Source organism: Coptis chinensis, chromosome 9, assembly GCF_015680905.1.
Source record: "Coptis chinensis isolate HL-2020 chromosome 9, ASM1568090v1, whole genome shotgun sequence".
NCBI classification, from domain to species: Eukaryota; Viridiplantae; Streptophyta; class Magnoliopsida; order Ranunculales; family Ranunculaceae; genus Coptis; species Coptis chinensis.
The window spans coordinates 77,104,296-77,175,294 of NC_141464.1; the positions used below are offsets into that span (position 1 = coordinate 77,104,296).

Genomic DNA, 70,999 nt, shown 5'->3' on the forward strand with positions numbered 1-70,999 from the left:
AAACTGTACTTTTAACCCCTTAACAATCGTACTTTTAGACCAATTATGTGAATAATAAGTAAGAGTTAATACTGATTACGTGTTTTTATGCATTTAAGGCTTCAAAGTCCATTATGTGCAGAAATGTGCCACTTTAGCGAGATAAAGGAGCAAAGGTCGGTTGCTAAGGAGTTCTGTGATTAAAGGCCAAGATTCAAGAAGACAAAGCCTTTGTAAAGCCCGGTCAAAAGATGAAAAGTCAAAGTCCACGCGGCGTAAAACAATTGCACAAAGTCTACGTAACTTCCGGGCACCATATCTTTGGACTCAGACCTCGGAATTGGGCCTACCTTATGTCAAAACGACCAGCTCGGAAAGAGATTTCCAATTGTCCAAGCCTTGGCCCAATCAGAGAAGCAAAAGTGGACGAAAAGTCTGTCGAAGTCAACTGCAGTTGAAGAGACCTTTTTGGAGTGAAAGTATTAGGTTTTGGGCCTGATTCTCTGGCCCGAAACATGGATCCAAGCCCATGCACGATTTTTGGATCTAAACATATAAAAACCAAAGCTTAGCTCTTTGTTAATGGTAGGTAGTTAGGTTAGGAAGCTAATGTTAATGGAGTCTAGGGTTAGAAAAAGATAGATCTAGATCTAGTTTTGAGTTTTATCCCATTAATTAATTAGTTTTCATACCTTGTTTTAATATAGATTATTGAATCATTGTTACTTTTCATTAGATTAATAAAGTTAGTTGTTTTTGATAATCTAGCTTCATTTTCCATTAAACATCTATTGCAATTCATTAATTTAGTATTTGTCACTATTAGTTTAAATCAATTCTTACATGAGTAGTTTCCTTTTAAATTCGAACAAGCAAAGTTCAACCCTTTATACCATGTCTTGTTTGATTTGCTTTCGGAAATGATAGTATAATGATATTAGAAATTTCACATCACACATTACTCTCACATTGTTCTTTGTGTCGAGTAGTTGAATTCTAATTAAGTCTTGAGGGTTTAAGAGTGGAACAAATCCTGACTCTCTTATATTACTTCGTTATTGAGAGTATGAATATTGATATAAACACGTATTTACGTAAATTGATTATTTGTGTTTACGCATAGATAGTTAGAATACGTAAAATCACTTTTATCACATCCCCATCCCGAAGAACGTAATCCAAGCCAAATACATTCCTCTCTCCACTCAGGTTGTATACAGTGAGATCGGAGTCCACCCAACCAAACTCCTCCCTCAAATCAATAGTACAATCTACCGACCTAGGTACCGCCTCCTCAGCCATCGTCCCCAATGAGGAAGACGATGACGCCTCATCTCCACTACGCGCCCTAACACCACCATCTCCATCACTCACAGTTGTCTCCCTCCACTGATTCAATGCAACTTTCTCACTCAAACTACCACTCGTAATCAACATGACAAAAGCAAAAAGAAAACAAAAAAAAAATCTAACTTTGTGTATCAAAGAGAAACACACCTAGAGACAAAAAGTTGGAAAGTTTTTGCTTTTCTTTTTCTTCTTCCTTTGTTTTGATAAAATGAGGAGATGAAAGATCTTCAGACACAAAACCCTTTAGCTGCACAAATCTCGAAAAGAACCAAAACGTTTCGCATTCCCCACAAAACACAATCATAACCAACTTACCTCGCCCACAAATCCGCCGTGAGTTGGGCCCATGGATCAGATCCAAATAGTTCCCGCACATTTTCCAAAACCACCGTTCAAACATACTAGCTGTATGGCACGTGTAAAAAGCTTTCTTTTATTTTTTCTTTTCACACCACAGCTATCCAAAAAAATAAATAAAATAAAGGGGGCTGTGTAAGTACCCTCCGTTCTCAAACCAATTACTACAGCACACGTGTCTACACACCAGGTCGTATCTTCACAGCTCGTACATCACCAGGACGTAACCACGACCCAAACTCAGGTCGTCCCAAATATCAAATACAACTATACATGGAAACAAATGATCTACCACGATCCTGAAGCTCAGTCAACGCACCGTTGAAGGAGACATTTACTTTGTAACAGCAGGAGTAATGACGAATCATCAAGAGAGCACAAAATATGGATCTACACTTGACAACGGACTGAAACAAATAAGGAAAATCATACCAAACATCTATAAGTAAGAGAGATAAACTACATAAGACTTGATTCAAGTTTACCCAAGAAATTTGATACGTAAGCAACTCTTATCCCAAACAAGAGTGCAGCCATTCCCCCTCAACCTCAACATCAAGTCGATGGTAGAAACCCACACATCTACAACCTTTAATTTATATTTAATTTATATATCGTCAAACATTAATAGAAAGTGAAAGCGAGCATAATTGCAAAATAAAAATTTTGTTATTAAATTTGCTGACAAAAAAAAAATCCATACATAAAATCTACGGTTCACGTAGTTGTCCAATGTCCTTTTTAGAACTTCTGCTTCTTCTTTTCTCTCTGACTCACTGTCATGCCTCGTATGTGTAAAGGAGTGTTTTGGATTTCTTGTTGGGACCGAAGTTAAACGAAATTAACCGCCACGATCCTCCTCTTAGTTTTTCATTTTTTCTTTCTTTTTTTGGGAGAGAGGAATCAGGCCCGGCGTAGTTCAATCAGTGGTATTTATAGGCTTAGGGAAGGATCAATCTAGAAGACACGTGTGTTTATGCTACACGCAAGGTCGAGATCGTGAATGAGTGTCGAGTGGGTTATATTATAAGTCATGCACTCATTGGGTGCCGATGAGGTTATCCCTATTTTCCGGGATGGGTAATGATTACCCTTGATGGTTATCATTACACGGTATGCTCGCCATGTGCTCGCATCTTGAAATATCTTCGCCCTCCTTTCTCGTGAGGTCGCTCTTGGAGGTCATTGCATCGGGTGTTCCCCGAGGGAGCTGCTCACGTTTGGTCTCGAGGGTCGGCCCCGAAGTTCGCTTTACGCTGCATTACACGCAGCATAATAAGATATCGCTCCCCTACCACGGCTCCTCGGTAGAAGTGTTTATGTCATAGGAAACATTATGCTTTGAGAAAGAATGTGTGGAACGCGGAGCGGTAATGTGGTGGACGACTTCGACTAGGGACGACATGACTTTCGAATCCACGATCTTTGATGCTTTGGCGGGAAAGGGAGTTATGTCGAGCATGCACGCGACAGAATCGTAGTAGTTGAGAGAGAAAACGTGTCGCCGCGATATTCGAACTCATTGAAAAGACAAGACCTTTGAACACGCGTGTGGGCTATAGCCTGGGCTGTAATCATAACTTTTGGTAACCGAACAGCGCGGTTTATACAAAATCGAATTTGGGACATTGGAAAGGCATTGCGTGTTTTCTTCTTCCACAAAACGCAAGCTGTGGTTCCTCGTGAGTGCTTCGCCATCGTTATCTTTCCATTTTCAATTTGCTTTCCTCCGCTGTCGGCGTTTTGCTAAATAGGTAGGTCATCATAAGGGTATAGGGTTTCAGTTTGAATTTGGTAGAAAAAAGAAAACTTGCCATAATGTCTAACTCGATGACACTTTCGATCGGAGGAGGTCCGAGAGATATCCTTGAGTTGTGGAGAGTACGAGGATGAAGAAGCAAATGAGTGTTGGCGTGGAGGTTGATTTGGAAGAAGAGGATAGGATAGGTGAGGGTAATGCCCGATCTAGGTCGAGGTGACGAGCCAATAGACGCCGTCGGTCGAGGGGATATGTCGTCATCGCGATGTGCCCCTTAGAAGTGTAAACCGTCCGTCGTCTTTGCTAACTCGTTCCCGAACCGAGGGCAGCATATGGGATTAATGTCCCCCCCGACTGGAAATATACGAACCACGCATTGAGTGAAAATGTTCAGTAGTGAGGAGTACAACCCGAATGGTGGAATAATAATGGAGGGCCGGTGCCGAGAGCGCATATGCACATACCGCTCTCGAACCGGTATGCGACTTCTTGGCGCTTTGTTGGAAGTCTCCCGTCGGTTTCGAGGTAACACCCGGGCGATTATTTAAGGTGTTCGACCCGCTGAATGCGAGTGGGGAATATGACATAAGGTATCCGACATAGTGGAACACTATGTGGTACGCGGCGATCGGGGAACATGAACTTTAGCTTGCGCACCATGACGACGCCGCTTCGGCTGTGATCGATGGAGTAAGCAATGAGGCCCGGACTAAGAGGGCGTTGTTGCTAGTTGGCAACTACCGTGGTGAACGGGTGTATACCGCAAACTAGGATTTGTAACATATCCGTGGGTAGGACATTTATCTGTCGCTTTTTCTTGTCGAACGTTTGATAGTTACTCTAACAGTCCTTGTTTTACTTTGATCGCAGAGTTTTACGTGAAGAAGTTTAACCGATCGTGGGGAAAATAGAGGTTCGCGCTGTTGACTCGTGGAAGAAAAGCAAGCGAAGGCCGCCTGAAGTTGCACACTTTTTGTGAAAAGGGTGGACCCGCGATCCGGGGAAAAAGGAAGGCGCAAAAAGACCGAGCTCGAGGTCAAATAAGGGAAGAAGTTGATGGAGGCGCCGAACGAGTGACTTAGTAACGCGGTGAAGAAGAGAGGCAACGGGCGATGGCGGTCGCGAGGGCGACCTCGCTAGAGGTGGTACCTCCGAGCGGGAGGATCGAAGCCCGCGAAGGAGGTTCGATCGATACACCCGCGGGAGTTGGAAACGGTGGCTTTCAATCCTCGAGCGAGGAGCAGGTCGGAGAAGAGGCCGCGCGACGCCTCGGAGCAAGACGCTGCCCGAACTACGAAAGTAGCGCGGCACGCTCTTGGAGAGAGCTCTAGCGCCGTGGGCGGTTCTGATGGTGGCCCAACTGGGGCTATGGTTTCTCGCCGGAGTGGAGCACGACCTGAGCAGGTCATGGACTTGGCCACTTTCGGGGCCGGGTCTAGTGCGCCCCGACGGAGGCGTGAATCCAGTCCACTAGCGAAAGCGAAAGCTCCACGTAAGGCAAGTGGAAAAGCTGTTATGGTGAGTGACGACTTAGAGGGGCAGTTCGTGTTCCTGGATGAGAATGGGGCGAACGAACCGCGGAAGCCGGCGATCAGAACCGGATCGAAAGTAAGATATCGGGTTGCCTTCTAGAACGATAGCTCGATGGCAATCGCAGGGAGCCGATGATAAAGGGTCGGCCGATAATCCGAGGCGAATGGAAATTGCCCAATGTTTGGTATCGTGTCTATCTTTGTTTGATGTAACCGCCTCCGTGATAGACGCTATTGTGTTGTGGCTATTAACCATACGCGTATTTGCAGCGTGTGGGTTTCAAAAATTGAAGGAGATTGGCGCAGCTCATGGAGGCAGATAGAGAGACGGTGGTGAAGCCGTTCGATGAGTGAAGAACGCCCGTGAGGCCTCAAGATGGAACGCGAGGAACCGGAAGGTTCAAGAAAACTCATCAAGAGTCGAAGTCGCTAAGATGTTGAAAGACACGGAAGTCAAGAGCCGAGGCAAAACCTCGGAGTCAAGAGAACGTCCTGGCAGCGACTGTGGAGATTGGTAGGTTGAACGATTATGCCTTACACTGCAAGAAGGTTGCTCAGGACGTTACCAAAGCCTATGATGTTCTGGATGCAGATTTCATGGAACTGGAGGCCGACTACAACGCTTTGAAGATAGATCATGCACACTGCACGTCTTACCTCGGGGTAGAACGGGTGCCAGGAGGAATTAATAGTGCTCCTGTTACTTCAGAGGTTTGCCCCGATCGCGATATCGCGAACCGATGCTACCGCGGTTCCGATGCAATGAAGTTTAGAGCTGGATGGAGTATCTTTGATAGTGACTGGTACGGATGCTGAGATTGATGAATCGCTTCAGCCACCGGAGAGAACTAATTATGGAGCCCGAGGTGGCGATTTGTAATTTTGCTTTCTTTTAGTAATCGCCGCTTATAAGCCGTGGATACAATAGAGCCGGGTTTCCCCTCGGTAACCCGGCGCCGCCTTGTTACCTATATGCTTAAGCACGAAGAACGACACGGTGCTCCGCGCGTCTTTGTCTTTGCGCGCATACTTCATGTGATAACGAAGGTTATTTAGCCGGGTTGGATTTCTGAGTAATCTCGAACCCGTTAACGATTATTTTGCTATCTTGCTAATATAGATCGGTGCTTTGTCGTATGCCATGATTGTTGCTTACTTTTTATTACTGCTTGCTCAACTATAATTGTATGTGGTGACGGTGCATGTGGCGAAGAATGGTAGGTATGTTGTAATGACAACTTGTCGACGTCTGGCTGAGATGTTTGCATGAGCGTCGTGTTGTTAAATTATCTGCAGCTCTGATGTGGTGCTCGTGAATGGGATCGGGATCGGATCGGCTTCAAATTTCTGGATGTAAGTCAAACGCTTTCGTGTTCGCCGCCGCTAACGCAAGCGATGTTCCCTCGCCGTGCGACACGCGTGGAGGATAATGAGCGTTCAAGGAACGTAATGATGGCAGGCAGGTGGCGTTTGGCGTCTCAAGGTAATTAAGAGGCGCTTAGGAAAAGACGTTTCCTTTTGAATAAAAACGGCTTATCACAGACCAAGACAAGTATTTGCTTGCCTTCTTCCCAAAGCTTCAGTCTGCCTACTTGCTCTGCTCATTTCATTTGTCGCGCCTCTCCTCCATTGCCGCTTATCCGTGCACGCTTTATTCTCTTCGTGGAGGATTCTCTTGTTGATAAAAGGTTGGGGTAAAAACTATAGCTCGTGGTGACAAGATGCGTTTGTGCTCTAGGTTGTTATCATGGCGAGATGTCGTCCGTATGCGAGGGGAAGGAACAACATGAGGGAAACTTCTCCGCTGATAATGGAAGAGATGGAGTTTCAACCGCATCGCATGGTGATCGCGGAAGAGGAAAGCCGATGCTTGTAGAGACGAAGAGTCATAAAGCGTTCTAGGAGGGTCAAGGCCCCATCGGGCGCATTGTTTTTAGGTCGCCAGCCGGGTAGGCTGATTAATCGGTCGCCACGCTGCGGGGAGTAGCGACTGGGGCAAGGCCGCCTGGTCGGTGGTGAGAGCTCGTCCCCCGCGACCGTGATGTGGGGAGCGAAGTTCTATTACGCGACGGGGAGGATCGGGAAGAAGCGTATGGTGAAACGCCGATCAGAAGCTTCCACTCGGCACCCATAGCGACGAAGTGTCCCGGGCGGGATCGTCTTGATGGTGACAAGGCAGAGGTGAAGGATGAGGACATGGACACGCCATCGGGGACGATGGATATGGCCGCTTGTTTGGTAAACCTGCACATACCGAAGTTGTTATGTCGGTTTCTAAGGCTTAACCGATTCTTTAACTTGCTTCATGCAGTTTTTGCGTGATATGACAAGCTGAAAAGATGTTGTACAAAACGCGCCGAGATGAATGGCAACCCTCACGCCGAAGCTAGGATGTATCGCGAAGCCGCGGGGGGCGCATAAGAGAAAGCCGGAGTTGATGACGACCAAGTATCGAATGCCATTGCGGAGAATGCCGCTTAGTGGTGACGACGCGGACAGAAGTTAGAAAGGGAACTAGCCGTGGTGGACCGCTTATGCTAAGAAATGTCGGGAAGGTGGCGCCGAAAAGCGAAGAAGAAGGCGATCTTCAAGCCTCAGACGCCTATGCCGCTACCGGACGAAAAAGTATGACACCGGAAAAACGATTGCGAGCTATGAAGGAGGGAATGAGATGCGCGTGGATGCCGAGGTCACCGCATACCGCTTCGACTAGCGCAGCCTCCTAAGATAAGCATGTCATCACCGAAATCGATAAGGTGATCTTCATTTGACTCTCGTTAGTCTTGAGTTGTAAGTTTCGCTCACATTTTTCTATCTTATACGAGGGTCAACAATAGAGCTGTGTTTTCGGGCTTGCCCGAAGCGGCCGCCATTTTTATTCAAGGAACCGGTTTCCACGAAAAGTGGCGCCCTCACTTGGTTAATTTTTGTAATGATCATCGATCCGATTTCTGTAATCCCAAAGAGATCGGTGGATGTAGCCGTTATGATGCATGGTTATATAACCCGATTGGAGATGTTCCGTATGTATATTGCCGTGGACTGGTGTGTAATTAGCACTCGCTTAGGATTCTAGTAATATCGCCCCCGCCTTGAGGTCACCCTAGAAATATAGGTCGCCGACGTGACAGAATTGAGGGTCAATGGATCATCGCGGGCTCCGAGCGATCCGCTCATGGAGCCGCGCTCGTGTAGTCAATCGTATATAAGTCATCAAAGATAACAAGACACCTGTAAAAGGCTGTAGAGCCCGTAAGCTCCGAAGAGTCAGATATGCTTTGGAGAGCGTTCTCGTGGTGGTCGATCCTAGAAATATAGGTCCTCGACATAACAAGACTTAGAAAGGTCAGAGTCCGAGCCCGTAAGCTCCGAGAGTCGATGCTTTCGCGGAGAGAGCGTTCTCGTGGTGGTCGATCCTAGAAATATAGGTCCTCGACGTAACAAGACTTGGAAAGGCTGTAGAGCACTGTAAGCTCCGCAGAGTCAGATTTCGGAGGAGAGCGTTCTCGTGGGTCGATCCTAGAAATATAGGTCCTCGACGAACAAGACTTGGAAAGGTCAGAGCCCGTATAAGCTCCTCGTCAGATTTCATGAGAGAGCGTTCTCGTGTGGTCGATCCTAGAAATATAGGTCCTCGACGTAACAAGACTTGGAAAGGTCAGAGCCCTCGTGAAGCTCGGCAGAGTCAGATGCTCGCGGGAGAGCGTTCTCGTGGGTCGATCCTAGAAATATAGGTCCTCGACGCAACAAGACTTGGAAAGGTCAGAGCCCGTAAGCTCCGTGAGTCGTATGCTATTTCGAGAGAGCCGTTTCTTGTGTCGCGACGGCCGACCGAGAATGGTGGGCCCAGCAACCGTGTTGTTTATCTATGCTGTGTAAACTGGTTGACTTGTCACTACAAGTAAGTAGATTAGACCGTACTAGCTAAACCAAGAAACGTAGTTTTCATTAATGTGAAGATAAAGATATACAACGTGAATATCGCTACTGGTAAAATTTTTTCAATAGATAAGTATTCCAAGGGCGAGACAATATCTTCCCCTCTTGGGTTCTTAGCCAGTATGCTCCATTGCCGACGACGCGTTCCACGATGTAGGGGCCTTCCCATGTGGGTGCTAACTTGGAATCGTCTTTGCGTCTTTTTTGAGCACTAGGTCTCCGTGTTGAAAAGACCTAGGATGAACTCGCTTGTTGTAGGAGTTCTTCGTGAGTTTGTCGATAAGATCGCGACTCGATGGCAAAATAAGTCCCGCTTTTCTTCCAACAGTCGACTTCTCGTGCTAACACGGAGTCGTTATGTCCCGATTCGACAAGTTCGATCGAAGTCGTAGTATTGAATACCGGTGGGAATTACGGCCGTGCCATAACATAAGGAGAATGGAGACTCGCCGGTACTGGATCGAGCTGTGGTGCGGTGGGCCCATAAAATATTCTCCAATTGATTTGGCCATTGGCTTTTATTCTTTTCAATCTTTTTCTTTAAGTTTTCCAAAATTGCTTTGTTACTGGCTTCTACCTGACCATTACTCTGAGCGTACTGTGGAGTAGAAAAGGCGTGAACGATCTTCCACTTGGCTAGAAACTCTTTAACCGTTCTGCCTTTGAACTGAGGTCCATTATCCATTACTAATGTGTGTGGCAAACCAAATCTGGTGATGATGTGGGTCCAAATGAAGTTTCTGACATGTAACTCCTTGACGTGTGCTAAAGGAATAGCCTCGACTCACTTGGTGAAGTAGTCGGTTGCAGCTAGGACAAAGCGGAAGCCGCGATTCTTCGTGGGATGAATGGGCCCATAATGTCCATGCCCCACATGTGGAATGGCCCGCGCTCGCTATCTTGTCGACGGCGGCGAGGTTGGATGATATTGTGGGCCAAACATTTGGCATTTAAGACATTTGAGGGCGATGCTTTGGCATCGACCGCATCGTGGCCAAAATATCCTTGAGATGGCCTTGTGGGCTAACGAAGACGCCCACGCGTGATTTCCACATTCTCCTTCGTGGATTTCTGCAAAAATCAACTGACCTTGTTCTGGGGTAATGCACCTTAAGTGTGGGCCACCAGCGGATTTTCTGAACAATTTGTTATGAACCAAACAATAACGTCGTGCTTGGTAGGGGATCCGCTTTTTTTGGTACGCCTCGTGGAGCCGCGCCATCTTTGATATATAATCAATGATGGGTTGCATCCATGTTTGACTCAACTGAGTGGCGGAGAGAGGAAATAGGTCGCTTATCATCAAGGTGTGGTCGACTTGGTATGCAGGTCGATCGACGACTTCTATGAGAATTTGTCGGGGAACGCAGCTCGGGGTCTGGGTAGCCAAGTAAGTTAAAACCGTCTCAAGGCGGTTCTCCTCACGCAAGAAATGATGTATGTGTACCGCTTAAAAGAAGCAATAACCGATGAACGACCTTAAGATACTTGGAAAGGTTACCTTCATGGGTAGTGTACTTTTTGCAACCCGGGCGAACGACTTCCGCGAAGTCACTAAAGACTTGATCTCTTCGACGCCGAAATGCGCGCGCCATACGAAGTCCCTCGATCGCCAGACCACTCATTGTTCGAAGTGGCAAAATCGATGCGAACGGACTTTTCCATCACCGCTCCATCGGTGAAAACTAAGACAACCCCGATGCCGCTGCCGCCGGGATTGCTAGAACCATCTACAAAGAGAGACCAGGTGGATTTGATGTGCTCCTTCAAATCTGGGAGGTCGGTCTCTTGTTCCCAATTGGGGTCATCAATAGGGAAATCCGCTAGAAAATCGGCAACGACCTGTCCCTTCTGGGAAATTCGTGGTACGAATTCCAGGTGGTGTTCGCCGAGCTCTTCAGCCCAAACTGCCATTCGAGTAGTTTTGTTTTCTTTGTGGAGAATTTTATTCAATGGGAGGTCGGTAAGAACTTTGATTTGATGCGCCTGAAAGTAAGGCCTGAACTTCCGTGCCGAATATAACAAAGCAAGTAATCGCTTCTTTCTAGGAAGGAGTAATTTTTTCCACGTCGTGGAGCGCCTTGCTTGTGAAGTAGATCGGTTTTTCTGAATTGTTTTCCTTTGAAGAGAACTCCAGCTGATTCGAAATCGGATACTGCCAGATAGAGCCCCATAGTCTCTCCATCTATAGGTTTAGCTAAGACGGGCGGGTGAGGTACTCTTTGAGAGTGGCGAATGCTTGATGGCAATCGATAAACTCCATGAGAACCGCCGCCTTTTTAAGGAGTTGCAAGAACGGTCTACACCTATCGGATGCCCTTGATATGAATCGGTTGAGTGCAAATACCATGCCCGACAATTTCTGTATTTGTTTCTTCGCGGCGCCGATCGGGCATGTCTAAGAAGGCTCGGATCTGGTCTGATTCGGCTTCGATCCCTCGCCGAGACACTTGATACCCTAAAACTTGCCGAGGACGCCCAAAAAGCATTTCTCTGATTGAGTTTCATGCCCGCATGACGGCGTAATCGAGAAACGCTTTGCTCGCGCGGGCGAGGTGATCATCGGCTTTCTTTACTTTTGACGACCATATCATCGATGTAGACCTCCATGGTGTTGCCTAACATGTCTTGGAACATGTCGACCGACCAGCGTTGATACGCTGTTCGGCGCTTTTCAAGCGAATGGGGAGAACGCCAGAGCAATAGATCCCTTTGCTCTGTTATGAAAGAGGTCTTCTCTTGATCCTCTTCTGCGAGTGGGATTTGGTTGTACCCACCGCACGCCGCCCATGAAGGAGAGGAGCTCATGACCACAGGTCTGGTCGACAAGTCGGTCGATGCGAGGTAGGGGAAAACTATCTTTTGGAGTGGCCTGATTTACATTCGTAAAATCAACGATAATGAACCGTTCGCTCTTTTGGGTACGGCCCGCGATGTTAGCGATCCACCGGATAGTCTACTTTTCGGATAAAACCGACTTGCTTGAGTTTGTCGACCTCGCCATTGATGGCTTTTTGAAAACGCAGGATAGTCGGCGGGTCGCTGTTTCTGACCGGTCTAGCATGGGGATTAACATTTAATTTATGGCATCGATCGCGGGATCTATCCTGACACACATCGATATACGACCAAAGCAAAAATATCTTTATTCATAGATAAGAAATTTACAAGGTGGGTTTTGATGGTGGGGTCGAGGTTAGCCCCTACATATACAAACTTGGGGTCGCCTTCGGTGCCAAGATTCACTTTTTTCTTTTTCGCGCCACGAGGTTTTACAACCGATGGCGAAACCGCTGGCGACTTCGCTATCGGAGGAGGTCCAACACCGGTGGGACGACTTGACCGGTCACGGTGGTGGAGCGACACTGTTCGGCAACGCCGCCGGGTATCCACGACCACGGGGAGTGGGACCCGGCAGAACACATTGATGGTGCGCGGTCCTGCCAACGCCAACCGGGCGACATGACACGAGCCGGAGACGATCTCGAACTTTAATCGACGGCTACCGTCGTTGGGTCAATGCTAGAGGTCTTCGCCGGCGATAAAGGACTCGGGGAGCGAAAAGCGGTATCGGCATGGAGAGAACTTCGCTTGTAAGAGCCCCCCGCGTCGCTTGGCGCGTCGGGTTGGACTTCGCGAAAAGTCACGCGTGCCATTGTGGTAGGCGGAGGGTTCCCGTATGGCGGGAAGCAATTCACGAGCCGTCCCATCCGTTGATTTGACCGGTTACAATGGTACGCCTCAAGTTGATTGCTTCTAAGTTCCATCATGCCTCGAGGTCCCGGGAAACGGAGAACTTGATGTAAAGTGGACGGTATCCGCCGCATCCGATGAATCCAAATCTTCGAGGATGGCATTGTATGGCGACTTTGTCGCCTAGAACGCGAACCGTGTATGGCGGTGATCTTGTCCTCTCTAGATCCCACCGACACCGGAGTATAATATCACCAATGGGATCGCCCCGATCCATTGAACCCATAAAGGGGGGCGATCGGGTCGACGAGGACGGACTTGGGAAGGCTCATCTCTTGCATGGTGTGGTAGAACAAGATGTCACAGGAACTGCCGATCGATCAGAACGCGCTTGACTGTCCAGTCGCTAATTTTGACATGGACAACCAATGCATCATTATGAGGAAGGCAGACTTTGCTTAAATCGGCCTCCGTAAAAGTGATATCGCCTGCGCTTTGCGACCTGAACCACGCGGGGCGTGAGCTGCCTGGGAGGTGAAATGATAGACTTCCTGAAGAGCGCCAACACGACGTCTTTTCTCTCTAGATGAGGTTACGGAATCATCCGGAAAAGTAATCACGTGAATAGTTCGATCATTGTCACGATCGGATGAGTGTTGCCGGGCTTCGGGCGCCGAACGATCTCGCGGACGCCCTTCCGCGTGGACGACCTTGAAACTCTTGGGGGTAACGGCAAGATGGAGATCGACTATGGACTCGGCGAGCCATCACAGGTCGTGAAATCGCCGAATGCTAGTGTAATCGCTTTGATGTGGCCGGCTTCCACTAGGTCCCGGAGATAGTGTTTAAGCCCCCAAAGACGCGATCGGTTTTCATGGCATTTGGCGTTATGAAATGCGCGAAAATGGCTTGTCGCCGATCTACCGGGTCTGCCTCACCGGGCCTAAGAATGGGGCTCGCTTTAATTTTACCCGCATGTAGCCGGGAGCGTCGGGATAGCTTAACTCTCTATTTTTCCGAGCTGGTGTCGGCCTTTGGTGCAAGCTAGCGCCAGCTTTTGCCCGTGGGTGTACGATCCGAGACCGCTAACTGCCTCCTCGGTTCTCTTCTAAGTCGTGGAGTTTTAAAGTTTCGCAACTTGATGTACTTTGTCCACGCCGAAATAGAGCTCGGACAAAGGTCTCGGCGCGCTCCTTCATCAACGACCTAGAGAGGTCGGTGTTTCGCACTCTAAAGCATTGGAAAAGGCGGCATTAATGGCGAAAGATTCTTTCAAGCCACTTTTCATGCACAACGCCGCCTTGAACCGCCCTAGGAATTCACGAATAGATTCGCCCTCCTTGAATGATAATCAAACAAAGAATCAAGATCCGCCTCTTCTTCGCCTATTGTGGACGCATCTTGGGGCGAACAAATCGAAGTCGCTCGAAGGTTTTTATAGAATCGATTCCAATGAAAAGAACTAATCGAGAGCCATCCTTGAGGCCGGCCGGAATAATCTGCAGCGGGAGATGATCAAACTCGGTGAGTCAGAAAGTGCCAAACTCGAATATAGCGAGCCACATGTCGACCGGAGCACGTCTTTCTTTGCCGCATACGGGAAAGTGTGGGCTGGATAAAGTCTTGTGGAGAGGGTTTATTGAGGACATCTGCTATAACGCTTGAATCGCTGATACGCCTTAAGCATCTTGTGCACAATCTGTGTCGAATCCTTCTTTGCGCATTTGCTCGCCAATCCTTTGGGATAACTCATTAATCTGGCTGATTAACGCCATTGATCTTTGTTCTCCGCCCGTTGCCGACTTTGTTGTTGCCGGGTAACTATCCACCGAAAGACGTAAAGTAGCATTTTCCTCCCCGAGCAAGGAAATGCTCTCATTTGTTATTCCCAATCAGGTGGGCAAGGTCTTTGGACTTGATCTTCTAGGCTAACCATGCTTCGTGGGCTTGAGAGTTAGAGATGGATGAACCGATTTAAAGTGGCTCTCAAGTAATCGAAACCACGATCGGCCAATGTAAAGGAGTGTTTTGGATTTCTTGTTGGGACCGAGTTCGCTTCTGAGCGAACTGCCTACGTATCCTCCTCTTAGTTTTTCTCCTTTTCTTTCTTTTTGGGAGAGAGGAATCGGGCCCGACGTGGATTCAATCAGTGGTATTTATAGGCTTAGGGGAAGGATCAATCTAGAAGACACGCGTGTTTATGCTACACGCGTGTAAGGTCGAGATCGTGAATGAGTGTCGAAATGGTTATATTATAAGTCATGCACTCATTGGGTCGATGAGGTTATCCCTATTTTCCGGGATGGGTAATGATTACCCCCGATGGTTATCATTACACGAGGCGCTCGCCATGTGCTCGAATCAAATATCTTCGCCCTCCTTTCGTGGGGTCGCTCTTGGAGGTCGCCGCATCGGGTTTCCCGAGGAGCTGCTCACAGTTCGGTCTCGAGGGTCGGCGTCCTGAGTTCGCTTACGTTGCACACGTGCATAATAAGATATCGCTCCCCTACAGTATGTTCTCCATTTTGTCTCTCCGTTTCTTTTGGAATATAATGTAACCGTCGGTGAAAGTGTAAGAACGTAGATTGGTATTGTTAGTTGTCGTTTTATTTGTCTATGCATGCCTTGCACAAGATAGAGATAGTTGGAGATATTCAAATCTAAACACGGTCGGACTCGGACAATAATCGGAAGTCACTATAGAAGAATTCCATATATTCAGCCCTATGATATATAACTACGACAAAAGTGAGGAACTGATCGAAGCAATTAATAATTGAAACGTGACAATTATTCCAATCTCACACACACATACTATACTTCTTGTTCATCTTTTGATCGATCACCAAAGCACCATCTGTTTAATTACCGTACAACTCTTGTGAGCAGCTCAGTGGACAACAGTGAGCTCATGATCTATCATCATATCAAAGATGGCCAAGCGCACATATAGACGACTTCATGAAATCTTCTGCTGCCATTCAAATCCATATAATGTACGTGTGGTCAGAATGATTTTAGGTCCACATGATATGGTTTGCACTTTGCACCTTGTGCTCTCGTGGTCAAACCCAGCGGCGGCTGAGACCAAGTGATATTAGTATCTGTTTGTAGATTCTTAAGTCTACAATTCTAAGCAATTAAGCAGTGAGACAACAGTGGCAAAAGCCAACGAAAAACTTCGGCTAGCTTCTGATTTTGTTGAGATGGAATATAATTGAATATTCTTGTAATGGAACCACCAAGAACATGATCGAGATCCTCTCACAACATTTGAAACACAATATTCTTAGCTTGGATTCGAGTTTCTTGCTTTTCGCTTCCGGTAATGTTGAATCAACCATGCACGTCAGCAGTCGATCTCTTCATTTAGAAGTAGCCAGTTTCCGCAGATCGAAGTAGAATGAGCGCATTTCTACCTCGTGGGATTTTTAAGAGATTGAAGACCCTTGCGGCCATTGGTTTGATTGTTGGACTGATCCTAGGGATTTTGGCGGGTGGTATTTTCTTCTGTTACAAGACAGGTATTTTAAGTGACAAGTTTTTCATGCTGTTGAAAATTTGTTAGAGCCTAGAGGATTATATTCTTGATTCTTCCTCTTCGTAAGGAATCCCAAGCTAGCTTTCGAAGGCTAACAACATTCACTATAATCATATCGTTCTTGGATGATATAAAAAATCGACAAAACAAGTTTTGAAAAGTTGGTTTTTGGAAAGTTTTGAAAAATCTGTACTACATACTGTTGCATATGATAGAGTTACGAAAAGTCAACGCTGGTCTAACTGATTCCTAATGAGAAGTATGAGAAGCCTATATATCTTGTTCATATCTTCTTCTTCTCCACTTGATTTTTGGGTTGGTTTTGGATTCTGCCGGAAATATATATTGCTTATATATCGGCAGTAGGTGATCCAGCAGGAAATGATTATCTGTCGGCTATAGGTGATCCAGGAATGCAAAGAGACGATCTCCGTGTAGCAATTGAATCTTGGAATCAATGCAATGAGGTTGGAGAAGAAACTCCTGGCATGGGTAGCCCAAGGGCTGCTGACTGCTTCGACCTTTACAAAAGTTCAACACAAGGTGAGTTTTGATACATTTTAAGATCGATTTCTCAGTTTTTGAAATTTAATTTTATTTGATAAATATATATTTGCTATAAGTCATGTAGTTTTCTGCATTTCTAATAAGCTTAGATGACAATGTTTGTAGAAGATGGAACATAACTTAATGGTTCAGCTGCTTTGGATATGATATAGCTCAACAATATATATCGACCTGCTCAACCATCTAAGTTCATGTCCTAAGATGATACGTAATTTTTTATCCTCACATTAATGTATTGATGGTATGTAATTTACATTCTCTATATTCCTATAGCACAATAGATATCTTCATTTCATAATATCATAATATGTAATTTACTACTTGGTGAAAGATTGTTCATGAATTGAAATTCGTTATATTTATTTAGGTGAGAAGGATGGCAGCCTCTGCAAAAGGTTCCCTCACATGGTAGTTCACAGGGTGACCGAGCATGATAACAAGCTAGGTGTAGGAGACCCTTTTCTGGGACAAGGAAACATAACCGACGTAGACCTTTACGCCGACGAGAAAGAACTGTATTTGGGATCTAAATGTGAAGTGGACGACACTCCAAATCCATGGCAATTTTGGATGATCATGCTAAAGAGTGGTAACATGGATACATATGCTGCTAAATGTCCAAAAGATGGTCACAAGGTTGAATCATATGGCCCAGATTCTGGGTTCCCATGCTTCGGTAAAGGGTGCATGAACCAACCATTTATTTATCACAACTATACTACTCTACAAGGACCAAACAGGACTACATTAAAGGGGAGCTTTTATGGGTCTTGGGACTTAGATGCTAATGACAACATGGGAATGGATGCAAACAGATCATACTACTCTGTCACTTGGGAGAAGGAATTAGGAAAGGGGAGTTGGGTGTTTCACCATGTACTAAAGACATCAAAGAAGTACCCATGGTTAATGCTCTATCTCAGATCAGATGCTACAAAAGGGTTTTCAGGTGGTTACCATTACCAATCAAGGGGGATGTCAAAGATAGTAAGTAATTGTAAAAGATTTTTTATATTTTTACACTTGTATATATTCTTCCTCTTGAGTCGTTGCTTCCAAATTTCTGACTGTAAATAACTAAATATGCTGAAAGTGATTTATGACAAATGATGTTCAACAAGCAACAACATGTGGTTTGGACTGGGGGCTTCAAACCAGCCCTCAAACCAGCCCATGGGCTAAACTATCCGTCAAAATCAAACACTCACAGATTTGGGGGGAATGCACCTTGGGGGCTGGCCTGTCAAGGTGCTGGGGTGCATTTGACACACTACTTTGGATTAAGTAATACACAGTAATATGCCTTTTATATGGACTTGATAATTGAGGATGATGTTATAGAACTAATTAATTTGAAAATTTTGCAGATTCCAGAGTCACCATATTTTAAAGTGAAATTCACCTTGAATGTGATCAAAGGAGGAGGTCGTAATAGCCAATTCTATCTAATGGATATGGGGAGTTGTTGGAAGAACAATGGGAAACCTTGTGACGGGGAGGTAACAAGTGATGTCACTCGATATAGTGAGATGATCATTAATCCAGAGACGAGTGCTTGGTGTACGCCTGAAGGCCTTAAACTCTGTCCTCCTTACCACACATTTCCTAATGGAACACGAGTACATCGAAGTGATACTACTAGGTACCCCTACAAAGCATATCACCTATATTGCTCTCCTGGGAATGCACAGTACCTTGAGAAGCCATACGGCCTTTGCGATCCATTTAGCAATCCTCAACCTCAGGAAATACTTCAGATACTACCTCATCCAGTATGGGGAGCTTATGGTTATCCTACAAAACAAGGTGAAGGATGGATTGGGGATTCAAGGACTTGGGAGTTAGATGTTGGGGGCTTGTCCGCCTCACTCTATTTCTATCAGGTACGCACTCTTACTTACAGAAGCTAAAACTTCGTGCATGATTTACGTTGGAATCAAAATGAGGTGGTTCGATCTGGTGGTGTGTTGATACTGGGTACAACTACTACTATACTGATCACAAGATGGCAACAATTATGAAAAGTAATGGTTGACCAAGCTGATTGATTTATATCAAATGATTTTCTGCAAGCAAGTAGTGTTCATATGTCGTAGAATATCAACTATAGTTATTTTGGTTGATCAAGTTTCAACCTTAAGCTATTGTGCTGATAATTGACTCTCAATTTCAAAATGCAGGATCCTGGAACACCACCAGCAAGAAGACAATGGATGTCCATTGATTTAGGAACAGAAGTGTATAAGGATGATAATTCTTTGACCGAGTGGACTGTTAGCGAATTGGACATCGTTGTACCTAAACAATAAAGTTAGAAGGAAGTGTCTTCCCAATGCAAATACCATTTAGAATATGCTAGCTGAATTCGGAATTTGTCCATAACCAAGGTGTAACCTTAAATGTGAATATTGCTATTGCATGAAAAATGCACGGTTAGTTGATCATAAGATTTTCCTTTCTGAACTCTTCATTCTGTACCATACCTTGCTCATCACAGCACAATGCAAGTAGTCTGTAAACAGAGGCCTCTGAGTCTTTTGAGTATTACCTACGTACTGGTACATGGTGAAATGAACTTCTATCACACTCATCTTTCAGTTCCTTCTAGCACATAAAACGGGTCTGATCTGTTCTATATACTTATGTGCTTAGCCATTTAGACGTAGATTTTGTTCTTAAGGAAGGTATAATAATGTGTTTTGTTTTTCTTTAAAGGCAGGGTTGTGAAGAGCAACACCAGCATCCTAACAAGTTAATGTGACTCCGTACAATGCTAGTCCCCTATGCCGAAGCAGTAACACATTTTTTTTTTTTTCAATATTGGAAGTGTTTATACATCATTAAAAATAAGATTAACCAAAAATGAGATTTACCCAAAGTCAAGTCCAAACTTTTTTCTTGTGACTGTCAAGATCAAGACAATGCACAAGCTACAAATTAAACAACAATATATAATGCGTTTTACAATATATATGTCGAAGATTTCAAAGATTCTTATCTAATTGTTCACATTTACAATATCTAATTGTTCACATTTCAATATTTGATGTCAACTTCAATATGGCCACTCTAATTTATGTGGTTTAGAATAAAAAAAAGTTCACACTACAAGAAATGAATAATACTTTGCTTATCAAATTTTATTCAAGATTTTAAGACTAACCATATGCACAAATCATGATAAATCTAATGGTCCACACGTTTTTTCCACTCGTGTTACACGGCCTTTATGTCTTCAAACTATAACTAAATTTGGTTGGAAGTTGAGGTAAAGTCAGAATGTAGTCAGAAAACTCTCTGACAATAATTGATAATGAAAAGTAGAAAGTGAAAGCACAAGAATATCTATCTGTAAATTTATTATTATTAAATTTTGCTGACACACAACACAAAATTATTCCATACATCAAATCTACTGGTCCATGTAATCATCACACTCATTTCTCTATTGTCTGATCTCCTTTTCACTCTTATGCCTTCTATTTTCTCCTTCATTAAAGAAGGTAAGTGATTCATTTTCTTGGTTTATGAGTTTGTGTTATTTGATTATGGATGTCAGTTTGTTTCTGTTGATCAGAACATGAACCTTTTTTAAGTATATTGTATGGATCAATTTGCCTTGTTTTTTTTTTAAATTTTGCTTATTTGTTTTAGTTTGTGGGGTTTTATGGTTATGTTTGGAATTTAATTCATGTCGAAATGAACTTGGAATGTTGACTTTTATGATGTTTCTAGTAGTTAGATTTGTATTTAGAGGAACAAGTGGAGCATATTGCATTCTCTGATAGCTCTGTTGTACACAAAATAAGTTCTTTGGCTGGTTTTAGAGTCCGGCTTCATGGTGTCAAGGTTATTCTCATATTTGTGGAGTGGTTCCTCTTATAATTTTCAAGTTAAAGGGTGCTTTTTTATTGATGAAAATTGATACATGAAAATATTGATTTCCAATGTACCTGTGTATAATAGTTTGACTGATTCTCTGGAAAACAATTCCATTTATTAGACATTCCTTCGTTCATCCCAAATTCTCTATGCTGAAAATTTTAGTCATGATTTCTTGGTCAATTTGAAATGCATTGGTTTCCTTTGTTATGCATTGTTTATTTGAGGCTCAACTTTTATGCACTCGAGTAACAGTTTGAAAGAATATGAATAAGTTTGATTCATGTGCTCTAGACCTGGAAAATAAATTTGATAGACCTAATAACCACTTTTGGGATGGCAAAGCATCAGTTATAATGCTGCCGGCTGCCCCCAAACAGTCTGCATCATTCTGAACTGTGATTATGTTGTTTCTCATCCAAACCTGCCGGTAACCTTTTTTACCTTACTATTCTTTTCATTAAGCTAGTTCTTTTTTGCTTATTGATATTCTTTCTAGGAATATTTGATCCTCAATTCAGGGTTTTGAGTAGCTAGTTGATAATTTATATTTAGTTTTGGTGATGTGCTAGAAATTGTATATGTCAATTATCTTCTTTGTAATTGCTATGTATTTTGTGTATAGCATTTTGATGTTTAAATTTTCTACATCTTGATCTGTTTTTTAGGCCTGCAACCTACTGTTAAATGGTGATGGAGCTAGTTCCTTATAACGAACCCGATGCTAGCAACACCAATCTTCCATGGCACGAAATGTTTCGTTCTGCTTCAGTTCGAAAACCAGACTCAGACCCAGCTCCTCAAACCTCCACTTCTTCTTCTCCTCCTCCTCGTCCTTCATCGGAGAACCAACCATCGGATCACAAATCACTGACAGGAGATCCTCAAGTACGTCTCGCTCTTTACATTGCCATGGCTCATGCTGGTGTTGCTTTTACCATTTTTACTCTTTTTGGCTTTTTTAAACTACTCGAAGAATACCTTCGACCCATTCAATGGGCTGTCCTCTGTTCGATTCCATTGAGAGGAATTCAAGATGCCCTGGTTGACTTTTGGTCTGAGCCCTTGCAATTGGGCCTTACTGAGACCCTTTTAGCCATACCGATTGCCATTATCAGAGTTTCCATCGGTAGCCTTGTTGATATTCGTAATGCCTGCTCTCGGGTAATTCTCCGCCGAAAGAAGCCTGGTGTTTCAGGGAAGAGAATAAATGGGTTCTCCAAGTTGGTCCGATGGCTTGTTTCCTTTGGGGCTTTTGTTATTGCATACGAGGAAATGGGTGCTTTTGGATCTCTTGTGCTTCTTGGATTCGGGTTTATTTTCGCTTCCGGTAATGTTGAATCAACCATGTCAGCAGTCTCTTCATTTAGAAGCAGCAGTTTCCGCAGGAGTAGAATGAGCGCATTTCTAACTCGTGGGATTTTTAAAAGATTGAAGACCCTTGTGGCTATTGGTTTGATTGTCGGACTGATTGTAGGGCTTTTGGCGGGTGGTATTTTCTTCTCATACAAGATAGGAGTGGAGGGAAGGGCGCTGTAATCTCGCTGAAATGCCATGTTGAAAAGAGTAATTATGCTGAGAGGATCGGTGTTAAGCAATGGATGGATGAGAATGATATTCCTGGATTGATGGATAGATACACTACTATGTTCTACGAAACTGTGTCTCAACAGTTGGATAATTTAGCAATGCAATACAATATGACAGACTTTGCTACTGGAATCAAGCAGTTTGTGATAACACAGCCTGCTAATTCTTCAAAGCCTTCAACAGCACTAGTAAACCAGTCTCCTTATACAGAGAAGCTTGTGAGTATTAGAAACCGGGTAAGAAACCGAGAATGGGGCAGATCTATACGAAGTAGATGCCATATTCAAGGAGTTACTTATCAGCAGAGAGGATTTGATTGTGAAGGCAAAAGGTTTTGCTGTTCAAGGGATGGATGTATCTAAGCGTGTCTTTGATAGTAGTAAGTCCCTTTTGGGTGGAAGTCTGAGTCTCATGTTCTCTATTACTAATTCCATTATATCTGGAGCTGCAGGTGTTCTAAACTTTGTATCCCAGACCATGGTTTTCTTCTGGGTTTTGTATTATCTAATCACATCGGAGTCTGGTGGGGTGACAGAACAAGTCATGGGTATGCTACCAATCTCACAGTCCATGAGGTTCCGTTGTGTTGAAGTTCTCGATCATGCTATTGGGAGCGTGCTTTTGGCTACAGCTGAAATGGCTATATTTCAAGGATGCTTAACGTGGCTCTTATTTAGACTCTCTGACGTACATTTCTTGTACATGTCAACTGTTCTTGCATTCTTCAGTCCTCTATTTCCAATCTTTCCGCCTTGGCTTTCAACAATCCCAGCAGCTGTGCAACTGATAATGGAAGGGAGATATCTAGTGGCTGCCGTTTGTCTGCAGTTCACCTTGTGCTCATGGATTATGGAGCAACAGAAATTCAAGAGGATATACCAGGTCATAGTTCATATCTTACTGCGCTCAGCATTATTGGTGGGATGGCTCTGTTCCCATCTGCATTAGAGGTAATCGTCTATCTATATCTTTTGTTTTCATGTTTTATCTGAGCTTTTGCAGAGGTATATAGGGTGCCAGCTTGTTTGGTTGGCAATATTTGCTGGGATTACTACCACAGACCTGGGTTTAAAACTCGCTAGCACCATACCATATCTTTCTTGAACTGGAGTTTTTGGCACACACTATTTCCTTTTGTATGCTTAATTCTTGTTTTATCTGCTCATGTTCATAAGAACATACGACTGCTATGTTTAAGACTTTCAGAGTTTCAGTCAATTAGGTACTTCCTTTCAACTAGAGTCTGGCACGTAACAAATTGGAGATTGTAGTTTACTAGATGCTAATAGATTTCGAATGGAGAACCTGTGCAGAGTCAATTAGGATTTTCTCCCTCATGGTTTTCCTTAAAAAAATCAGTCCATCTGCTCCTTATGTAAGAAGTTGGATTTTAGAAACTGATGATTCTTATGTTGAGATCTTGGACCTAAAAAAGGAAAATTTGAGACAGTTTTGGCTCTTGTGGAAAAATTGACCAAATTATTTATTTCTATGACATTACTCTTTTCCTTTGGGTGAGTAATGATTTACTCTTTCTAAAAAACGAAAATCTGAGAGTCTGAGACAGCTTACCACTGTATTACTGTTATTTCATTCTTTTATCTGTTACAGATAATTGTAGTTAGTTAATGATAGGGTAACTGATATCCGTTGTCTGGTTTCCATCTTCTGTTCTGCAGGGTGCTATAATGGGGCCTCTCATAACAACAGTCGTGATTGCTTTGAAGAATCTGTATGCAGAGTTTGTTCTAGCAGAACCAAAGAAAAGTGACTGATAAATCATCGAATGTGAGATTGTAAGCATGTGTGTACTTTACCCCCTGAAGTGCCATGAGATCCAAAGTAAAGCAATGGCATTGGGCTGTTGGCAGCAGTGAAGTTCTACAAAACATTGTCGATACCTCTCAGTCTCATGCATCGTTGTTGTATACTGCAGTACTACTGCTTTTCTTTCTTATCGATCTACATACATAGTGTTTTTTCACTTTTTTGTTAGATTACTCATTTTTTGTACAATGTTATGGCCTATTTATACTTTTAGCTCATCGATATTTATTGAAGATTGAATTGTATATTTTTCTTGTACAATCTCTATAAGCATTTGTCTTGTATGGATGTAGAGGTACATTTTAGTCATGACTTTAAAATTTCGGAGAATAGAATTTGTATAAGATGTTTGACTGAACTCAGGTCGGTGTTCTGAGCTGCCTACGTAGCCAGTTCTCTGATGAACTGGAATCAAGTCAGACGTAGTTCATCTTGAGCGATTGAGTTGAAGATGGAGAAAATGTGAGCCTCTCCCTTTGAGAATGGAGAAGACGCCTCCTTTTATAGGCATAGATCCCTTTTTTGTGCTGTCTTGATGATTGCTTTTACTTCTTCCGTTACAAAGTAATGATCTGTTATTAATGACTAGCTTGCAGTGGTTACGTTTTGCGTTGTTGACTAGCTTGCAGTGGTTACGTTTCCTAGGTCGTTTGGACAACCTGACCTTATATGCATGACCTGTTTGTAGTCTGGACATGTGGTCTGCCACGAGTGATTTAGAGTATAGAGTACTGACAATGGATATTGGAATTTTGATTGAATAGACTTCTAAAATAGAAAGGCCCCTGAGAAAGATGAAATGTCAAGATCATATAATGACTCAGCTCAAACTCTCAACGTGATTCATATACGGCTCAACTTGGGCCAGTTATGGGGGCAAGAAAACAAAATATAAGCGATGTATTTCAGAAAATCAGAAGTCCAATTCCGATATATATCGCTGGTATTTTGGAGTGTGCACGTGACTCAAAATTTTAAACACGTGATAAACCACGATAAAAAGGGCGGGAAAAAAACAGAATCCAATAAGTAAAAACGAGCGCAATCCAATTTTTCGCGGGAAATTTTCATCTCTCAATTTCGAGCGTTAATCTCATGGCAGAAATCGGAACCCTAAATATTCTTGGTGAAATTCAATACCTCGTATCAGACCAACTCCAAGTTGTAAGTATAATTTTTTTTTTTTTTTTTTTTGTTGTGAAAAAAACAAATTAGGGTTTTAAATGATTAAAAGTTATTCAATTCGTCGAGATTTGTAATAATTGGAGTTAAAGATTGAATCTTTACATTCAACTTGTCTACAGGTTTCATATAAGTGGCTAAGTAGGAATTTTTCAGTGTCTTCAAATGAAGCAAAGAGGTAAAAATATATATATATATATTGAAGTTATGGTTTTGTACTACTGATGTTGGAATATTGGTGTTTTTTGTGATTTATGATTATTAGGATACTTATGGAGTTTGTTGAACAAAATGGAAGCGGGTTGGAAATAGTATATACTGTGTCGGGTTGGTTAAAGGATAGCGATCCAGTTTATCATGTTCGGCTTGTTTCTGGAGTTAAGCTTGCAGGTTAGATTATCTGGTAAACGAGATGTGGTTATACTTTGTCTTTTGATTATGTGGAATATTTTTTGTCCAGATAAAAAGTGATATTAACAAAATAAGAGGAGGGGAGGGGGGGAAGAACAGGTAGTTCCCCACTTAGTTTAGATGGGATAGGTTGTCGCAAGCTATTATTTTGATGTATCTTAAAGGTTATTGTAAAGAATAGGAAAAAAGTGAAAAGCATGAACCGGTATTTAGTTTGCATTTCGCTAGAAACCTCTGCACTTAACTATGCTTTATGAGGCACAAACGAAGTGAAGATCTAACTGTTGTAGAAATGTTATTATCACTGCTTAGATGAAGAAACTTGCATGCTTTCTTTTATCTTAAGCAGTAGTTTTCAATTATTAATGTGGAACTTTGTAAATAGTGCACTGACAACTTGAACAAAGACTGAGATGTTAATATCTGTTGTTTGCAGAAGTCAAAAAGAAATTCGAGGGAAACTGCTCAATTCAGGTTTATAGTGTGCAACCATGTATCCCTAAGGATCCTGCAGCTCTTTGGAACTCTGAATTTGTCCAGGCGGAAGAGCTCTTTAATCAACCATCTACTATTGATAATTGCTTGAGAGACAACAGGTTAGATGTGTATATGTTACTGTATTTCATAGTAGCTTTCCTAGTCTAGGACACTGTTTTTGACTTTTGCATTCGAGATAGATCCAAGTGTCATGGTGTTACCATGAGGTTTTCTCAAGAAGGAAAATGTAGTTTCATAGTAGAAAAGTTTGGTCTGTCTGAATGTTGTAGCTCTAGTATATCTATAGGATCAGGGCAATGTTCTGGTTCGGTTTCTTGTAATACTTGCATGAAAAAAAAATGATAGAAAACTTTTTTAATATTTTAGTGTCATTTTATAAGAAAATATTTTCTGAAGGAGGTTTCACATTGATAATATTAAAACCCTACTAAAAATGATAGAAAATGAATAGAAGCTGATGTGAATTAGGGTTTCACATTGATAATTGAGTCCTATATTAGTGTCTATGTTATTAGGGAGTACTAGAATTGGGTCTAATTAGTGTTTTGAGGTTATTTAGTATAAGGGTATTTTGGGGTTATTATTAATTCCGAATTTAGGGTGTTTTATTTGTTTTATAAGTTGTATTCCTATATAAGGAGTTGTAGGCCTTTGGCCATAGTTAGTTTTGGAGATTTAATTGAATTGATTTTATTGGAAATTCGTAGAATTCGTTTCTTTGCAATTGTTGCATCAGAAACATTTTAGCTTTGTGGGTTGTTTGCACTACCTTACTTATGCAATGGATATAAACATGGCGATTTCCTGCATTTAACTGAATAAGAGGACTATGTTTTCTAAGCATTGGATCAATCAGATTTTTTTCCAGTGCTCAAAATTTAGGTTTGTTGATCCATTTTCGTGTGGATTTTATTTTCAGGTTCTGTGGTGTTTCAAATTCGTTTGTCATACGCAATGTCAGTGGAACATCTGCAGGTGTTCCTCCTGTACAGTCCAAAATTGGAGGGATCACAGCATCATGTAGAAGTAGTAGTGCAGTTCAAACTCCAACTGTTCCACAACAAAAGGCGAAGGTACAGCAGTCAAGTCCCAAAATTGGTCACTCTCCAGTTGTGGCAACACCAGTCATCAAAAGTGAGAGTACGGCTTCAGGCAGTAATGCTCAGGCTCACACAAATAATGGAAAAGTTGCTGCATTGCCTGCTACTAAGAAGAAGCCACAGAGTGAGAAAAGCTCTTCAGGAGCTGGAGGGTCGCTGGCCAATATGTGGGGCCGGGCATCTGTAAAGTCAAAGCCCACTTGTCTTCCAGAAACAAGCAAAACGGTTACAGATTCTACTGGTGGGAGCTTTAATCTGGAATTCGTTTTTAGGTTTGATTGTATGAATTTTTTCCACTCAAATGAATGGGGAAGACTAACTATCCCTGTTGTCACCTGAGTAAAATCATACTTGTTTATTCTTAGCAATTACTATCTACTCTTCAGCCATTATGTGTTTATTTTTCCAGATATTTCAATGATTCTCTTTCTTCTGTTGTAAACAGGAAATTTACCTACAGCAGAGGCTCAAATATGTGCTAGTGAAGCAATAGATACTGTTAGCAGTGATGATGATGATGTGCAATGTGTGAACCATAAGAGAGTCTCCAATGGTAAAAGCAATAGAAATAGGCGGGTTGTTTTTGATTTTTCAGATGAAGATGATTTTGAAGATGCAGTCTGTCTGGCCTCAGCAGATCCTCCAAAAGAACAGTCAAATCAAAATTCTGAATCGAATACTAAAACATTGTTGGTTGGGAAGAATAATTCGAATGTTGAAATGCAAAGTGTTGACCAGTCAAATATCAAGCAGGAGACAACAGCTGAAAGAGAAATTACACTGCCATCTAAGGAAGATGAAGTAATTGCTGTTAAGAACAAGACTACTGAAAAGCCTGTGAAGACCCCTGATCCCAAAGTAGTTGCGTGCCCAAAGGATCAACCAACAGAAGATGTCTGCCATTCAACCAAACGGAGAAGAGTGCTCAAGACACGAATTGATGAGCGTGGAAGGGAAGGTATAGGACCATACTATTACTGTCTTTTTGCTTGGTACTTATTCCTTGTTGAGTCTGTTTTGTATTGTGCACTTGTATCCATATATAGTTGTTGAGTTGTCTCTACGCATGAAAAGAACACTTAGTGAAGAAATTTTTAACAAAGAAGTCTTAATTTTCCTCAAAAGTGGATGAAGTTAAAAATAATTTTGTTTGGTTGCTATTGAATACTTTAAAATGGATGATATTTAGAAAACGTTTAGATACATACTTCATTTGTCTTTTATACTGCATGTAACTGTGGATATTCTAGTGTTTAAGAAGTAACAAAATTTCTAGTCACGTTGTGGATTTGGTCTAGGAATTGGTTACATCTGTTTATAGTACTAAAAGTTTGTGGATTTGATTGTACTTGAATTAAATCAGAAATGTTACCAGCTTCAGATTCATTGGCTGTAACCTCGAAAAGTCATATCGGTCTGGTGTCTTGATCATTTCCTGAAACCTTTACTATAAATTATAACAAATTAATTTACTTATTTACAGTAACTGAAGTTGGATGGGAAGCAGAGGAGCTACAGGACAAAAACTCTGACAAGAAGGATGCAGTGACTGAAACTACTAACAACAGGTAACGTTATTACTTACTAATTGTCTTGATTTACATTAAATATTTGGATGATTCTTCTGCCAAATGTAGTTAGAACTTGTGGTACTTGCGTCAATTTGCGAATATGATATTGGCGTGTATTCTCACATAATTTTAATGGGCATCTAGAGCATGTGAATCTGAAGTTTTGTTGCCTACTTTTGCTACTTGATTTTCTAGTACTTCTCTGTGGCTCTATATGCTTCGGCTGTAATCTACAGGAAATTAATAGACCTCTAGAACTTAATATAAATAAGTTGATAACAATTTCATGAACCCAAATGCACTAAATTAAGAAAATTAGGATTATCATCCCAGAGACAGAGGGAAAGAGGTCAAGATTATAGAAAACACTCAAACAGTCGAGAATAAGAGGAATTTCAGGATTTAGAAAACAGTCAAGAATGGAAGTCTTTTGTTTCACTGGGGAATGGAGAACGTAAAACAAGGGAATATGGCTAGTACACTAGTCTGTGGAATGATCTTCTGGACTTAACGTCTGAGTGGTTGTCACTTAAAGTCTATCTGGGACATCGCTTGGGGGAGAGTTCTTTACCTTGTGGATCGAAAAGTAGATCTGGTACTTGGTAAAAGCACCCTACTTCCTCCAGTGTACTTTATGCCTCTCTTCTCAACTCATGTTATGGAGACCTTTTCCCTCTTTGATCAGTAAAAGAAACATACATTGTGGGATTTATTGATACAGATTGATACCAGTACCCGAGTCTTTCCTCATTGAATGATGGTTATTTCCTATTGTGTTATTGAAATCAATTCTTATCTTGTGTTTATGATTTCAGACCTTCAGAAGCTAAGAAGTCTCCTGCGTTGGCAAGCAATGCTCCATCTATTCCAGTAGGCAAAGCCGGAGCCAAGAAATCAGGAAAAGGTCGTGGTGTGAAGGATGCTAAGCAAGGAAATATTATGTCATTCTTTAAAAAAGTTTGAAGATTGTCTTCTCCGAGAGAAATTTACTTACATTGCTATTTTTCAAATTACACCAGGAGCATGTAAGATCCAGCGTTAATGTGTTGTATATGCTGTCAGCAAGACAGAATGGTTGAGTTATTAACTTATTCTCCGATTAGGTTGTTGGGAATGCGCAAATTCCTCAAATGGCCAAATGTTTTTGCAAAGATTCCTGCGCGTGTGCTCCTGTCGTGGAAGAATCATAATGGGTTGGACCAACCATCAAGGGAATAATCAGTATGGACCGAGAAACCTATATTCTTGACAAGTATGGAAAATCTGATTATTCTCTGATAAGATTTTCCATTTGTTTTCTTCAACGGGAGGAATAAGGCCAATGTTCACGCGCTTGATGTGTGGATGTCAATTCAATTGCGTTTGTGCTCATTTGATGTGTTGCAAATATGTAAATCCCTTTTTCTACTATTAACAGGCTTTCTGTTTCACTGTAAATAATATGGAAAAGAATTACTGGTTAAATGTTTAATTGAGTTCTAGAGTCCGTTTAGCCTAGCACGAAGTGCATTCATCAAAATTAAAGTTCGACAATTAAAACATGTAGCGAAGGGAGTTCTTTTTAAATTTACAGTGTGATAGAGCCTCCCAAGAATTGGTCTTCAGCTTTCTCGCCTTTCGGCACAACCTGGAAAAGCTAAAACGTAAAAGACAGAAATTTGAATTGTTTTCGTAATTTTCTAACAAATCATGCATGGACACCGCACATTCAGCTCCAGGAAGAAGTTGCATAGCAGATGTAATATTAATACGGGTACTTATGGAAAACCATGTTCGTAGAGTGAGATAGCTAGACAGATAATGAATCTAAAACAAAAGGCTAGAAAGAGAAATAGTAGAACATATGTGATTCGTTGCTTGGGCGATCTGGTAAGCTTCCTTCTGGGCATCTTCTATCATTTTCAGGGCCAACAAAGGCATCTCTAAGACACCTTTTATGGGCAAAAAGCATAAACAATACACAAAAGCTAAGTATGGCTTTATCACTTGACTCCAAAAGGAATAACAGGAGAGCACAAAACAAAATGCAGGTTGAACCTCCATAATCATTATAGCGAGAAATATGAGCGGTACTGCCAACGACCTCCCATTTGTACCTGGAAACTGGAGATCAGGGAGCGAAAGTAATATTTATGCTCCTAGAAATAATGCTTGGAACTGGCCATCTGCGGGAAGAACTCTTTCCTACAGTACAGGGATTGCCCGAGAGGGAGGCATGAGTGATTCTACCGACACACGTTCACCAGTCACAGAGAACTGGAGAGCAGGAAGCAACTCAGATGTCCGAGAACCTAATAGTCACTGGAACAGGCCTGCTCATGTACCTCGACCCCTTCCCTACAGACCACCCGTAAGTATTCACTGTTGTCTCCCAGTGTAGTTTTTTTTTTTTTTTTTTAAGAGGTGTCCAGACTTATATTTTGTGTCTCTCCCATGAAAATTTGTTCTCGTTCCATGGTTTCTTTCAGGAACCGAGTAGAGGCACCCAGGATCCCTGGAGGTTATTTGAAGACAGAGTAAGAACTGGACCTTATGCTTTAAACAGGTAGACACTAAGTTTATTAATTTCTATGGCCTAAGTAGTTTACGACCCTGAATAAACCAACTTGTATTAATCATTAACCAATCTTATCATTCTCTAAGAAATTGCGCTGTCACATACCAGATTCTTACAAATTAACTTTATCATCTCGATATGCTGTTTTATAAATGCATGTTTCAGATTCCCATTGCATCCTTTTTCTCCTATGAGAATTGTTGTCCTAGAAGAGGAAGTGGTACCAGAAGTAAACCCAAGGCTTAGGCAGTTTATTCAAGAATCACCTCCAAGGATTAGGGGTCAATGGAACACGCAGCTGACTTCAGATGAAGACGAATCCAGGTTGACCCAAGAGGAACAAAAGAAGGCCTTAAAAAAATTAAAGAAGCAAATATACAACCCATACCCAAAGAATAAAACCAAAAAATTGGCCCTATACTATAGAGATAACGCTAGTTTGAACAAAAGGGAGAAAGAGCAAGATGATGATGGCAAAACATGCGCAATTTGCTTGGAAGACTTTGTTTACAAACAGGAAGTACTTGTCACTCCTTGCAACCACATGTTCCACAACGAATGCATTGTCCCGTGGGTGAAGAGCAACGGTCAGTGCCCTGTCTGTAGATTTGCACTTGGAAAACAGAATAGGGAGAATACGTTGCTCCTGACCAATAACAACAATGCTCATTTGGCTGCTAATGATCGTATGACAATCCTGACCAACAACAACAATGCTCATTTGGCTGCTAATGAACTTATATCACTTATAAGAGCCATGGAAGAAGCGTTTGAGTGGGTGCATATCCCGGAGTAATACCATAAAAAGAAGAGCAAGACTAGCATTTAGCATGTACAATTGCCAATATATGTTTATATGTTTTACTTTTACATGCAAGACATTAATCTTGCCTGATACTATTTTCCTCTCTAAGTTTTGCAGTTACAAAATTCTCATAACCCTCGACTAATGCTATATTATTTGTAAAACAATGGCACCAAGACAAATTCTTTGACGTTCATTATACACGGGCGGATACCGAGCAAAAAATAATAATACCAGGTTAGATAGGCTTAATCTAATCATTCTATTGTAGTAGAGGCATATTTACTCCAGCTTCAGTTATTTACACACTATTTCAGGAAAGGAAGATGCTTCATTAATCAAAACCTGGGTAAGATTTTACAGAAAAGAAATTACAGATGTTTGCTTGTTCATTTTAGCCAAACATTTGAACAACAAAAGCTTGAGAAGTTGAAGTTGATCCAATGGAAGGGTACAAACAAGAATCTGCAGACGGACTCACAGTAACAATATCTAAACAGAGTGAGAGTAATTTACACGATTTACATGAATTCCTGTTGAAGCATAATACTCCCTTTCTGGCAGTAGTCAACTTTCTCGAATCAAGTTGATTGGCTCACTCAACACATATCTGGGTAGTTCATACTTAGCACCTGCAGTAGACGTTCTGTTTAGATAAAAGAAAATTTACTGAACTACATTCTGAAAGAATGAAAAATGAGCAAGAAGGTACCTCTTTCATCATAGCAGGTTGTCAAGTCAGCACTTGAAACGATGACACCTGCACTGTCGACAATTGCTTGGGCGAAGGCTATGTCAGCTTCAGCCGCAGCTCGGAGTGCATCCCAAATCTCTGAAAACAACGAACTCTTATGAGATATGCTTTATCCATTATAATTGGAAAAAAAAATATGAATTTAAAGGAGAACTGCAGAACAAATCCAAGAAGAGTCAGTAGACACCCATCCAATCTTATATGCAAAATAACACGGTGGAGTATCAAGAACTGCATGAAAGCAACTAGTAACCCGGAATTAAAATAACAGGACACTTAACTATATATGCCTTTTATTGTCAGCGGTTCACATTATCACATAACAGTACACCACAGGTCACTGCAGACTTTCATTTTGAATTCAGAAATAGAAAGCACTAAGCTAGGTGTTACTGTGCGTGCTGGGGGAAGATTATGAGGGGGGTCAATCTTTTGCCAGTTAACAGGTCCACAAAGTCTAGTCAGCTAGATTTACATCACAGTAGCAGCAAAAAACTGAAATCCTGAACCTCGCTTTATACATATCCACAGAAAATGGTAGAGTTCTTGGCATTCAGTGATTCAGTTCGGTATTCCCAAGCAAGTTTCCCAGGCAATGCAAATGTCACAAGGAATCCGAATATATCAAAAATACCTACCATGGAAACGCTACTAAACTTGGAAGACTGCAATAATTTCTCCATTTAAGATTCGCCCATAGAGTATGGGACGACTGTATTTAGTTCTTTTATATTAATAACCAAATATTGGGCCCTAACATACCTACAACAGACCTTCCCAATAATGTCAGCATACAAAATATCCCTAAATACACCAGGAGGGTTGCCGTACTAAAAAATAGCAAACATGTCACTACTAGCACATCTTGCCAGATAGTCAGCAGCATACTTTGCTTCTCTATAACTATTAATTAACAGCTTTTATGAACCTATTACAGACTCCCAAAATCTCATCAACCGGGTTCTTTGAGCACCAAGGCACTACATTAAGATACCCGGTTGACGACTGTATTTAGTTATTACTTTGAAATTTATTCTTCTAAAATAAGTTTTCACACTATTATTATGCATTCAGTTTCATAGGGTGATATAAAGTTATTTTACCAGGAAAAGAAATCAGGACAGACAATATCATGTGATAATGTAGCTTGTGGGTAATTATGTTGTATATAATCTATACCCTAAACGACTACACTTAGCCAAATAAAAGCAAAGTAGCCCAAGAAGAATTCTTTCGACAAATCAGACTCTATTGGTTAAATTACTGTGGGATTTTGGGACGATGAGCTGCCTGTTATGAAATATTATCTCTAGTTGGGAATGGGTCTTTGGGAGGAAGAGTATAACAGTATTCTTAACTTCTTATAACTAACCAACACAGCATCGGGTAGGCCAAAGTTTCCCAGAAGGTTCCGTTTCTTGCATATGTACACAAAGTTAATAACTTACTAACAGACTGAAATTGCTAACGTGGTTGAAAGGTTGTTGGGTATGGGCATATAACAAGTAGGTCATTTGAAAACTTATATAAGTCGGCATTCCAATACCAAATTCGGACAAAACTTCGGTGCCACTACCAAGCTTGAAAATGAAGTTTCCCCCCACTCCCCCAGCAATGAATCGTTTAGTAAGATCTAAACAATTCTCAAACCCGATATTGCACGCACTAAATCAAATTTGTTGTGCTTACACCAAGCAGAGGCTAATAACATGAGAAGAGCTGGGGAGCAATAATATATGAATATTGCACAGAGTAAAAGTTTACTTAAAGTGCTTTGGTAATATCTTATTGGTTAATGCAATCATGAGGAGCAAGAGATATATTTTCGTTTGACTAGAAGAAAAAACTCGAAACTAGCTGTCTTCCCATTTGCCTACCATCAGATAATGATGGTCTGATCTGAGCATAAACAAATTTTTAGGCTAAACAGTCTTGTTCACTTAATGGACAACCTTAAGGACATTTTTCCATTGAATTTCTTTTAATAGTAAATACCATGTGTGCCCATCACAGAGAATGGATAACTTGCATTGCCAGGGAAGTACCTTTTCGGCCACCATAGTGAGGTGCAGTGTCCCAGAACTCATCACGCATCCGATTCAGCTGTGTGTTTGTGATTGGCTGAGAATGATTCCAAGGCTTTGGCTTCCGAATCTTCTTTTTCTCTGAGATAACCACAAGAAGCAATTATTTTATTAGCGGAAGGCGTACAACATAAAATGAGAAGAATCTTCTGTTCTAGTTTTGAATGTAGACCACACATTTGAGGTCCAAAGCATCAGGATATGGCAAAACCATCAATTTTGCAGTGAAGTTTCTTGAGGCCTGTGAGTGCTAACTGTGCAGGAAAGCAAATAACAGCTCTCAAGATAACCATAATGCAGTAAAGTAAAGTTACACCAATGAGCTTCTAATTTTTATATTACCAAAAATCAAAACATAGAAAAAAAATATTCAAAAGTTGCAGCTCATGAAAAGAGAACCAAAGATCTTGAGACATCAAAAATCAAAATATAGAAACAAAATATTCAAAAGTTGCAGCTCATGAAAAAAGAACCAAAGATCCTGAGATAAAATTTCTACTATATTCTGTGTTGCCACTCTATTCCAGTTCAATAAAGTTCAGGAAATACTCGAACATACTACCTCTTTCTCAACAACTAATGCACAAACTTTCTCCCGTGTCAAGTGTTTATATATTTTCTTGCTGTCATGTGTCTTTTTTGGCGAAGGGCTTGGATGTTTAATGGGACAAATCAACATTATCACATTGTTATCTACACATTAATGGGTCAAAACTGAAATATGGCTTTAGATATAGCAGTCAAAATGACTTTAGTACAGGTTCATAATAGATCCAATACCTAACCGAGAATTACCCGTGAAATAAGCACCATAAACACCATTACCAAGTTACTATAGATACGCAGTCAAAACGGCCCCAAGACCCTCAGCAATCCTAACATCAAACTGCGTGTACTGTATGAATGACTGTGATTATGCAAGATGTAATATCCTGACATGAAACATGACAACAGTTTAAACTTTTGCAAATGATTATTTAATTCAACCACCACTCCCAATGTGAGGGCCCCATGATATGAGGCTAAGAGTCTTCTTTTTTGATGATATATTGTTAAGGAACACAATGACTACTCGGTAAGAATAGGCATTAAGGTAAGAGTTATCACATTATTAACACATTTAAGTCAGTTTCTGGACTAAATATCCACCATCTCTTATCATTTCAAGTGGACTATGTTAAACTACTACGATGTCACCAATTCAAAGTTTATAAATAATATAGCCATGCAAAGCAAATCTTCAAAGTCTAACCTTCTCCTTTGATCTGAGACGATCCAACACAACCCATCTCTCTCTCTCTCTCTTTAATCTTCTTCAACGAAGAATAATGGCGTCGAGATTCCGCCGATATTTCGACGAAATCAAATTAAAAATTGGTTTTTCGAGTGAGTGAGTTTTGAGACCTGTCCTCTCTCTCCTCTCTTTTTGTGCTATAAATACTCACTCACTCGGTCCACTGTGGATCCGGGTCTTAAGGCCCACTAGTTTATGTTCTTTATAAATTATAACATGTTCGAGTGGGTTAATATATCGGTTATATCCCCATCACTTAGAGGCTACAGCATCATGAACGCAATCCTATAATTCATTTCTAATGGGACAGTTGACAATTTATTTGACAATTATCATCACCAACGCGCTGTCAAAACATCGTTTTGATTTTAAGAATTGTTACAATTGGAGCCAAATTGGTGAAGAATATAGAAATGGTGTGCATGGGACAACTTGACCCGTCCAAGAGGTGGACGAGACTACTTTTGCCGTCCAGCATTTTTTTTATTTTTTTTTAATAAAAAATTAAACCTTCTCAATTTTGTACCGTTGGGCCTGAACGATTTTAGAGAATTTGTAAAATTGTACCGTTGGGCTTTTGTACCGTTGGGCCTGAACGATTTTAGAGGATTTGTAAAAATTGTACCGTTGGGCGTTTTTGAATGTGAGTGTATTAAGTGGTATTAGATTATGTTTTAAAACGCGTCTTAAATTTTTATTTAAATTTTATGTTGTAATCTGTTTTTATTGTTTATGTGTATGCTTTTCTTTAAATAAAATTGTATTTTGTTTTAATGAAAGTATATTTTCTTGAAAAAATGTGTTTGTTTATAAGTTGAAATTAAAAACAAATCAACTCAACTAGAAATGAAAAACATTACAACTTAATTTGAAATAAAAACACAAAACATCTTATAAAATTCAACGGAATTAAAAACACATGCAAAACAATTAAAGACAATACACTAGGGAATTAAACAAAATACAAATATTACATATCCTACACTTAAATTCTAAGAGGTACGACTTGTTTCTCAACCACATATTGAATGATTGCATTGATCGCACAAGCCACACCTAGGGCAGAAATCTACTGCTTCCTTGCAAAAATGACATACAGGTAAACACGGTCCACGCACTCTCAACACAATACCGTTCAATCAAATTCTCTAAAACATCCATGGCATGCATATCTGTGGGTGGGGGAGCAAAATATATGTATATCCAATGGTTTGCATAGTCACCCTATCTCCAAAGAACCAAACACGTATATCAAGGGCTTGCAATATGAATTTTTTTAACGACATTAGAGTATTATGCTGACAGATATGCATATTCTCAAATTGAGAACCTTGCCACGGACTCCAAACAATAGATCTCATACTTTTCGTCTCTATTTAGATCCTAGCAGCTTGAAGATCATTATGGACCTCATCCCTTAATCTAGTATCAAAATATCCCTGGGCCAATATATATAAATTTGCCATAAGTCCTTATCCCAATCCAAAGATAGGATTTAAGCAAGCCAAATACTCATAAAATAATCAAATAATCAAATGAAAGTGTATCTAATTAATTTAAATTATATAATATTTAACTAACAAAATAAAAGCTTATATCTTAAAAGTTAAATCCTATTGAATTACCTGTAGTATCCAAGTAATTTCGTTGCATTGATTCCCTATTTGATTTGTTTGTACAAACAAATCAAGCCCTGTATATAAATGTGCCATGAAAGCACCTCCCCAGTCAAAATCTTCCAAGTTATCAAAGTCTACCAAAGACGCTTAACCAACCAAAATTTTAGGAAACCCCCAGATTTTTCTGTTGTAAAACCGACTTGGCCCAAAAAATATAACAAAAAAATTCTGATAAACTCATCCTCCTCCGCAGAGTTTGGGTCCAACTATAGGGCGTCAACTTCATGTTCTAAACAATATTCATAATCTAATCGGTGCATGAATTTTTCTCTGATGTGCAGGTTCAAAATGTATCTGCCATCCATATTCCCTGGAACAAGTCTACTTTCAAAATCAAACAATGAAGGCAGTAGAGTCTTTAACCTTTCAAAATCATCTTCGATACTTGAATCAAACAAAACTGGCTTCTTCTTGCCCACACTTAAACCTGTTAGCATTATAAAGTCAAGTGGTGTGATACCAATCTCACCACATGAAAGGTGAAAAATGTGTGTGGTGTGCCACCATCGTTCTGCCAATGCAAATATCAGTGGACGATCAATCCGAATGCTCGTACACGATATCAATAGACCAAAAGGTGTTCCCAAAATTCGAGCTCTTACGTGCTCCATTTCCTCCCCTCTTTCCACTAGATGATTCCAGAAGTCTTTAATACTCGGCATTGCGCATCTCCATTTCGTTGAACTCATTTTCTACACGTTGAGGCATTTAATCAAATAGTTAGTATACGTTAAATTCTAAACATGATTTTAAATCAAAATCAATTGAACAACGTTCATAAACTCATACTTACTCCGTCAGTGTTATATAAACACGAAACATGCTTGTCTGGATCGGGAGTCAACGTCGAATGATCAACAATACTCAATCTCCATGAAAAATTGAAATCATTTTCCGGTACGAGTTCACTCTCATTTTCCGAGGATTTGAACTCCCCGAGCCACGCATAATAGTCTTCTTATGTCCAGCTCGACGACGTTGATCCATTGCAAAAAATAGAAACAAATTTGGTTGAAAAACGAATTTTTATTTGGTGATTGAACGTTTGGGTTTTGAGTTAATGTTACTGGAAGCTTGTGCGCGCGTTTTAAATAAAATGTGTTTCAATAGGGGACGGGACAACTATTCCCGTTTTAAAAACTTTAGATTGGCACGGGACAACTATTCCTGTCCAAATTTTTTTTTACCCAAATTTGCACAAACCGCGCTGGTTCTTCCATTCAGTTTTAGAATTTTTGAGGTACCAAAACTGCTGAGGTGTCACAACGCAAAATGGAAATGTTGATGATGCTCTTACATAGTTCCATCAAAGTTGTATTATGGGTTTCAATCAGTTACGATTTAATCATAACTCACATTTTTAATGGTCAAAATATGAGATACCCAACCATAGAGTACATATTTGTAATTACATATTAGATAAAATGGTTGTGTGGTAAGATTGAGGGTCTGTTTAATTTGGAGGAAATGCAAGGGAAAAGAAAGGAAAATAGGTGTGGTCCATATTTTCCGTAATTTTTTAGTTGTTTGTTTGCCCATGGAAAGGAAATATTGATTTCCATACGGAAACAAAACTAGGAAAATTGAAATAGTTTTGAGTCCATGCTCCTGACCTAAAAATTTTAGGGAAAGGAAAAGAGCAAAAAAAAAAAAAAAAAAAAAAAAAAAAAAATTTACTTTCCTTTCCACAGTTTACCAAACAGACACAATTTTAAAACTGTTTCCATTCCATTCCTTTCCATAGTGGACCACTCCTTTCCTTTCCTTTCTTTTTTCCATTAGTTAACATTTAACAAACAGGCCTTGAGTATCAACAAGTTTGTCATATATGGGATCAAGCAGATGAAAAAAAAAATATTAATAAAATAAAAGTTTCGTTATTTCATTAAGGTACTCGCTATGGGCACCTTCCATTTTGTGTTGGGCACACTCCAAAAAAAGATACATATTTTGTATTGGGCACCCCCCAATTGCATAAAAAATAACTTGTTGCAACCTCCTATTGCCCTTACATTCAAAGACTCCACACCTTCTTCTTTGACTTCTCATATAAATGTGTTTGTTTTAATTTAGTTTGGGATTTTCTAGTGGTGGGTGCTATCGGCCTGTGGGTTGTGCCCAACACAATTGCAGACTTCGTTTTTTTTTTGGGTATGCCCAACACAATAAACATGACCCTTGGTTAATGTGGAGAATACAAAACGTTCCATATCTTTGTAAGGTTTCAAGTTAAGAGGGTGAAATCTCTTTACAGGAGCCTTATACCAACAGTCACACCCTAATAAACTATTGTTTTATCCTAAGCTATATTTTACTTCTCCATAAATATAACAACACCCCGATAAACTATTGTAATGTCTTAATCTAAACCAATTAAGAAAAAACTAAATTATAATTGAAAATTGTATTTGTGAATCAAAATAACAAATATAAAGTAAATAATACTTACAATCATATTTTCATTATAGCCACTTGGAGGAGATGCTTGAATCTTAGAAACAATAGCATGGAACTTGTTGATATTAGCTTGAATGAGAGTCCAACGGTGTTTCATGCCCGTGAAGTTGCGTTCGGTCACTCTTCCTAGATTTGCATGAAATGCATTTAGAATCCTATTCCAAAATTCGTTTGATTTAATTTGCTCATTTCCTACTACACCATCTTGACTAACTTGTAGCCAACTATTGGTAGGAGCAACATCTTCTTCTTGTATCCATGAAGCCATTCTAGATTTTGTTTTTGGTTATTCACTAGTCATTGTGGTTTAGAGTAGAGAGTAGAGAGTGGAGAATAGAAGTGAGTGTAAAATCTATTGTGTGAGTGCTTCAACTTATAGTGAAAGAAAAAAATAACCTTTTTTGCCCGTTTTTTCATTTAGAGCACGTAGTGTTGTAAACACCGCGTGGTTTTTGCAAAACTGCGTCATTGAAGCCCACACTCTAGCCCAAGCCCATGCGGCGTTCGAAACACCGCTCGGTTTTTCCAAAACCGCGAGAGAGATTTGATACAGCACCAAAGCAAACACCAAATTTTGGCTGATTTGGTGTTTTGGTGTTTTTATCAAAAGGTGTCTCTCCTGAAGATAAAAAAACACCAAATTATTGAAAATTTGGTGTTTGATGCTAGGATAGTGTTTCTCTTAAAGATGCTCTTATAATGATAATGAGTGTGAAAAATTTATAATGTGATCTTTGATCATTATTATTATAGCATCTCTAGGTGGAAGTATCACCTACACATTTGCTTCCACAATTTGGAATTTCAAAAAAATCATCTTTAGGTGGAGGTAAATGTGGAGGTATCACCTGTCTAGCCGCATCCGTAGATGGAAATTTGCGGTTTTGGATGGGGATGTGGCACGATTTAACTTTTTCAATTTGGTGCAATAGTGGAATGTCGTGTGGGTTGTTTTTGTTTTTGTTTTTTTGACTTTTTTCAACTTGGGACGACATTGGGAGTGTCTCGCGACAATAGTAATGTCACGAGTGGTAGGTCCTACTCCAAATTTGCGGCTATTATTTGCCTCCACCTAGAGATGGTTAAAATTTGCGGATACTTGCCTCAAATTTCAGGCTCAAACATGCAGGTGATACTACCACCACCTAGAGATGCTCTTATGGACTTGTTATAAGTCCTTCTTATGCAACTTATAATTAAGACACAATATTACATGAGTTTTGTGTTAGAAAAATGGATTTGTATAAATCCATTGAGATATGTATGAGTAATTTGTCTCCCAAGTTACCCCAATTTAGATGAAATGGGTTTCACTTGAAACAATACGTAAATAGAGAAAAACCTTTTCGAAAGGGTGCACTGGTTTGAAATAGTGCATTATGCCGAAAAGGTGCGACCTTTCGAAATAGGCACTGGTTTGAAATAGTGTTTTATGCCGAAAAGGTGCGACCTTTCGAAATAGGCACTGGTTCGAAACAATGTTTTATGTCGAAATGGTGCGTCTTTTTTGAAACATGTGACTTTTCGAAAAGGTGCCTAACTTTTTCAAATAGTCACTGTGATGTTTTGAAAAAACACTTCTCACCTATAAATAATGGATGAATTTGGAGAGAAAGACACACCAAATCACACATTTATGATATTTCTCTTCTCCCTCTGTTCTTAGTTAAATACTATGTTGTGTTCGCTGAGTCTATAAAATTGAAGTGCTAGCTTTCTATAAAAGGAAATCCGTTCTATCTTAGGAGATAGTTTCCCATCAACCTTCAAGCATCGTGAGGGGGAAAATATGTCTTAAAGACATAGTGAATCTTCACTAGGCTCGGATTTAATAATTGGTAAATTAAGTTCATTAGTTGAACTAAAAGACTTGTTTGTTTATTGAACTAAAGGTTTGTTCATGATATATTTGTTATATCAATTTGATTTTCTTGTTTACTTAACAATAAGTATATTTTTGGAATAAGTTTCAAAATTATATGCATATATGAGAACGGTAAGTTTTAGTAACATATATGCATATTGAGAACGATAAATTGGTTTGAATATTGACTTTTATAAGTTGGTAATAACCATTTGGAAGAGAGAGACGAAGCAACTTTATAATGTGGTTACTTGGATCAGAGTTGATCTTGAAATGAAACGATAGTTGGTATGAAGGAAACTACAACAAGGTAGTTTCGACGCCCACTCATTTTATTGAAGGTGTTCCATTCTTTCTCTCTCAAATAGAAACAATTCATAGATTAGTTTGTGATTGTATCTTCTTTGGCATTGTCAACTAAATGTTAGTTTTTGAACTAGAAGAACCAATAGCTTTCAATGAGGAAACGAGAAGACAATAATGTGTCGGACGAGACAAAGAAATTTGTTGAGGATATTTCTCTTGCTAGACCCACTAGTTCATTGAATACTATGATCATTTTAGTACCCGATAAAGACCTTATGTTCGTAGAAGTGAAACTCAACAACTACAGGTGTATATTAGCAATGGTAGATACTGGTTTTACTCATTCGTTAATCTTAGAGTATGTATCCGAGCATATTAGATTGAAACTCTTAGAATGTAATCATTATATGTGAGGCTTGAACCAAGAAGCCGAACCGGTGAAAGGACTTGTTTTGGAAGTTGACATTGAGATGAACAACTGGCGAGGAAAAGTGAACCTTTCAGTAGCTCGCTTAGACAAGTTTCAAATCATTCTTGGAATGGACTTCTTGACTACAAACAAGGTGGTGGTAATGCCACACTTGTGGGGGGTTCTAATTCAAGATTCCCATAATCCTTGCTTCATTCCAGCAGTGAGGAATGGCAAGTGCTAAAGGATTCTAAAAGTATTTTATTATTTGTAAAATGTATGTGTTTTACTATTGCGCCAAAGAGTGCCAATAAAGAAGATTGCTAAAGATAGTGTTTTGTAAGCATACTTGTAAGCAAAATTGAGGTCTTAGAAGTGTTTAAACACTATATGAATGATATGTTACATTCTTTAATAAGACACCTCACTTGGAAAACATATATCTAAATGGTTTTCAAATTTATTGACTTCATTATGAGAAATTGGAAAATGTGGGAGATTATGTATCTCATTGAATTAATCAATTCAAAATTGAAAATTTGTTGAAGCATTACTCAAAAGACATCAAATGTTGTGTTTTACTCTAGGAGAGATGCATAAATTTGAAGGAAATCCTCAAAGCAAATATGCATAGCAAGGTCCACTATATATAGAATCAGAATTCATAGCATTGGACAAGGCTGGAGAAAAAGTAGAGTGGCTTCGAAATTTCTTAGAGGATATTCCAAACTGGGTTAAATCTGTGCTAGTAGTGTGTATACACTATGACAACTAATCTGCTATTGGTAGAGCACAAAGTAGCATGTATAACAGAAAGTCTTGACACATACGTCGTAGACATAATACCGTTAGACAATTGTTCTCAAATGGAGTTATCTCAATCTACTATGTAAGGTCTAAAGATAATATTGTGGATCCACTTACAAAAGGTTTAACAAGAGAGCAAGTGGAAAGATTATCCAGGATTGGGCTTGAAGCCTTCAAGATAATCAATCAAGAGTCTTCATAATAGAAAAACCAACCTAGCTGACTGGAGATCCCAATATCTAGGTTCAAAGGGTTAACTGAATTATGTATGTGACTTAGTGAGCACTGGAGAGTAATACTATACTCTAACCCATTCATATAATAAGACAGTGCATATCTGCCACGAGACCCAGGATAAGTTAAGCTTTTAATGATTTAATATATCTTGGAAAGTTATGTTATCCAAGTGGAGTATTGCAAGATACTCGATCTTTATAGAAATCACCAATATTAGTGCGAAGTAGGGCCGCTTACATGAGAATTTTAAAGGAAAATGTCTCAGAAGCACTATTTGAAACCAAGAAGTGTTCAAGACCAAAATGAACGCAAACGTGAGAACCAACAATATTCGAGAAGGTACTGCGTGAAGATGATTGTCTAGGTTTATACAAATGGCTGACAGTTCAAGGACATTAATTGAAGCCTACTGATCGTCCAATTAAATCCGATCGTCTTTCACTACAACAAGTTTAAGGCCTCCCATGCTACTTGACCTGATGTGGTATCTTTTCATTTGTAAAATAATAGAAATCCATTGTTTATGAGTGTAAAAGCCAAATTTTCATTCATGTGGGGGATTGTTAGAAAAATGGATTTGCATAAATCCATTGAGATATGAATGAGTAATTTGTCTCCCAAGTTACCCCAATTGAGATGAAATGGGTTTCACTTGAAATAGTACGTAAAGAGAGAAAAACCTTTTCGAAATGGTGCACTGGTTCTCGAAATAGTGCATTATGATGAAAAGGTGTACGACCTTTTGAAATAGGCACTGGTTCGAAACAGTGTTTTATGCCGAAAAGGTGCGACCTTTCGAAATTAGCACTGGTTCGAAACAGTGCTTTATGCCTAAAAGGTGCGACCTTTCGAAATAGGCACTGGTTCGAAACAGTGTTTTATGCCGAAATGGTGCGTCTTTTCGAAACATGTGACTTTTCAAAGAATGGCCTAACTTTTTCAAAGAGTCACTGTGATATTTTGAAAATGCACTTTTTTTTTTGCAATCATTTGCAATATTATTAATATGAACAAGAGGTTATATTAGCATTTCCTTGCTCCAGGATTTGTTGCATCCATATTGGAGCTATATTAGTTGGTAGTACATACTGATAATCCCCCTCCAGTGCCTTTATAAGCCCAGTTGGAGAGTCATTCGGACTGCGGGTTACATGAAGCATAAGCTGCTAGCTTATGTGCCACCGTATTACCACTTCTTTGAACATAGGTTATATTTACCGAGTTAAAAAGTACAAAAAGACTACCTGCATCCGAGAGCATTAGTTGTGCTGGCCATGCTATATTGCAGGGCTTGTTTCCCAAGTAATCTATTGCAGCCTTTGCATCCATTTATACTAGTAGATTGTTGGAGTGATAGTTTGAGCACCATCTGAGGGCTCTGAGTAGTCCGCGATATTCTGATTCCTCTGCACTTGTTGACCAGCTAGTGGTTGTACCTGCAGCCACAATTTTCCCTTGGTGATCTCCCAATATATAACCATAGCTAGCTGAATTTTGTTTATCATTAAAATTGGCATCCACATTTTATTTAATGAACTCAGGTGGGGGCGGTTTCCATTGGGCAGGAAAAGTTAAGTTATGACAAGTCATTTCCTGACCTTGGTTGTTCTGATTGTCAAAGAACAAGGAGATGAGCTTACATATTCTAGTAAGAGATGGTTTATTTTTATGATGCAGGATGTTGCACCTCTCCAACCATATATTGGAATAAAGCAATAAACAGAACTTAGTCCACATTTCAATCTCTATAGGCCAATGCAATCTTTTGGAGTTTTAAATCAAAGATCAATCCAACTCTTGGTGGTGTAGTGCTGATAGGCTTCCAATTTAAATAACCATGGTGTATGAACCATAAAGCTCTTGTGAAAGGGCATACAAGAAGAAGATGATGAACACTTTCTTTTGCATTTCCACACACTAAACATGAATTATCCTTTATATACATGATGCATGCCAAATGGTCCCTAGTTGGTGTAATGTCATTATAAAACTTCCATGCTAGAAGAGCTTGTCTTGACCGGTAAATGCACTTATCACCTATAAATAGTAGATGAATTTGGAGAGAAAGACACACCAGATCACACATTTTTGATCTTTCTCTTCTCTCTTTGTTCTTAGTCAAATACTATGTTGTGTTCGCTGAGTCTATAGAATTGAAGTGCTAGCTTTCTATAGAAGGAAATCCGTTCTATCTTGAGAGACATTTTCCCATTAACCTTCAAACACCGTGAGGGGGAAATATGTCTTAAGAACATAGTGAATCTTCACTAGGCTCGGATTTAATCATTAGTAAATTAAGTTCATTAGTTGAACTAAAAAGTTTGTTTGTTTGTTGAACTAAAGATTTGTTCATGATATATTTATTATATATTAATTTGATTTTTTTGTTTACTTAACAATAAGTATATTTTTGAAATAAGTTTCATACATTTTGTACTCACAAGTTGCTATTGCTATAATATAAGTAGAGGTTCAAATGTTCAATGCAAGATGGTCTTTGATCCATGGTTTGCAAACTTTCAATACAACATCCATTCTTTACTTAAGGTTTAAAACAACCATTTTCCAAAACTTTATAATCTTACATACATTTTGTAATTTTGATAAATAAATAAATAGGGAAACAAAAATGAAAATGAAAAGAAACACAATGGGAGAAGGAAACGAGAATTAGTGGAATTTTATATCTTATCACAATCATAATTATAATCACATGTGTTTATATACACTGTAAAAATTGTCACTTGTTTATGCATGATTAGGGTTTTTAAATGAATGATCAAATAACTTTAGTTCTGATTAACGGTTTAACTTGAATTCGTGTTACAATTAAACATAGAATGATTGAATGTAGATTGAAGCTTTTGGTTATTGCTATAGTGATTATTAGGTTATGAGATGGAAGAATTACTGATTGGTAATGAACTGCGGTCAAAAATTGAAACTGCAATTAGAATGTGGTTGTTTTCTTCTTATAGCTAATAATTATGTTCTCTGGATTCTCTCTCTCTTTTTTTGGCTTCAGTTTGTCAAAATTTCGAGAAGAACTATATTTTTATTAGAAAATCGAAAAGTGATCAAATTGATCGGAGTTTTGATTATGTTTTCATATGGTTACTTAGGTTAGATTGAAACAATTTGACCCATAATCGATAGACACAGACTCAGACTTGTCTATCGGTGTCTAACACGGGTACTAAGTGTCTGACTCATCTACCCACATGAACTGATTTGCAATTGCTATGGAAGTCTGTCCACTTTTGCCTGAAAGACGGGATACAAGTACAACTTGTGGGTTCCGACGCATAAAATTCCTGGGGCATGGGGTGCCCTGCTTACCCATTCTCATATCTACATTTTAGTTTCACAGGGTAATGGATGTTGGGAAAGTGAGCTGGTCTGATTTTGAGTACAAAAATTCTGTGTACTATTTAATATTTATTTATTGCCTCTTGACAAAGTTTGTTTGCTATTTAGCATTTAGTATTTTTCAAAGTCTAGCTTTATTTATTAAGTTTTTGGAATTATTTCCTGTATTCATGTTGTTTTATACCATATATTTTCTGTGCTAGCTTGTGTTGTAGTGCTTAGCAAAGGCTGCCTATTTGTGGAAATGGCCAGTAATTCGCAGCCGCCTGGAGCACAGGTAGCATTATACCCTCTCTTATGTTTGGATTTCGCATTCGTTTAGTTGCTTATGTAATGACTGGATGAATTGCATTTCTGTTTCTGTGCAAAGCCATTTTGGCCTCCAATTGGTGGATCAACAGGTCCTCCTCAAAATTTTGGTCCTCCCATGTCTATGCAGGTAAAGATACCTCGAGTTTGACTCTCATGTACATTGTCTCCTAGCATTTTCTGGAAGTGTATAAGTTTTCAATTCTGATGTTTGTCACAGTTTCAAGTTCCTCTTCCACAACAACAAGCGAATCCATTTAACATGGCAGCTTCCCAACATTTTCGGACTGTTGGACCAGGTATTTCTGCATCAAATATGGGATTACATGCTGGTCAAAATCAGCAGCAACACTATCCTCAAATGATGCAGCAGTTACCTCCAAGATCTGGCCAGCAGAGTCTTGGTCCACCTTCATCACAAGCAGTTCCACCACCATTTGTTCACCCAAATAGGCCTCTTACGTCTATACCGTCACAGCTGCTGCAAAATACCCAGCATTTAAACAATCATGTCTAGTGTTGGTAGTATGGGAACGCCGCTGTCTTCATTATTAGTGATTCTCTATGAAAAGTCAAAGAAGGAAGTCAAGACAAACATAAGAAGCTTCCATTGTAACCAACTGACAGCTGTATGTAAGAGAATCAGTTACAATACCTACAATATAATCATGTATATAAATATTTCTTTGTAATAATAAAACAAACTAACTAATCATAATACAATTTCATTCATAAATCTAGGGTTTCTATTTTTCATCATATTCTGTAAGACAATCAGCTATTTATTATTGATTCAACAATCCTTATTATTTGATCATCTCTAGTCTAATTCCTGATTGTATTGTAGTTTGTTTGGTGATCGGCCACAGTGAAAGTTGGTTGACTTTGCAGCCCGTTCGATATGATATATTTTGTATTAACTTGATTTGCTATTACTCATATTTGGTTCGTGTTCTGCCTATGTACTCTCTTTTCATTATCTACTTCACATCTTACTGCAAAAATAGTTACGTAAACCGCAATGCCATCAGATGCTTTGTTCAAAAGCTACAGGTTGCCACCCAGAGAATATTTGAGCATGCAGACACAAATGTTGCCTCAGTAAGTTTTTTCCTGGTTTACAATGCAGCATGCTGTGATTGCAAACCCTTAAATGACAATCACTAGGCAGAAAGAACCAAGAAAACAGGACGAAACACATCGGGACAAGGTCTAAAGCTTTTGTATTCTGTATTACTGTATTTAACCTAGAATTGACTACTGTCGCTTTATAAAGTAAAATTAGTGGTAGGATTATGATTGAAGTGTTTTTTGTATTTTGAGCAGGCAACAACCAGGTATTCAGGACTGAAGTCAGTTTCACTCTGTACTCAGAGGAAAAGCTTCCCATCGCTTTCGCTGCGACAAGGCCCCTATGTTTCCGGGTCTCTTGTGCTGTATGTATCTCTAATTACAATGCTATTGCCAGCACTTGTTTAAAATCCCAGTTTAGTGATTTTTGTTGAGTAATAATTAGTCACCTATTACTTTTGTGTATTCTGTGCAGTGTAATGAACACGAGTACAACTATTTTGATGTGAATAGTACAGTGCGGAAACAACGTTACCCACAACAAATAGATCAATCATATACAAAGATCAATCCTACGCACTAGACAAAATTTCAACACTCTCCAAAGTAATCCCAACACTTCTCAATGTCAAACAAACAAGCATATAAAGTAAAACAATTAATGCTAAAGAAGAACAAACAACAAAACGAGATATATCGTTGTTCAGCAATTTGCCTACGTCCACACTGCGAGTTCCAAGCTTTACTAGATGTCCGGAGTAACAGATTACAAGATCTCTCAATTCACTCATAAAGAATGAATACTCAACTCACAAAGAATTGCTCTCTTATAATCTCTCTTTCTTGGTTTTGGTTAAGTTAGGTTTTTACAGAAAAAACCTATATTTATATTGTTTCCAAAAACTTCCGAAAACAGTCGAAGTCTGCTAAAATACGGAGGAGCGCGGGTCGCCTTTGTCCAGGCAAAGTCGAGGGCGGGGCGCGCTCAATCGGTTGGAAGTCGACCAAGACATGAGCGCGGTGCGTGCCCTTTGTCAGGCAAAGTTGAGGGCGGGGCACGCTCGATACCAAAGAGAGAAAACGTCTTTTTCTTTACATTCTCCACCTCGGTGAGGTTTTAACATATAAAACCGAGCTGAACACATCCAGCAAGAACAAATCCATCCGGAACTCACAGTCAACCGCCCCGAAGGGCCATGCCCACAAAGGGCTCATTCAAGCATGTAGGATTTGGAGCAAGTCCAAATAGTGTTGGAACTTAACTCCAGTGACAACCTTTGTCAACATATTAGCAGGGTTGTCACGGGTGTCCACTTTCTCAAGTGCTACATCACCATCCTCAACGACATCCCGTATAAAGTGATAACGGACATCAATATGCTTGGTTTGAGCATGATGAACCTGGTTCTTCGCCAAATGAATAGCATTCTGACTATCATAATACAAAGCAACATTATTGTTCTGCTTAAGTGCTTAATACCCATATCATCTAGAAGACCTCAAAACCATAGTGTCTCTTTTATTGCCTCTGCCACTACCATATACACTGCCTTAATAGTAGATAGAGCAACTGTAGCCTGTAGCATAGACCTCCAACTAACCGGTGTACCATGCATCATAAACACATAACCAGTAGTCAATCGTCGTCTATATAGATCATCTGCATAATCTGAATCCACATACCCACTGACATAACAAGTACCTCCACCATAAACTAATCCCACATCCAAGGTACCCTTCAAGTACCTTAGTACCCATTTCACTGCCTCCCAATGCTGCTTCCCAGGATTTGCCATATACCTGCTTACAACACTAATTGCCTGTGAAATATCTGGGCGTGTGCACATCATAGCATACATCAAACTGCCTACGACACTTGCATAAGGAACATTAGCCATATGTTTTTGTTCCTCCACCGAACTAAGAGAGAACTTAGCTAAAAGCCTAAAATGCCCAGCTAAAGGTGTAGAAACCGACTTTGCATTCTCCATACCAAATCGAGAAATTACTTTCTGAAGGTATTTTTTATGAGATACAACTATCCGTCGCTTTTTCCTATCTCTATCAATCTCCATGCCCAGTATTTCTTGGCTCCACCTAAGTATTTCATCCCAAATTCAGAGCTAAGTTGAGATTTCAACTTGTCTATCTCCACCATGCTTTTGGAAGCAATAAGCTTGTCATCCACATAAAGCAAGAGATAGATGAAGTCATTACCACGAAGCCTACAAAAGAAAACACAACAATCATACTTACTTTGGGTGTATTCATGTTGCATTATGAATGTGTCAAAGCGTTTGTACCATTGCCTGGGCGATTGCTTTAACCCATACAATGACCGATTCAATTTGCATACATGATCTTCTTTCTCAGCAAACAACACAGGTTGTTTCATATAGATCTCTTCCTCCAAGTCCCCATGCAAGAAAGCAGTTTTCACATCAAGTTGCTCTAACTCCAAGTCGAAGTGAGCAACTAAACTCAATAACACACGAATGGAAGTATGTTTGACCACCAGGGAAAATACCTCATTGTAGTCGACTCCTTCCTTCTGTGAGAAACCCTTTGCTACTACTCTTGCCTTGTACCCAGTACTGTCGGACTTAGGAAGGACCTCTTTCTTTATGAACACCCATTTACTGCCGATAGTCTTTTTGCCCTTTGGCAATAAAACTAGGTCCCATGTGTGATTTTTACCAAGAGACTCCATCTCTTCTTGCATAGCAACCAACCAATCTCTATAATGAACATCTCTAACAACTTTCTTGAAGCTATCTGGCTCATCATCTTTGATATTCAGTGCATATGCCACTAAATCCACCTAACCATAGTGTTTCATCGGCTTCTCGTGCCCATACTTGTGCATTTCTTTAACTTGTCTCTTTGGCCTAGGGTTAGCCAATACAAGTTGCGGATGCTCTTGCTCTTCTTCCTGTTGCTGTGTGGTTCCATGATTTGGTACATCATCATGAACCAACCAGTCATCTGCTGCATTAGACAACTCAAGCTCAGTGGCTTGAACTTGTATAGACTCACCATTCTGCCCAGCTCTTTCCGGCTTAATGAAAGATAATACGGAAGTCTCATCAAAGGTAACATCTCTGCTGACCAGGAACTTGTGGTCTTCTAGACACCACAATCTGTATCCCTTTACCCCATTTGCGAAGCCTAAGAATATGGCATTCATAGCTCTAGAATCTAGCTTGTTTTTCCTCACATGGTAGTAAGCAGTCGATCCAAACACTCGCAAAATATTATAATCAGTTGGGTTATCTGACCACACCTCATAAGGTGTCTTGCAATCTATAGCTAGAACTGGTGACCTATTATATAGGTAACACGCCATGGACACTGCATCTGCCCAATACTCTTTGCCTAGACTGGCATTAGACAACAAACATCTCGCTCTTTCAAGTAAGGTTCTATACATCCTCTCTGCTATTCCATTCTGCTGAGGCGTGCCCCTGACTGTCCAGTGTTTGGCAATTTCCTGTTGTGCACAAAACTCTTGGAAAGGCCCATAGGTATACTCAGTACCATTGTCAGACCGTAGTGTCTTTACCTTCCTATCTGTGTAATTCTCAACCTTTGCCTTATACTTCTTAAATGTCTTAAACACTTCATCTTTCATTTTCATCATATACACCTACACATAGTGGGTATGATAATCAATGAATGAGACATAATAACGGTTACCTCCTTTAGAAGCCACTCTGGAGGGTCCCCAAACATCCGTATGCATATAGTCAAGGATGCCTGTTGTCGTGTGCTTGCTTGACTTGAACTTGACTCTGTACTGCTTCCCATAGACGCAATGCTCACAGAACCTCATACTTGGCTTCTTCAAGTCCTTCAAGAACCCTCGCTTGCACAACTCAGACAAACCCTTTTCATTCATATGCCCTAGTCGCATATGCCACATCTTAGTGCATTCAGAATCATCACTACATGCAACCACTGCCACATTGCCTATCACCGTACTACTTGTCAAAGTATACAAGGTTCCATGTCTTTGACCCTTCATTACAACTAAAGAGCCACTGACAATCTTTAGGACTCCACCTTCGCCCACAAACTTGTGGCCTTTGGAATCCAAGGTACCAAGAGAAATAAGGTTTTTCTTTAGCTCAGGAACATGCCTCACATTAGTTAAAGTCCTCACTACACCATCATGCATCTTGGCCCGTATAGTTCCAATCCCTACCGTCTTCCAAGCAATGTCATTACCCATTAAAACGGAACCACCATCAATGCTCTCATAAAAAGTAAACCACTTTCTATTTGGGCACATATGGTAGGAACATCCGGAATCAAGAATCCACCTTTCGGCCATATAGTCTTGTGTGGACTCACAAAGACTCAACTCGTCCCCTTCAGAGCCTGAAGCATAACTTGCCTCAATTTTTGCCTTACCTTTCTTCTTACCATCTCTCTTGTTCTCTTTCTTCGAGTGAGGACAATTACTTGTGTAATGTCCCTTTTCATCACAATTGTAGCACTTCACATGTGTCAAAGGCTTCTTTGACTTGGACCTAGACTTCTCATTGTTTGTAGAAGCTCTTTCATGCGACCTTTCTCTTGCCACTAGCCCCTGACATGCATCAATGTTATTCTCTACACGTGCCTTCTTCATCAACTCATTAGAAAGAAGTGCACTCTGAACTTCATCAAGATCAATGTCTTCTCTGTTCATAAATATAGTCATTAGATGCTCATAGCTTTCTGGCAAAGAGAATATTAAACATGCTGCTTAATCCTCATCATCCATCTTCATGCCAACATTCAAATAATTCGCTAGACGTCGACGGAACTCCCTAACGTGCTCTTGCATCGTTGAACCATCGACAATCATGTATCGATAAAGACACTTCTTAAGGTATATCTTGTTCGTCATGCTCTTGGTCATATACATACACTCTAGCTTGAGCCAAATACTGGCAGCGGTATTTTCTCCCATCATCAATTGGGAAAGGTCATCATTCTTTGAACCTTACTCTTAGGAAAGAACTTGGTCTTTATGCCAATGTCAGACCTTGCTACAGTCTCTCTGGTTTCAAGACTCGTTATGATGATGTCAATCTTGTCACAATTTGAGAAAATACAAAAGGAGAGTACAGTGGTCTTGGACACCAAGTAACTACACTTCCACTCTTTTCCATGTAACCTTATCCAAGTTGATTCTTTCATTTTCAGTTTAATACAATTCATTTAAGAGGATTTTAATAATGTGTCAATATAGGTGGTGAGAGGTGTGGTTGAAAGTCTGAAGATCATTACCGCGAGTCTTAGAGTAGCAGAATATGCTTTTCACTATGCCAGGACAGAAGGATGGGAAAAGGTATCTGCCATACACAAAGCTAACATCATGGGAACACTTATGCAAACCTAAAAGCTCTGGTGGGCTGGGGTTTAGAAGGGCAAGGGATATGAACATAGCTATGCTATCAAAATTACCATGGAAGGCTGCTACTGATCTAGAATCCCTATAGACAAAAACTTTTTGTAGCATTTATGGCAAAAAGTGGATTGGAGATGTTGCTAAACCTCCAGTGACTGCCTCTTATTTCTTGAAGGGAATTCACAAAACCTTTTCTAAGATAAGTAGTGGACTCATTTGGAGTCTTGGCAGTGGTTCCACCACATCTGTCCTCAATGATCCTTGGCTCTGCAAGAATGGTCTACCCATAACTCTCAAGGAAATGGGAATTGAAGACCCATTACTTGAAGCTATGAAGGTGGAGGATCTGTTCTTAGCTAATGGTAATGGATTGGATATTGGGAGGCTGGATAGCCTTTCTCACCCCTTCATTAGCCAAAGGATCCAAGAGGTGGTGGTTAGAACAAAAGGAGCCCAGAGAGATAAGATGAAGTGGTATGGAACAAAAAAAAGTGATCTGACTGTCAGGTCTGTATACATTCATCTGAATAAAGCAAGTTGGGCTGGACAATCATCCAGCTATAACCAGAATATTGTGTCTCACATATGGAAAGCACAACTCCCTGCTAGTACAAAGTTGTTTCTTTGGAAACTCTATATGAAAGTTCTACCTCTGGGATGTCTCCTGAGCCAAAGGAAGATGGTAGGGGACTTCTCTTGCCCTTTCTGTGAAAGGACGAGTCAGACCAGCATGTCTTCTTTGAATGCAATTGGACTAGAGCAACTTAGTATAAGTCTGAATCAAGTGTGAGAATCTAAAGCTTCCAAGGGGATGGACTAAGGGACTGGGTGCAGCAGATAATGGAGTGGTGTTCTAGTAGTAATGAAGAACCTACAAGGAGAGCAGGGACTTACAACTGTCTCTTCCTGCATGGTATATGGGAGGCTAGAAATTCGACCAAGTTTGAACACAAAACTGCGCACAGGGGAAGCTTGCTCAGGAAGAGTAACATGGCCACTGACAAATGCGTCCTTGCCTTCAGTGAACCTGCTCAATAGACTACTCCTCTTAACCCTTCTAATAATAATTCTATAGATTACTTGTTCCCTAGTATACCACCCAATTGCATTTTAATAAGATTTGATGCTTCATTTCACAGGGACACAGGGTGGGCAAGAGCTAGATGTCTGGTATGGGATGATGAAGGTCAGCTTGTGGGAGCAGCAGTCAGGAGGTTCAAGGCACAAGGACTTGAGGAGGCTGAGATGGTGGCAGCTGAGGTGGCAATGATGCTGGCTAGTAGAATAAGGAAGGTCAAATACTTGTTTGAAGGTGACTGTGCAAGTGTGATTCATGCCTTTAGTGATATGGGAAGTTCTTGGGCATTAGAAGCCTTGTACAAGTTTGTAGTGAATCAGCTTAAGTGTTTTGAATTTAGCAAAATTCATTGGATTAGTAGATTTTTAAATGGGGATGCGCATCAGCTAGCTGGCTAGGCATACCACCAATTGGATATGCAGCATCTTCCGAAGTGTATGTTGGATGCAGACTCTATTCCTTTTTTGCTATAAGTTAATATATTGCAATGCTTATCGGAAAAAGAAAAAGAAAAAGAATACAGTTGAGATAAACATGTGCGATGCACGTGCATTTATTCTAGTTATAATTTAGAAATAAAGGAAGGCTAAATCTATGGTGCGCGAGATGTACCGAAAGTTTTGGTGCACACAATTTCTAGCCACACAATGGGAGGGGTAGAACCGGAAGAATAGGAGGGTAGAATCGAAGAAAAAGATTTAAAAGATAGCATCGTAATTTTGTCGACAATGTAAACGAAAAATGGGTTTCACCTCCTCTAAAACTGAACCTGAACAAATCAAAGAAACTACTCCAACTCCACAATATTGTAAAACCAACTGCTTCTTCTTCTTCTTCTTCACCTTCAACTGGTTCTTCAATATCTAATGAGCTTTTTGGACCAAAGGGTGGTTCTTCTTCTTCTTCTTCAAAGAATAACTCTTTAACTAGGATTTTCGACTCTGTTTTCGCACACCCATCAATGGTACTCTTGAACAAATGATTCTTTTTTCTAGGGAGTTTTTGCTAGTTTTTTTCTTTGATCATACATTCTGGGTTGTTGATTGATTATGTTATTTGATGAGAAAATGGTAACTTGGACTATATTTTACTTTTTTGCTTAGTTCTGTTATTATTTGAGTTGGAACTTTACACCATGGAAACTAAAAAGAACTAGAGTTGAATCCATTTTTTTTTTCTATATGTGTCTTTGGGTTTCAGTATTCACACTCTGATGTGATTGGGTCATGGAGAAAGCAGGATTCAGGGAACCAGTGGTGGAACAAACAAGATTTTACAGGTTTGTGAATCTTAGGCAGCTAATTGGCCTAGTAATGGCTAGTGGTTAAAAATGGTACTTAATTATATACATTCATATTTATGAAATATGATTCTTTGACAACATTTAAACAGAAGATCATGTATATTGATTTTAATTGATGTTAATGTAGCATGAGATTGTATTTATGTTTGTCAGAATCTCGTTCTTCAAATTTCTATGTCTAGAATCTATGAAAACTAAAGCCAAGTACAGACAATAATAATAATCGTAAGAGGAATTAAAAGAACTATTAGAGTGAGTTCTTGTAATGCTAGAAGAAACTCTTGCTCAAGCTCCCCCAATGATTTCTTCTGTTTCTCAATGCTACAATATGGCATGATGTTACTGTCAAAACCCTCATCTTCTTTTACCTGACCTGAAAATAATATCCACAGTCTAAGTAAATATATCGAATTACCGAGATGATATTTTATATATACTAGACAACATAAGAAACTAACCTTGTTGTTGCTCAGTGGCTTTATGGGAAATAATGAAAACCAGATGCTGAGGTGATAGTTTGTGATTAATAAGTTGGACAAATGGATTGAAGTGAATTTTTGAACAAGTTGGTGAAGAATAAGATGATGATGAAAGGGAGAAGAAGGGTTTGGGGAGAGGAGAAAAGAGTAAACGAGGAGAAGTGAGTGCAACCCCTAACTGGGTCACCATGTTTGAGTGAAGTAATTAGACAAGGGGTGAAGGATAATTAATTGGTGCAAACATTATAGAAGTGAGAGAAAGTGAGAGACAAAAACAGAGGAAAGGTAAGGCAATGAGAATGTGTGGAGGGAAGGAATTTAATAACTTGGATTGGATTGTTTTGCTTGACAAGATATATCTAAGAATTTGCCAAGTTGACTTGCTCTCCTATAAAAGAAATTAGGACACTGGAGTAGTCTTTATGAATTCTTCAAAGTGATGTTTCGTTGCATTTCTCAATCATCTTTTTTTTTTTTTTTTTGCTATTTTATTGATATGCACACCTTATTGAAACTTTAGTTGAAGAATAATGTGTTCTTAAGTCGGACAATATTTTTTTGCCCATATATAATGCTATATCTATGGTGTGCGAGATGTACAGAAAGTTTTGGTGCGCACAATTTCTAACCACACAATGGGAGGGGTAGAACCGGAAGAATAGGAGGGTAGAACCGGATGAAAAAGATTTTAAAAGATAACATCATAATTTTGTCGACAATGTAAACGAAAAATGGGTTTCCACCTCCTCTAAAATTGAACCTCTGAACGAATCAAAGAAACTACTCCAACTCCACAATATTGTAAAACAAGAAGAAGAAGAATCGATCACTCTTTGAATAACACAACAATATAATGGTAGAATTATGTCAATCTCTGAGAAACTCACTGAAAATCACATTTTTTTGCCTATTCCAAACATCAGGTAATTCATTCTGATGAACTTTAAGAAGTAACTGTCTATAGAGTTGCATAGAGACCACCTTACTGAAAATAAAGATCTTTGCCTATCATTACAATTTAGTTCTTGGTATTTGAATACATAGTTGTCTTCCACTGGAGCGGTCCTTATGAATTCTTCGAAGTGATATGCACACCTTATTGAAACTTTAGTTGAAGAATAATGTGTTCTTAAGTCTGACAATATTTTTTTTTGCCCATATATAATAGTGTGGTTTGTCTTAAGTTCCTCTTTACAAATTAGTATAACTAATTTTGCCATGTGCAACAACTCTGCCTTGCCACCAATAATTGACCTTAGTTCGTTCAAATTATTAGTAGGAGGCATGGTGTCCTGTTGATGGGTGCTATTGAATGAGAGATTGCAACACATCCATTCGTGTAGTAACTTTACAAACTCAAACCATCAAAACTATAGTGAATGTTGAAAAGATTGCACAATAGAGAATATGTTTTTTGATTGAGTGCCTACATCAATGAAGTGAAAGTTGGCTCCTAAGCTTTGAACAATTTACTCCTAAACACCTACTAGCACATTAAAGTTTTAACTTGGTTCTTTAGAATATTTGAATTTTTCATTGTCCCAGAGAAACTAACCAATACTAGTATATAAGAAAGCTATGTGAGGACACCACCTATATTATTATTGAAGTCAGTTGACATCAACTCTTATAAGCACTTTCTCTTATGGCATTTGGGAATTTAACGTGCACAAAATCAGTTCATTTTGACATGAATATTATCAAAAACCATTAAGAGCATTCCTAATGCAAGCAACTTTTTTTTCACCTCCATGTAGAACTATTTCCCCTCTTTGCTACCTTTGTGGTGAAAAACAAGAAAAGGTTGCCCAATGCAGAGGTGACTTTAAACCTCAGAGGGAGTGTTTGATTCCGTCTGAATGTAAAAATCGAAAAAACACGCCAGATGGAATGAAACATCCCGTCCGAAGTTTAAAAAAAAAACCCGAAAAAGTCAAAAAAACACGCGGGTTCTATCTGAAAAAAAAAACCCGAAAAAATTTAAATAAAAACACACGAGAAGGAATAAAACATTCCGTTCGAAGCTCACAACTCAGTGAAAATCTCGGTAGCAAGTGCTACCCTCGTTGTGACTTAATTACAAGTCACCGACTTTGTCACCCTTGCATTGGGCAAGGGTTTTTTGGTATTCAAAGGTGAAAACTCTCAATTTCCCCTCATAGTGACTTGCATTGGAAATGCTCTAAAGAATGGATTGTTGACTACTTCCTTCATCAACCTTTCACATGGTTGATTGGCCCTTCAGAATCACTCTTACATTAGTCTCATGGTATTTTTTGTGATGCCAGTGGTACACAGCAACCAGATGGCACTGAAGGAGAAGAAAGCGTTGCAGTTTGCTATCAACCCATTATTGCGACAATCCTCACAAACCTGGCCATATCTATGCCGCCACCACCCGACTATCTTCTCCTTTCACAACTACTACCACCACCTTCCACGGTCACCTCTATGATTTTGGCAACAAAACTGATAGTGACCAAATCAAGTCCTTTCCGTACCTGACGAATATCGTAAGCTTGGATATTTTGTCATCAATATAATAGTCTTCCTTTTATTTGACAAACTTGCTTCATTGAATCGGGTGAAGTAAAATATAAAATACTTTATAGTCATAAATTTTGGTTGTGAGTTAGAGAATGCAATGATATTCTTTAGGAATTTAATCAAGATTGAGGAGTGAAGTTTAGCCGAAAAGGAGTTGTGATTAGTATTAAGGTATTTACTTTCGGATTTTTATACTTATGTTGTTAATTATTTCTATTGCTCTTTGGTTGTCAATTTTAATGTTAATATCAGTAATGAGATAATATAATTGAACCTGTACCAGTTGACCAGTTACTTGGGGAACATTATGATTGTTTCAAACTTATTTTCGAACGCATTTAAGGATTGAAGTTCTTTTTAGGATTTTATTTACATAATCTTGTTTGGTGTTTGTTTGTTTACATTTCCCTACCATGTTTGTTTGTTTAGTCTTGATGGATTGTAGTTGGGTTGAGAAAGAAGTCTTGATGGATTGTATTTGGATTCAAGTTAAGTGTTCGGGATGCTAAACTTGAGGGGATGAAAGATTGTGGCAGTTGGCAATCATGCTAGTATTGGGTAGTAGAAAGTGTGTTTACTCTTTTTCGTTAGCTATAGCATTTGCTCGTTAGAGTGTCATTTGTTTTATGCCTTAAATGGATCTCGGCTCAACGATAAAATACTCTGTCTATTCCTTAAATGGTTTTAGTTCATCTTCTTTGTTGAAAAGTTAGGCAAGCAAGTTTTTGTTGGGGAAAGAAGACAACCTGTCCTATTCTAGAAAGTTTTCCAAAATCTGATATTAAGTCTTATTTACAAATCTGAACCAATTAAGGTATGCCCTTATAGGCATGGACAATGTTGAGCATTAAAGCAACGACACATCTTATATACTTGTACAACCTAAAATATGCACTGGCCGTGGGTTTTGAATTATAGTTCTTAAGTTTTTCTTTGTTACCATCCCCGACCATTTGTGGTGTTTCATCATTTTAAGCGGCTGCAAGATTACACACTGAGATCATAATTACATGTTAGTACTTGGTATGGTTTAGTTTGTTGCTAGTGAAATAATTAGTTTGATCTTTTATTTCTCTTCTAGTGTTTGCATGAACTTGAATTTTATTAGTGTTAGTTTTAAGAATGTGCTTCCATATATTTGCTACACAACACTTTTACATTTAAATTAGCATTTGCATATATTCGTATAATATTAGTATGAATGTCTTTAAAATTCTTTTAATGACTTGGATTTTCTTGAGCATGGACCTTTCTATATATTTGGTCATTGTATAGTGAGAAAGATGCTTCACTGCACACTTTCTATATCTAAATTTATCAGGAGCAATATAAACTAACTAGACCGACCTGGTAGTTTAATTCCAGAAACATCTAGCGAAGGAGACAACAAATGGCCACGTGTCGAGTCAAAATGGTGAATTCTTTGCTTTCTAATTAAGCTCGAGCCAAGCCAAGTGCACTTGAGTTTCTACAACTTCTAAGTCCTCGCTGTCTTTTGCTCCGTGAAGCCTAGTGTTTTCGAAGCTCACTTATTGTTTGGGGTTCAATTGGTCGGAAATGCGTTTGTTTATTAGTTACAATATATCATGGCCTGACATGGTATATATCCACATATACTTGTCTTGCACTTGAGCTTATTGCTTCCTTGGTTGCTAAATAATTCAATTAGAAATTCATATGTAGGGGCAAACTTAGCAGGGGTCCATTCTATGTAGGCGTTGCACGATTGAAACTTGTTAAAGTTTCTTATATTCTAGATCTATTTAATCCGTGAGTGTAGCGAACTCTTGAAGTCGCTTTTCAAAACCCACACAAAAAACCACTTGTGACGTGTCGCCCTCCCCTTTGTCTGTCCGTACCCCCAAAAAACACTGTTTTTTTGTCTGACCGTACTCCCCCCCCCTTCTCTTTTCTCATTTTCCTTTATCTTCTCATCCAATATCTCCCGATCGTCTCTCGGATTTGCTCTCGGATTTCTCGACGGATTTCTCTCCATAGTCAAGACTTTTCTCATTTTCCCTTATCTTCGCATCCAATCTCTCCCGATCGTAAAACTATTCTCGCTCTCGGATTCACTCTCGGATTTCTCGACGGATTTCTCTCCATAGTCAAGACAAGAGATTGTAGTTCTCGCTCTCGGATTTCTCGACGGATTTCTCCCCATAGTCAAGACAAGAGATTGCAGTTTCATCACAGCCAATTCAGGTATGAAGAATTTCTCTGGAAAATATGAATTTTTTTATCTGAAGGCGTTAGGGGTAAACTGAAAGTATTTGGGTAGGGTAACTTTTAAGTTATTTCATAGTTTAAAGATAATAAAAGAATAGAAGAAATGATAGATGAATGTCGAAATGCATTTTCTGAATAGCTATGCGTGAGCACTTGGAGTGTTAGCCAAGAACTTGGTTATGGTGTTCCCATTGGCGAGACTTTCTACCCAGACACACTTTCTTAAAATGTTGCCAAGTGTGAAACTTTAGTGTTTTCTGAGAATACCGAAAGTACTAAATTTTATTTTGCTTTATTTTGTTTTATGCCCTCAGTATTTCAATGTTAATGTCTCGAACTCGATTGCTCAGATCACATGTCTTTCTCTTCCTATTCATGGAATCAAAATCAATATTCAAATTTGGCATTTTTATTTTTAGGTCTTGGGGCTGTATGGAACACAAAGAAAGGTTGAAGCAGTTCCATTGTGGTCAGTATTTGGTCTTGGCACCGTTGGTCTTGCAAGAAGTCAAAACACCTGTTTCATATTACCTTCTAATACTACATGGGCTATAGTTAGTGTTATTTATTCTTTATTTCTTTGTTTGTTTTAATCCAATAGGTTGCGTAAGTGCAAAAGCGGTGGTGCTTCACGTATCATTGGTGTTGACATTGACAGCAAGAAGTCTGATATTGGTACATCACTACATATATGACTCTATTTTATCACATTTATCACTGCTTGAAATAATATTCATCTGGAGCTTGATCTGAATAAAAAATCCCGACTATGATCAGTGCTACAATGAATTTGACCACCCTTAGAATGCTCATATAACATAATTGAATACATGCTTTTCAATTTTCAGCTACCTCAACCTGAACATATTTCATTCACAAGACCGTAAACTAGGAGGGAATGCCGTATTGCAGATACCTTCCTTGTTCACAATCCACAAATATCTTACTTCTTGAACTGTTAAATATCTCCTAACCTCGTTCACTCGCTACTTTTAGGGTAATTTTAGACACATTATAGAAAGTGAACTGGAGCTGATAATTGAGTACAATGGCTGAGTTGTTCAACATGGTCTATTTGGTACGGAGATCATTGCATACTTTTATGTTTTTGGAAGGGATTGACGCCTTTCCCTTAAAAAAAAACTTATTGCTCCTTTTTGGAAACAAATAAGTTTCCATAAGATGGTTATGGTGGATGACTTGCCCTAGGTTGAACCTTTTGTTTGTTTGTTTGTTTTGTTTTGTTTTTTTCAATCCGTAAAGTGAATAATTCCAATAAAAAAAAACCTTATATGATTTAAAATGAATAGGATAGGTGGTTGTTACAACAAAAGTAGGTCGAGATTCGAGAAAACCTACGAGTACAACAAAAGTAGGAAAATTGAATATCAGGTGCCTACCTCTGTAACAGCTATAATGAATAGGATAGGTGTTTGTTACTTAACGACTCCTGTCTCAAAAAACAAGCCCAGACTAAGTGGCGCATTGTGTTGGGGTTGTTGAGTTATGTTGAGCTTTCAATTTTCATTGGTTTCATCGTTGGATTTGTACTAGGTGGTTTATACAAATACAACTTCCATATAATTGAGTGTGTTGCTCATGTGTTAACTTCCATGTAATTGAGGGTGTTGCTCATGTGTTTGCACTTTTGGAATGAGTTTGATGAACTCGTTTTTTCACTTTTTGTTTTGGAACTTGCTTGATTTTTTAAGTTAAAAATGTAGGTAAATAGATTATTCATGGGAGGGAATACAAACGAACTTGGATAATGTTTTCTCTATATTACAGTGTCCGCATTGTATGCTTTATTGAGTGCTGATAAGAATTCGATAGGATCTGGTCTTAAGTAATGATACCAATTTGTTGCAACTATTTCCATGTGCGGGAGCCTTTTGTTATCTGTCCCCAAGGACACTATCTTGGAGGCTCAGTAAGTCTTACTTGGTAATCGACTTGTTAAAACATTAAGCCCGAAAGCAAAATTTTATCTCAGTTTTTCATTATTTCCATTTATCTAACTCCCTTTACTATCTTTTGGTATCTTCGATGTCGAAATCACCCTGTTTTGATCCATTGCAAACGCGGCAAGGTATGTCCTATTATCATTGTTGGTAGTTATTCTTATTTTTAAGGGCATCACCAATGGGGCCTGGATCCGGGCCTGGATCTTTAAATTTGAAGGACTAACCAAAAAACTAGCCTCCAACGTTGCCCCTAAATGGGCCCCCAAATTTATAATCCTAGATACCTCTCTCTATTTCTGTCGTGATTTTAGAGGAGCTGAAACCCAATTCCATTCGCACGTGATCAGAAAACGTGGATCGCCCTTCACTTCCACCCGGTTCATTTTTTTGGTTTTGCAAAACCCTAACGGATATATTCCAGCCTCGCAAAAACCAGCCTTCACCACTTGCTTCACAAGCACTCCGTTCACCACCGCTACGCCATTAATGGCAGCTTCACGATCAATTAATGTTGGAAGGAGGGGTCCGAATTTTTCATTGGAAGAAGATGAGGCATTGTGCAAAGCATGGGTGGCTATTGGTGAGGATTCGGTTGTTGGAATATGCCAAACTGGAAAAAGGTTTTGGGAGCGAGCATTGATGCGCTTCATGAGATTTTGAATTACCAAACCGGTCGGTTCGAAGGGGATAAGTGATCGATGGGGTGTAATTCAACTCGCCCGATCAACAAGTTTTATGGATTTCTCGGTCAATTAGAAGCGAAGACATCAAAGTGGGATGACCATGCAAAATCGGGTAAGGCATTTGTTTGCTTGAATTTATATAGTATGTGTAAAAATGTCTTTGATGAAATGTCCAACAAGAGATATTCACTCAAGGGGAGCAATCCTATATTTGTTTGTTCGATCAACAATAATCCCGGGCGTGAAATGTTTGGTACGTTAGCTTTGTTAATGTGTTGAGAGAATTGAGATTTTAGAATGAGATATAAATGTGATAATGTCGAAAATCTTGATGGAAGGGAATGGTCAAAATCTCGATGTCAGTCCCTAAAATGACAGGTTTTACGTTTAAAAAGAGCAGTAAGAAAACGAGATAGGGAAGACATCTTAACCTTATATAGTCAACAACTATACCCTGCTGAGTTGCTTCAGTTTGGTTTTGTGAAGGTTCATGTTACAAATTTACAATGCCATCTTTTATTACTTCTAGATCATAATTGTATAATTGACTTATGTATAGGATTGCATCATGTCTGTTTGTCTGGGATGCGAAACAACCTGTTGTGGCTGTCAGCGGTTCCATGCTTAACACTTGATAACCACAATGGTGCACTTGTTGGTTTCGCATCGCCGAATTACTGAATTATAAAAAGACAAGCTGGTAGAATCACTGAATTAATGAGTAAATTAAACAACAGATAAAAAGACTAAAAGAGTGAAGAGAGAGAGTGGGGCATTAAGCTTAATGCGAGAGATAGCAAGCTAAGTATTTGGTTCAAGAGACAAAATTTCAGTCCAAATTCGGCACCTCCATTACTATTTCAAGATTTCATTTTAAGTTAGATTTTTTTGTTTCTTGTTATAGCCGTCTAGTTATTTAGTGGGGCAGTTTCAGTTTCTCTACTTATTGTTAGATAGAATCTTGGTAATATTTTTGTAAAGTTAAAAGGAGGGGTGTGTATTTGTTTTGGAGTTATTGAATAATACTCACATGGTTTTGAGCTTTTCACATATGAGATTGAATCTGGGACGTTGGATACTGTTGGGAGGTTTGATGTGATTGATGGTTATGATTGCTTGAGAGACAGTGGGGTTAATGGTAGTGTGGGTAAAGGTGGTTTGAATCATGCTAGTATTTGGGATGTTGTTGCTTTCTTTTGAAGCCCATTTTTTTCATGGTCAGTAGTGTATAACTAAAAACTATATATTAACTTTGAACTCTTTAAAGAACATACATATTTTATGTGTTTTTCATTTTTGAGTGTAAATTAGTAATGTTAGTAATACACACACACACTGACAAAACACTGACACACTACATCAGTTTAAATTTGGTACAAGTTTTCTTTGAAATTATTGTGCAGGGTGTCCATATAAAAATTTGACTAAGACTAGTTACTTCATTTAATTTTTGTTTCTACTATTAAATTTTTTTGAGAACATAGAAGGAGTGAAGGACTAGCAATGCTAAAAAGCTTGCTCCTAAGGGAATTGCAGAGTGACAGTATTTGGTTGTGCGCGAAAGAATTGTCCTGTGTTTATATATATATCTCTTAAAACTCAAAATTATTATGCAACTAGTAACAACCATTTGAGTGTGAATAATTATTGTGCTATTTGGTTAATCATTATACAATTCTTTTGTGTTTTTTTTTCATACTATCTAGATCATGGAGGCAAAACGTGTTTACGCTAATGTTCAAGGAACACAATTCAAGTTCGATACTTGTTGGGAGATTTTGAAAACTACTCCAAAATGGAATCAGTTGATGACGAAGAATGAAAGTACCAACAAATCAAAGAAGTTGAGAGTTACCATTGAACCAAATGGTGGAGATTCTTCATCATCCAATCCCACTACTCCGGGATCCACAGACTCTTGCTTTGATCCAATGCTAGTAGAAACTTCGACGACAAAAGAGAGACCAATTGGATGTAAAGCAGAGAAAGATCGAAGGAAGAAACATGCCGACACAAATCGAAACCAACATATAACTGAAACTGACACCATTTTCTACTAGTATGTATTCAATATAATTACTTGAAATGCATATTACCAAATACCAACACAAAAGCGATTTACAAGATGCAAGTAGCACTAGTAAAACCTTGGAAAGGTTTGTTTAGCAAAAGTTTCCAAATCAATTTTTTCCAGATTAAAAATATACAAATCGGCTCTATTTTAAACTCCAGTTTAACTTCACAACACAACAAGTGCTTAAGTTGCTACAAGATCAAAAGTATGCAATGTTTTCTTTTACAATTGGTGTCTCTGACATACTAGTCTCTGACATATACTAGTCTCTGACATATATGAAAAACGATATACTAGTCTCTGACATATACTAGTCTCTGACATAGAAGTTGATCATCACTTGTACTAGTCTCTGACATTGGAAAAACTTGGACTCGACTTGCCCGTAATCGTTGGATTTCCTCTGCTCAAAACTTTAAAGCTTGATCATGTTCCCATTCCCTGTAGCTCAAAATAAAGCAAGTATTACTACCACAGTCCACCAGAAAAAATAAAAACACAACAAAATGAAATTTACATACAATGGTAGCATCATCCAACTCCATCCCTTTGCAATCAAATATCGTCCTCATCATCATCGTCAGAAATGTCACCCCTCCTCTGCCATAGATGTTCAATAAGGTCGCTCTCTTAATTGTTCATGTGTTGCCTTTGTCGTGAATTTGTTGCGCACGGATAAGAATCGACCAAAACAAGCTCTCGGTTTTGCCCAAAGCCCTCAAGTTGATTGAGATTAGTGTACTTTTGCGTGGGTCCATAGCAAACCCTCATATTTGATTCACGTTGATCTTCTATGATCATATTATGCAAGATAATGCAAGTTTTCATGATCAAATCCAGGTCTTCTTTTACTCCATAAAAGCGACTTTGGATTTCTGAAAATTGCCCAACGAGATTGAAGCACACCCGGCTCGCCGACATCCTTCGAATAGCCTCTTGCTTTCTTGCAAAATATTTTCGCTTTATTCCCAACCGGTTTGAGATATGCTTTGGATCAAGGTTGCATATTCAGGATATATACCGCCGATAGGTAATATCCCATGTGATACGCATGACCATTCAACACAAAGTTGCAAGCAGTGAGCTCTCCCATTGATAACATCATTGAAAAGTGGAGAACGGTCCAAGACATTAATGTCATTATGAGATCCGGCATGCCAAAAAGGCGCCATATCCATAAATCTTTGGAAGCACTTTCCTATCACAAGAGCTTCTTGCTTGTGACCGACGTGGGTACCATGCCATGCGGTTGGACAAGCACGCCATGTCCAATGCATACAAATTCAAACCGCCGAAAGCATTCCGGGAAATCCCTCTCCTCCCCTTCTTTTAGTAGGCGTTGAACATCGGCTTCTTCGTTGGTGCTCTCATATATTCTTAAGCATAGAGCTTAATTACGGTTGAGCAAAATCGCTTAAGGCTCTCCAAGGTAGTACTCTTTCCAATTTTGAATTGTTCATCTATATGATTTCTTTGGACTTCCAAAAGCAAGCATTCGATAGCTAGCGGGTCACCCTAATTTAACACGAGAAAAAAAAAAATTAAATACCGTAGATAAAGAGATATATATTAAACAAATCACTTGAGTCGGTGCACCGAGAGTGGAAAAACATACAAAGAAACACAACCAACTAATTGATAATACACGATTACTCACCTTTGATCTTCGATGTTAGGTCCGGTCGTCTATAACATCATTTTTCTGAACAAAATATTGGTCTCGCTTTTCAACATCGCCAAGTATGCGAAGAAAAAGCTTTTTGCTCATTCGATAACAACTACTAAAATCAGCATCCAAATATGTTGAATTCTCAACAAAGTAGTCCCGCTCCCAATTGATAAGCAAGAGAAACCCTTGCACGACGCTTATAAATCCTCCCAAAAGTAGACCCACCATGTTTACCCTTCGGTTTTGCATCTCCATGAAGCACGATTGGTTCTTATATGATGATGTAGGAGCTGCACCAATTGAAACTGCAACTTGGTTGAGAATATTTTGATATTCATCAAACTTATCATCCGAGGAAGAGTCAAGAAATGAGAGAGAGAAGAGGAACCATGGTAAAGTGCCATGGGAATGTGTCCGACTCAATCACTTGCTATGCAAAACACACCACGACATAAAATGCAAATGGATAAGAAAGAAATAAGTATAGAAATCATAATAGCACATAATAGTTCATAACCAACAAAAGCAAGATATTGAATTTTGCTAGTAAATTACGACATTCCACACAACAACATTTTTTAAGCCTAGTGATTCCAGTTCACAACTAGAGTTCACAAGATATTCTCATTGCAATAACGTAACTTTAAACACAAATACCACAAACTAAATAAACAAACAAAATCGCAAACACCAACAATAATCTTGAATCAAAACAACATATGCATTAACTTGATATGGAACTACTCAAATTAAAAGATGACCGCACTAACAACAACAACAGAACAAATTTCACATTCAATATGATACAATAACTAAACCGTCCATATTGATTCTAGTACCCAAATCGAAACCATTTCATCCCAAAGTAAACACAAATATAAATGAATATATGTGAAGAGGGAGAGAAGAAGAAGTGCTTACAGAAGTTTGAGCTGCTTTAGTGAAAGAGAGAGACCAACAATGGAACTTCTAGATGAGAGTTCCCACCACAATCGAATTGTTTCAGTTTTTCTGAGATATGTTTTAGAAAAAGAGATGAGTTTTTGCTAACGAGAATGAATTTCGCGTGGGTTTTGGAGGGTGTTTAGTTTTAGCATTGGAACCATCTTTTTTTAGAGTTTTAAGCTCCTTCAAATGGACCTGATTAATCCAACGTGGCCCTTTAAAAAAATGACGTGGGCCTGAATTATAGGGACCTGCATTGGTGATGCCCTAAGAAGAATATGGTTTCCTTTTTGACCGAATATAGAAACAAGTTCATAACCGACTATGTCTTTTACTTTCCTAGGATGAGCACAAGTGTTAATTGCTATAGGAGTGGCTTTTGGTAATTTCCTTGAGGAGCTAAAGCAAGCAAGGAAGGCTTTTGAATTAGATGAAGAGAAGCTAACTACTACAGCAGATTGAGATTGGAAATTTAGATTCGATTCCTACTCTTGGAGATCTGTTATGTGCTGACTCATATGTTGATACTTCTTATTTTCAGCATTGTAATTAAGAATATCTAGACAGATGTACAAGTGTAATTGCTTCTACGTTTTTTACCCGGACTTGTTTTTTAACATTGAACAAGTTTCTCTCCAAATTGAGCCTCAAAATTTTTATGCTTGCTTTGGAACAAATTGTTGAATATAAGCACACCATCTATGATTCTCACTGAAAACTTATCGTAGGGAATTCTTTTTACCGATCCTTGAAAAGATATCCGGAGAAAAAGAATTGTGAACACTCATGCAGAATTCTTATGAAGTTCTAGTAGCAAGATCTCTCTTTCAATTACGGTTCGCTCGCCTACACTTCTTTGTTCAAGTACCATACTAAAATGAAACACTCCAACTTTAAGAGCTCCATTGTAGCACTACTCATTGGATTGTGCTCTGTCCGCACTTTTAAGATACATTTTTCCCTCATTATCACTCTTGCCTTTTCCACTTGATCCCATTTACCTTGTTCAAATAAATATTGGATAGTAATACATAGTTGCCGAAATTCCATGGCTCGAGATGTATTAGTTTCTTACTTGCGTGTTCTCGCAAGTTCTAGATGTCCATGTACTCGGCGGCAATCGAACCAAAAAGGCACCCCATATAGCAGCATTTGGCATCATTGGCATTCCTTTAATTAACTCTAGAGCCTCCTTTACACACCCAAGGGCGACCAAGAAGATCAACCATGCATCCATAGTGCTCGAAGTCCTGGTTTGATTTTGTACTTCTCTCGCCATAAAAATAACAATTCTAGGCCCTTTGGCACCATTCCTGTGTGGGCACAACACGCAAGAGCACCTACAAATGTTGCATCATTAGGATCCACACTCATCCTCTCAAACATTTCTAACCCAAGCTTGCCCCTGGCCCATTATAAGCCCGGACACGAGATCATGGTATTCCATGATACCACACTTTTCTTAGGCATCTTGGCGAAAGTTCTCCAAGCCATCTCCAAATCACCACACCTGTGATAAAAATCAAGAAGTGAGTTCGTCCAAAAATTGTTCGATTAATCCCGATTAACCCCGACCGATTATACCTACTCGCTTATTTCATTGTTGGGATAAAGGTCTACTTCTTCACATTTACCACACATGTAAGCATTGATATATAATTCTGTATACGTGCTAAAGCGTTACACATGTTAATACACGACTGTTGGTTCAAGTACGCAATAAAATAACCTTAGCAAAAATATTCATTCAATATTGTTACACTTGCAATAAACTAGACAATGATATACTCTATTTTTCTTAATTTATCTGTCTAATTATCAAATAATTAATCAAGTTGTGGAAATAAATA

The 70,999-nt window shown here is 39.4% G+C and overlaps 5 protein-coding genes and 1 pseudogene across 8 annotated transcripts; 5 read left to right on the forward strand and 1 right to left on the reverse strand.

Annotated features, from left to right (window-relative positions):
* The first annotated feature begins 15,603 nt into the window (after positions 1–15,603).
* LOC147478231 (uncharacterized) lies at positions 15,604–19,180 on the forward strand. Of its 3 annotated transcripts, none has more exons than XM_086582739.1 (5): positions 15,604–16,133; positions 16,517–16,693; positions 17,085–17,704; positions 18,085–18,600; positions 18,898–19,180. In XM_086582739.1, exons 1-5 carry the CDS (start codon positions 16,013–16,015, stop codon positions 19,024–19,026), a joined length of 1,563 nt encoding a protein of 520 aa, XP_086438865.1. In that variant the 5' UTR covers positions 15,604–16,012; the 3' UTR covers positions 19,027–19,180. The 3 variants fall into 3 exon arrangements, with proteins under 3 accessions (XP_086438865.1, XP_086438864.1, XP_086438866.1); XM_086582738.1 differs by having other exon boundaries at positions 15,605–16,133; positions 16,514–16,693; XM_086582740.1 differs by having other exon boundaries at positions 15,605–16,133; positions 16,553–16,693.
* Positions 19,181–19,991: 811 nt separating this feature from the next.
* On the forward strand, positions 19,992–24,325 carry LOC147478232 (uncharacterized; annotated as a pseudogene). Its single transcript, XR_015207770.1, has 3 exons — positions 19,992–20,220; positions 21,268–23,139; positions 23,869–24,325. The product of XR_015207770.1 is annotated as an uncharacterized LOC147478232 (transcript).
* Positions 24,326–25,027: 702 nt separating this feature from the next.
* LOC147478233 (uncharacterized) lies at positions 25,028–30,247 on the forward strand. The gene is made up of 8 exons (XM_086582933.1): positions 25,028–25,180; positions 25,321–25,376; positions 25,464–25,588; positions 26,046–26,205; positions 27,027–27,448; positions 27,653–28,165; positions 28,691–28,775; positions 29,594–30,247. Exons 1-8 carry the CDS (start codon positions 25,112–25,114, stop codon positions 29,739–29,741), a joined length of 1,578 nt encoding a protein of 525 aa, XP_086439059.1. The 5' UTR covers positions 25,028–25,111; the 3' UTR covers positions 29,742–30,247.
* Positions 30,248–30,739: 492 nt separating this feature from the next.
* On the forward strand, positions 30,740–32,248 carry LOC147478234 (uncharacterized). The gene is made up of 3 exons (XM_086582934.1): positions 30,740–31,128; positions 31,247–31,323; positions 31,501–32,248. Exons 1-3 carry the CDS (start codon positions 30,841–30,843, stop codon positions 32,129–32,131), a joined length of 996 nt encoding a protein of 331 aa, XP_086439060.1. The 5' UTR covers positions 30,740–30,840; the 3' UTR covers positions 32,132–32,248.
* A 203-nt stretch (positions 32,249–32,451) lies between these two features.
* On the reverse strand, positions 32,452–36,395 carry LOC147478235 (uncharacterized). The gene is made up of 4 exons (XM_086582935.1): positions 36,231–36,395; positions 34,940–35,059; positions 32,853–32,972; positions 32,452–32,772 (listed from the first exon to the last, which is right to left on the reverse strand). Exons 1-4 carry the CDS (start codon positions 36,265–36,267, stop codon positions 32,708–32,710), a joined length of 342 nt encoding a protein of 113 aa, XP_086439061.1. The 5' UTR covers positions 36,268–36,395; the 3' UTR covers positions 32,452–32,707.
* An 11,175-nt stretch (positions 36,396–47,570) lies between these two features.
* On the forward strand, positions 47,571–48,445 carry LOC147478236 (uncharacterized). Its single transcript, XM_086585061.1, has 3 exons — positions 47,571–47,677; positions 47,771–47,839; positions 47,930–48,445. Exons 1-3 carry the CDS (start codon positions 47,645–47,647, stop codon positions 48,224–48,226), a joined length of 399 nt encoding a protein of 132 aa, XP_086441187.1. The 5' UTR covers positions 47,571–47,644; the 3' UTR covers positions 48,227–48,445.
* The last annotated feature ends 22,554 nt before the right edge of the window (positions 48,446–70,999 follow it).

Bases quoted from the DNA above. Each gene is read 5' to 3' on its own strand.
- LOC147478231 (XM_086582738.1), top strand. From the start codon at position 16,013: ATGAGCGCATTTCTACCTCGTGGGATTTTTAAGAGATTGAAGACCCTT. The intron at 16,694-17,084 runs GTGAGTTTTGAT...ATATTTATTTAG, and splicing joins TTACAAAAGTTCAACACAAG to GTGAGAAGGATGGCAGCCTC. The intron at 18,601-18,897 runs GTACGCACTCTT...TTCAAAATGCAG, and splicing joins CCTCACTCTATTTCTATCAG to GATCCTGGAACACCACCAGC.
- LOC147478233 (XM_086582933.1), top strand. From the start codon at position 25,112: ATGGCAGAAATCGGAACCCTAAATATTCTTGGTGAAATTCAATACCTC. The intron at 25,589-26,045 runs GTTAGATTATCT...TGTTGTTTGCAG, and splicing joins TTCTGGAGTTAAGCTTGCAG to AAGTCAAAAAGAAATTCGAG. The intron at 28,166-28,690 runs GTATAGGACCAT...ACTTATTTACAG, and splicing joins TGATGAGCGTGGAAGGGAAG to TAACTGAAGTTGGATGGGAA.
- LOC147478234 (XM_086582934.1), top strand. From the start codon at position 30,841: ATGAGCGGTACTGCCAACGACCTCCCATTTGTACCTGGAAACTGGAGA. The intron at 31,129-31,246 runs GTAAGTATTCAC...GGTTTCTTTCAG, and splicing joins CCCTTCCCTACAGACCACCC to GAACCGAGTAGAGGCACCCA. The intron at 31,324-31,500 runs GTAGACACTAAG...TGCATGTTTCAG, and splicing joins GGACCTTATGCTTTAAACAG to ATTCCCATTGCATCCTTTTT.
- LOC147478235 (XM_086582935.1), bottom strand. From the start codon at position 36,267: ATGGGTTGTGTTGGATCGTCTCAGATCAAAGGAGAAG. The intron at 32,973-34,939 runs GTACTTCCCTGG...CGTTGTTTTCAG, and splicing joins TCACTATGGTGGCCGAAAAG to AGATTTGGGATGCACTCCGA. The intron at 32,773-32,852 runs GTACCTTCTTGC...CGTCTACTGCAG, and splicing joins AACCTGCTATGATGAAAGAG to GTGCTAAGTATGAACTACCC.
- LOC147478236 (XM_086585061.1), top strand. From the start codon at position 47,645: ATGGCCAGTAATTCGCAGCCGCCTGGAGCACAG. The intron at 47,678-47,770 runs GTAGCATTATAC...TTCTGTGCAAAG, and splicing joins CGCAGCCGCCTGGAGCACAG to CCATTTTGGCCTCCAATTGG. The intron at 47,840-47,929 runs GTAAAGATACCT...TGTTTGTCACAG, and splicing joins GTCCTCCCATGTCTATGCAG to TTTCAAGTTCCTCTTCCACA.